At 40.2% G+C, this 72089-nt stretch overlaps 1 protein-coding gene across 1 annotated transcript; it reads right to left on the reverse strand.

Moving 5' to 3' along the window:
• Positions 1-22156: 22156 nt before the first annotated feature.
• On the reverse strand, positions 22157-51402 carry LOC113018870 (alpha-2-macroglobulin-like). The gene is made up of 36 exons (XM_080291210.1): positions 51317-51402; positions 50987-51167; positions 50655-50811; positions 49288-49340; positions 48919-48939; positions 42674-42839; positions 42498-42582; positions 42289-42412; positions 41341-41459; positions 41107-41215; positions 40856-41023; positions 40381-40608; positions 39812-39875; positions 39519-39664; positions 35846-35995; positions 32730-32864; positions 32297-32387; positions 32035-32140; positions 31227-31452; positions 30262-30388; positions 29978-30099; positions 29837-29888; positions 28700-28783; positions 28161-28337; positions 27999-28074; positions 27631-27787; positions 27465-27539; positions 26136-26298; positions 25876-26063; positions 25494-25706; positions 23189-23310; positions 22974-23064; positions 22806-22874; positions 22617-22722; positions 22415-22456; positions 22157-22238 (listed from the first exon to the last, which is right to left on the reverse strand). The coding sequence occupies exons 1-36, from the start codon at positions 51394-51396 to the stop codon at positions 22234-22236; spliced, it is 4278 nt and encodes a 1425-aa protein (XP_080147336.1). The 5' UTR covers positions 51397-51402; the 3' UTR covers positions 22157-22233.
• Between the last annotated feature and the right edge of the window lie 20687 nt (positions 51403-72089).

The following is a 72089-nucleotide window of genomic DNA, read 5'->3' on the forward strand; positions in this document are numbered from 1 at the left end:
CAAAGAACTAAACCTATGATAACCATAACAGACCTAGGGAAACAAGAAACAGTACAACAAAGGACTCAAAACATAAACCATAATATAAAAACACAAGATCTCTTCAAAATAAAATAGGAAACATAATGAGACGCAGACATGACAACCAGAATTTGACAACGTAAGACACAGACATGAAACACATGAAGAGCAGGGGAGACTTAACATGGGTTAGAAACACAAGGGGGAACTAATAAGCAAATGAACATAGGAGACCTAATGAGCTTAAACATACCATCAACATCAAAATGAACTAAAACTCAAAACACTGGGTCATAAGACCCAGGACCGTGACAGATATACTGTATTACAGTTGTTCTTAGTTGCTTTGTCCCTGTAAAGTGTGTCTAAAAGAGTCAGGAGATGTTGTGTATTGTATGGACCAGAAAGGGGAATATGGGTGAGGATGCACACATTGTAACATTCCCTCTGTGCTGGCCTGGGACATCAGTAGTTACTCTCTGTCCAATGCGATTTCTTCCACGCCCTTGGCCAGATTGAAACCTGCCTCATCAATGTATATGAATGTATGCAGTGGTTCCCTGGCTTCCAGCTCCAGTACACGCTTTAGAGAGAGAGACAGAGAGAGAGAAATGTAACAACTTTTCCTGTGTAACATAATGCATTTTGTATGTTCTGTGGATATATATACAGAATTGCTAGTCTACTGCATGAAACTACACAGAGTAAAACAGTTTACAGCGCTGAACATTCGAGTAGAAGACATGTTTTACCTGTACATACTGGTGACAGATCTCCTTCACTCTTTCACTGTTCTGTTCAAATGGCACTTTGTACAATTGTTTCATGCGCATTTCTTTTCTCTTGAGCACTCTGTCAATTGTTGCAATTGACACAGATCCAATATTGCCAAATACACTGTTATCCTCTATGACAGCAATTTTAATTTCTTTCAACTTTATTGCATTGTTTGCAATCACCATTGCACAAATGGCTTTGTCTTGCTGCGGGGTAAAAAGGGGCCCTCTTCCACCTCTGCAAGGTTGTCTTTCAATCCTTTGTGGTGCAGATTACAGTAAAAGTAATGTACACTGAACATGAGATATTATGAGATGTTGGATTACTGTCCAATACTATACATACCTGTTCCCCATACAAAATGTTTGAATGATTGAATTCACAGTGGTTGTTCCAACATTTGGTTGCACCCTCCGACCAGCCTCATCCATTGTGAGGCCGTAATTGACAACATGGTCAACAAGTGTTGCCCTAAGTTCATTGCCTATGTATTTGGCGTGTTCTCCCTCTTCCCCCTTAATTCAACAATTTTGTATGCAATGACTCAAGCAATGAAATGAAGACTATTAGTTTTATTTATTATTCAGCATCCAAAAGTATAGTTCATTTTGACTGACATGACATAAGCAAATGATAATGTTATAAGCAGTGGCGTGTCCAGTGGGGTGGCCTGGGGGGGCACAGGCCAACCCCCCAACCAGACTGGCCACCCACCCCAAAGGCAAAACAATAAAATTCAATCAAATATCAAATGTCCGATTATGTTTTCACGGTGAAGCTCAGATATCCGAGTGTAAGTGAATGCAGCATCGGCTTCTGCGCTATGCGCATCACGTTAGCAAAGGTAGGAGAGCCAAGCACGAAAGACGGCAAGGCAGGAAACAATTTTTCGGTGAAAGAAAATGAGGACAGAATAAATGTCCCGGTAAGTAATATTAAGTTTGTTGAGTTTAGTAAACTTCGGTGAAATTAGAATACCAAGGAAAAAATAACACTTAACAAGTCGTAACATTGCTGTATGGAGCTGCAGATTTGGTTGCAGGTTAACATAGCTGGACCGGCCATCGGGCATACCGGACATATGCCCGGTGACTTATTTTTTTTTGTAATGGCATGAACAATGAAAGGTGGTGGATTGGCCAGATGCCGGTCGATGTGTAAAAATAACTCAGTTGTTTGGTGGTGGCTATGGCGGGGCTTGCACAGAGGCCAGCAGGTGGATGAGGGAAGGGGAGGCAGGAGGAGAGCCCCGAGGCAGCCGCCAGTCCGAGTGTCAGGTGAACTGAACTTCAGGTAAGAAGTTATGACCTGCAGTCTATCTGGGTCAGATATAAACCAAGTTTAGGTGGAGTTTATTTTCATTGTGCTGACTTTTTACTGTCAGTTGGAATAACTCATACTGCTTTCTAGCCAGTTTGACGGAGTTTTTATACAGCTGTTCGGTTGCTATGATGTTACTGATAGTGAACTTTATTTTATTCATAAGGTTAGTTAGTATAGTTGCCAACGGCTCCTTAAAAAAATGGAATGGTCCCTCATTCAGAGAAAATATTACACGTTTCGTATTGAGCCGAGAAGAGACGCAGTTTGTCCCGGACTTTCGCTATAATGAAAAAAAGACACAAAGCTGGAGTTATTCTGTCGTTACGCTGCACAGCTGCCTCTTCTCTCATTCTCTACCCTCCCTCTCCTGTTTCTACTTCAATCATGAAACTGATCAATGATCAGCTGATCGGCTTTTCTCTCTTGTTTATTTATCGCCCACTTTGCACCAGAAACAGGAAACCGACAGATGTCGCGCTAAACAACAGCAGCACGTTTAAGCTTGATCAGCTGTTGTTAGAATGTATTTAATATTACTTTCTAGTATCAGCTGATGTTTGCTGGAGCAGCAGCTGTAAAGCTGCTGGTTATGATGTCGGTTTGGATATGTGGTGAGAGGGAAACATGAAGATGAAACCAGGAGATGTCCTTACTGAATCATCAGAGCTGAACAGGTGATGGAGAAACAGGTTTACCTTTTAGGTCACATGAATGAGTTGAAGTTATGAACTGTTTCTGAGAGACAAATAACACCAGGATGCTTTTCTATGTAGCTGACAGCTGGTAACTGTGCAGGGGCGGGTCTAGCAAAGTGTTGCCAGGGGGGCAGGTAGGGCATTAACAGGGAAAGGGGGGCACAAAGAAATACTTTTCTTTGTTATTGTCATTTGAAATATTTAGCTTTTATTAAATAATTATCTAAATCTTACAACCAAAGTTTTTATCTGACGTAAAATGTATAAAAATCATACATATACCAACAAGACAGTGTACATATGGAAAAGATATATATAAATCTCATAAAGTTTGTATCTGTCTTGTGTGAAACTTGTATGAAAAGCATAAAAGAGTAAAAACAGATGTAAGATCCCTTGAAAGATTGTATAATGAATCTTGTATGTTTTGGATACTTACTAAAACAATATATGAAAGTAATGAGAAAGTGGCCACTTTCATGAGTAAATCATGTAAGTTTTTACTATTTCTTTTCCATATGGGCACTGTCACAACAGCATTTGTTTTCATTCAAAGTCTTTATGGCTTTAACACTTAAAGCCCCGGAGAGCAGCCGTTTGGGGAAGTTGTTTATTTTGGAGTCATACCAACCAAACCCAAGCAGCCTTCCAGACATATTTTGCATCCCTGTTATGTCTCTATGTCATCTATATTTGGTCATGCAGTATAGGATTGAGACATGATATGATCTTTTGGTTTTGCACTGCACGAATAAAGTGTTGCTTAAGAAGAGTTGAAGGTTACTACATGCACCCAGATGCAGGCCACTTTAGATTTATTAGATTTATACTAAATATATTTAGTGTTTTATAGATTTGTCTTATTTTTATTATTATTATTATTATATTACTTAACCAGTTTTAGATCGGAGCACCAGGACCGCCAGCTCTGACTGGTACCTGATCCACAGACCACTGAACAATATGGACCCCATGGGTTAAGGTTCAGCCACCAACTGTACTACCCAGCCTGACTCCAGAGTAGGACCCAATTAACCATGCCCCAGGCGTGGTACGCTGGACCTGTGATTTATTATGCTGCATAGAGGTTGCCTGAATCACTTTGTCTGGCCCCTCACCCAGGATCTGCACGGGTGACCCTACCAGGGGCAGATTGCTCCTGACAACTTAGTTCCCAGGATCACTGGAGCGCACAAACACCTCAACCTTCATAAGGTGGCGGTTCGAGATCTGTTGTGATGAAGAGAGAGTTGAACGGAATTTACCGTCAGTCTACATTCCTACCCTTACCCTTAGTAATATAACTAGCAAAAAGTGTACACTTTTAGATTATATGATGACTACAGGTAAATCCTGAGTTTGAGCCACAGAGAAGCTACTTTTTTTAGCCAGGCAAACACACAAGAATGAATTCTGATTTAGTGTTGTACCACGACAATAAAATGCCTTTGCTGGAAATGGTAAGGTCTGAGAACAGTTCATTAAAGTGTGATTTACTCACAGGAATTACAGCTGTTTCTAGAAAGCATGCTGATTTCATTTTTCAGTTCTCAGCCACTGGAAATACTTTATGGTTTCCTGCAAATCATTTTCACAGCTTGTTATTTCACACGTCAGACAGCCTCTTATTCGTTTTTCACATGCTCCAATGAGAAGCAAAAACTCGAGTGTGAGTTAATAAGAATCCGACAAGCTAAACATGGCAGCCCTTTGTTATTTACAAAGAAAAAAAGTGTCACGTATCGGTGTGTGGCAGGCAGGAAATAGGACCCAAACGCAAACTCACGGGAAAACAGAACTGAACTCAAAATGCAGCTTTATTGCTGACAGGTGACAAACGATAACAGAGATACTAAACTGGGAAGCGCTAATTGTAACACATACCAGAAGAAAAGGGGAGCATCACACACAGCATGAGGGACGACGCGACACTGACTCAGAGAAACACAGGGTTTAAATACACTGGGAAGTAACGAGGGGAATGAGACACAGAAGGAGGGCACAGCTGGGAGAAATCAGGACTGACGAGACAAGCAAAGCAGGACACATTCACATAAGACACGGACCTTCAAAGTAAAACAGGAAGGATCACACAGAGACGCGAACTTGACACAGCAACTAAGAAACACAGAGACATAAACCATAAGAACAGAGGGGAACTCAAACATGCAGACACAGACTACACAGAACAGAGGGGACACAGAGAAACATGAAGGGCAAGGGATCGAAACTAGAAACCATAGAATAAATCACACACATAAGTACAATAATACAAAAACCACAAAAAACTAAAAACGCTGGGTCAGGAGACCCAGGACCGTGACAAAAAGAGCTTGCCTGGTACATATGCTTTTATATTTTCTACCCTGTGGTGCAGAAGCACACGCACACACGTGCTAAATGTGAACAAACCTTTTTTTTGTACATTTTTGGAACATGAACAGAGCATTGATGTTCTTTATTAATGTGACCAGAAAGTCATTAAAATGTATTATGTGGTATTTGTACTTATTCACAGTTTTGGAGGCGAGGGACGTGCTGAATGAGAGCCAGGTGTCACAGGCTGGGTCTCTGACCCAGCGCTCTAAGTTCATGTTTGTATTTGTCTCATTTTGTTATGTGATTAGTTTTTGTGTCATTTCCTATCTGTCTTTAGTTTGGGCAGTTATTGTTTATTGTTCCTCTGGTTTTCTATGTTTTGGGTTCTTGTATTATTCATCACGCATTAGGTTTGTTAAGTTTGTGTTGTCATGTCTAGTTTTAGTGTTTCCTGTTTTATTCTGACAGTGTCATGTGTTCTTTGTTCATTGTATTTAGCTTTCCTCTCCTGGTCCTGTCATTAGGTTTATGTCAGTCAGCTGTTCCCCCATGTGTCTCCACTTCCCCTGATCACCTCATGTATGTATTTAAGCCCTTTGTTTTCTGCATGCCATTGTCGGGTTGTCTGTTTATTTTGACCTTAGTCAGTTTTCCTCACCCTCACCCATGGTCATGGTTTTCGTCTGTCAGTTCTACATTAGTCTTAGTCTTTGCCTGTTATTTTCCACCACAGTTATAGTTATAGGTCTTAGTGTTTTGTTTCTTAGTGTTTTGACAGTTTGCTTTGGTTTCCTGGTTTTCCCTTGCCGTTATCATTAAAGGATCACTTTTCTGTTCAAACTTACAACTCATCGTCCTCATCTGCTTTTGGGTCCTGTTTCATCACACATCGGCGCACCCCGCCGTGACACCAGGAGCCATGTGACTTATGTTAAGGTATGTGCTACAGAACAGAATGATGAAAAAAGCCATTGTGGAAACTCTAAGACAGTAGTTAGAACTGTTTTTTTCCTCTTCTCCTCAGGTTGGCTTGTTTCCAGATTCTGATCCCTTAGAAAGACAGAAGACTCAGATGGTTCCCAGCTGTAGGAACCCCATCTTCTTACGAACCTTTTACTTGTAAGACTTTATCCAGATCCATTTTTGTGTTGGCAAGAACAAGCATGCCACTGTGGGATGTGTTTCACTGCTACAGATACACATGTGGTAAATGCAGACTACAGATACCATGGCAGTGCCAGGATTGTGAGTGACTGCTGAAAATGTTGAAATGTACTCACTCACTTTTTATTATTGAAAGAAACTCCATCCCGTGTCTGGTCCGTGGATCGGGTTTCCCCGAGGCGTGAGCGTCTATAAGCAGAGTTTTGTCTTTACCCTATAAGATTCAAAATGATTCTTAAGTAACACTCAGCAATATATTCTCAAGTAGCACTCAGATATGCCGTCAGCGGGTTAGTTACGACGTCAGGAGCAGTTAGGAGAACAAAATGATACAGAGACTGTTCAGGTTGCTTTCCCAAAATCAACTCAAAGTTTTATTCTTTTGTGCAGCGTTTTTATAGGCAGAAAGTTCGTGTGTCAACAAGTTTCAAGTTAAAACCATATAAGGAAGGTCCCCCAGCTCTGAAAGAGGCCTTCTACAATTGTATCTCAACATACCTCTGACAGGTCCGTTAAACACTAGACAGTTGGAATCCTTTGTTCTACAATTGCAGTAAGATGCACTCTCAAGGCCTATAAATCTTATACAGAGGTCTCCTACATCCGTGAGTTCTGACACAACCCAGATGGTCTACACTTAAACATCTTCTGCAAGGGAGTGATAAGTAAAAGAGTGATTTGGTGGTGTTTTCCCTCCAACCTTAGTATCTACTTTCACACCATAAAATCTTGAGTTGACAAAGCAAGAGAAAATGAGGTTAACATAAAGAGCCTTGTTGAGTCACATAATCTTCTGTTCTAATATCATCAAAAAAAGTACCCAGTACATGCTCCCATAATACTAAAATATCTAACAATTATTATTTGTAAATATGTGTACAAATGGTTGGGGGTTTTTTTGTACTGTTTTTATCAATAAATCTCAGCAACAAAGGACATACACACAATGTGTGTTGATTTCTCCCTAAGATGGCAAACTGAAACACTCCAAGTTGGTGACTTTTGGAGATTTATTTCCCTGGATGATTGAGAATGCATCAAGATGAAACACAAAAGGAAGTTCACAGCTTTTAGCAGCTCCCCCCACCCCCTCATTCACACACCCCCACTCCCCTCCCTCCAGAATTCCCAGGTAACAACCTAATATACATATGAATGACTAGACAATTTAGCTTCCACTTGGCTGAAGCTAAAGCCTAACTAAAAGCCATTTGGCTGGTAGGAGGGTTTTAAAGGTAGAAAAGCCAAATGGCTGCTCTCCGGGGCTTTAATTAATACCTGGTGGGTCGGTCTGTAGTCAAAATGCCCGATTTTCTGTCCCGGTCCAGCCCTGCAGGTTAATACTGGCAGTGTTACCATGCCAGCTGACTAGTGATGGGCAGATGAAGCCCCATGAAGCACTGAAGCTTTTCATCCAATTGGTTCACCCCAACGCGAAGCTTCATGAAGCTTCATTTGCTCTAGCAGGACACCTACTGGACGTAAAAATAATAGCTGGCATGAATTTGAAGAGTGTGGCATTTTGCACACAGCCTGTAAATGTCAACAACAAAAGGAGTGTGTAAAACACCTATAGTGTAGTGATGGCAGTATACTGTGTATATTTATGCTGGCAGTATGGAAAATGATTATTTGCGGCAAAGTTCGAACCGCTTCATGAACCAGTCACGTGGTACAGCCGGGCAGCGAGGCTTCGGACGTCATCATTTTCAGCTCCTCCCATAAATGAAGCAAGCCTCGATACGCGCTTCGCGGAAACGCCCCCTCCATTACTCGACACACGCTCCGAAGCCTCGATACAGAACGTCCCATCACTACAGCTGACTGTATTTCATCATCAGCCAGTGTTGTTCTTGATCAATATTACCAAAGTTTACCATAAGGCAGCATAGAAAGTATTTACTTGCTTTCAGGTTTTATTCAAATGTTAGTCATTTCAGTTGTTTCCCCACTTTTTTCCTGTTTCAAAATCAAACACCAGTTTGTGAGAAGATTATCTTCTTTTTTTAATAGGCAGATAAAGTTTACAAATGTTCGTATTTTAATATTCAAAAATGTTTTTGCCCAAAACATATGTGCACTATATGTCAGTAAAAATACTATGCAAATATTGCTGTCCTTGAATGCTGAGTAAACACTGACAAAGCACTGATTGTATCTCTTGTACTTCATCGACGCAGTATCTAAAAACTTTGCACCGTAGTGGTTAAAATCTCATTCTAATAAGAGTTAAAAGCGCATTTGGTTATTAGGTTTACAGGATTATTGAATTATGGTGAATGGTTGGTAGAATTTTTTTTAAACATTATCTGCCAATTACATCTGCCACCCTTCTCCAAATCTGTGCCCCTACCTGGCCCCCCCAACAAAAATTTTCTAGACACGCCACTGGTTATAAAACGGCAGAGAATTGTGTCCTGGCAGTGCTTGTGGTCGTGAAGTGAAAACACACACGCAGTGACTCCATCCCAAACAGCTTCCTTAGTGGTAATACAGCTCCCGTGACTCCTAGTGACAAAACACACATACAACACAATGACTAAGCAATCTTTAGCGTAAGGAAAGCTTTCACACAATAACACATCCGAGCAATACTACCGAGGTTCACACAATGATCCAACGCCGACTGAAGCCCGATCACACCGTTAAATAGACGGCCCCAAAGATGGCAGATAATAAGCCACAGCTGCGATCAACTGCAGGTGCGGCAGGTGCGGCAGGTTTCAGCGCGGGAACGTTTTCGGTAGTACTTGTCTCAACTTGGAGGTAAGCAAACCCGTCAAGAGAGAGAGAAAGCGAGGGAGCGAAATACAAACATCGACACAATGAGCAGGCAACCCAGCGGGGCTGTCAGACCATGACAATTTTCACATGAATGTCTGTTTACACTTACATAATTTGTCTTCATCTAATCTACAAATCTCTAATAAATTAATAAATTTTATAAATTTTATTTGGGACAGTGCATGTTAATGAACATACATGTAAAATAAGAATTTACATGAATGTAAACATACCAGATTATAGCCAAAGGCTAATTTCCATCTGTTGTCCAAAAACATATTAAAAATGGACATAATAATTCATGAAAAGTTCATAATTCATACATAATAAGAACTCCATCACCAAACTCACACATACAAACCATTCTATTCCCAAGTAAAACATTAAAAGTATACAACTTATACATGATCACACACTTGATTTGTCCGTAACCAGTTTTTAACCTGTGCCTTAAACAAGGTGAATGTAGAGCATTCTCTAATGAATTGAGGAAGACTGTTCCACCAATGGCCACCCTGGACAGAGAGGACGTTCTGCCCAAATGCTGTCTGTCTGTGGGGTATAAACAAGTGTCAGCGGGTTGTGGCTCGAGTGGTCCTGTCTAAGCTTTCTTTACGCCTAATGAACTCCTTTAGTGGTGGTGGAGACTTTATATATTAAGCACACTCTTTTACATTTCACTAAATTATTGAAGTTTGATAATTTATGTTTTTTTAACACATGACAGTGGTGGTAGGAAGTCGATTTTTTGTCAAGTAATTTTAAACTTCTTTTATAAATATTTTCAATAATTTTAAGTGTTGTTGGACAAGCAAGTGACCAGGATGTCAAACAATAATCTAAATGAGAGATAATCATTGAGTAAAAATATGTTTTTGCAACATTCATATTTAATCAGCTTCTAAAGCTCAGAAGCCAATCTTTAGACTCCAATTAAAGTAAGCTTAGTTTATTATGCATTAAGAAAGAATGACATGGATTTTCCACATATGGTTAGAATAACATTGTTGAAATGCTCATATTTTAGGTGTAAATTGACAGAATGACCAGAAGTGACCACACTTCTTACATAATTTATATGTTGAATTGTCTCGACATCAACAGTGATCTAAGCCTCTATAAAAGTATTTTTTCCTATTCAGTGCAAAGGGTGGGAATATCTGCCTCTTCTATTTTCATCTCACTCTGCTGAATAAGCAGACAGACTGTACAGTGGCAGAAGTAGTTACACAAAGTTACACTTTATAACAGGATGAAACCTTTCAGCAGAACCAGGCTCAGGGAGGAGCAGCCATCTGACATGACTGGTGGTATGTTTAAGGGCGGAAGAGAGGGGGGGAAGACAGACTGTGGAAGAGCCAGAAATTATAATTAATGATTAAATAACAACAGTTTATAAACACATAGAGAGTGAAAAAGATGAGTGAAGAAGAAACATGCAGTGCATCATGGGACATCCCCAGTAGCAAAGCAAAGTAGGTCCCCTGACAAGAGAAAATAAAAGAGAAACATTTAAAGTTTTAGAATTATCAGACATATATATTACTTCTCCAGTTAGGTGCCCTTTTATGTTTGAATGATTCATAGATCCGTGTTAGGTGGTTTAACTTCTGTTGAGGGGACTACCAGTGTGGAAATATTCTGTATGCAAGATAGATGTTGTTGCTCAAAGGTTAAAAGAGCCAGACATTGGGGGTATGAAATTATGTGTAGGCTAGTGGAACCGGGAAAGAGAATGAGACAAGTGCTGTGGATTGTATTATCACATATATACCAGTATACACTACATATGTAATAACAATCACTCATAAATTCTGTGCAATCATATATACTCATATACAGTGGGGCAAAAAAGTATTTAGTCAGCCACCGATTGTGCAAGTTCCCCCACCTAAAATGATGACAGAGGTCAGTAATTTGCACCAGAGGTACACTTCAACTGTGAGAGACAGAATGTGAAAAAAAATCCATGAATTCACATGGTAGGATTTGTAAAGAATTTATTCGTAAATTAGGGTGGAAAATAAGTATTTGGTCACCTCAAACATGGAAAATCTCTGGCTCTCACAGACCTGTAACGTCTTCTGTAAGACGCTTTTCCGTCCCCCACTCGTTACCTGTATGAATGGCACCTGTTTGAACTCATCATCTGTATAAAAGACACCTGTCCACAGCCTCAAACAGTCAGACTCCAAACTCTGCCATGGCCAAGACCAAAGAGCTTTCGAAGGACACCAGGAAAAGTATTGTAGACCTGCACCAGACTGGGAAGAGTGAATCTACAATAGGCAAGCAGCTTGGTGTGAAAAAATCAACTGTGGGAGCAATCATCAGAAAATGGAAGACATACAAGACCACTGATAATCTCCCTCGATCTGGGGCTCCACACAAGATCTCATCCTGTGGGGTCAAAATGATCATGAGAACGGTGAGCAAAGATCCCAGAACCACACGGGGGGACCTGGTGAATGACCTGCAGAGAGCTGGGACCAAAGTAACAAAGGTCACCATCAGTAACACACTACAACGGCAGGGAATCAAATCCCGCAGTGCCAGACGTGTTCCGCTGCTGAAGCCAGTGCATGTCCAGGCCCGTCTGAAGTTTGCCAGAGAGCACATGGATGATACAGCAGAGGATTGGGAGAATGTCATGTGGTCAGATGAAACCAAAGTAGAACTTTTTGGTATAAACTCAACTCGCCGTGTTTGGAGGAAGAAGAATACTGAGTTGCATCCCAAGAACACCATACCTACTGTGAAGCATGGGGGTGGAAACATCATGCTATGGGGCTGTTTTTCTGCCAAGGGGACAGGACGACTGATCCGTGTTAAGGACAGAATGAATGGGGCCATGTATCGTGAGATTTTGAGCCAAAACCTCCTTCCATCAGTGAGAACTTTGAAGATGAAACGAGGCTGGGTCTCCCAACATGACAATGATCCAAAACACACCGAAGCATTTGAAAGTCCTGGAGTGGCCTAGCCAGTCTCCAGACCTCAACCCCATAGAAAATCTGTGGCGGGAGTTGAAAGTCCGTGTTGCTCGGCGACAGCCCCAAAACATCACTGCTCTCGAGAAGATCTGCATGGAGGAATGGGCCAAAATACCAGCTACTGTGTGTGCAAACCTGGTAAAGACCTATAGTAAACGTTTGACCTCTGTTATTGCCAACAAAGGTTATGTTACAAAGTATTGAATTGTATTTTTGTTATTGACCAAATACTTATTTTCCACCCTGATTTACGAATAAATTCTTTACAAATCCTACCATGTGGATTCATGGATTTTTTTTTCACATTCTGTCTCTCACAGTTGAAGTGTACCTCTGGTGCAAATTACTGACCTCTGTCATCATTTTAGGTGGGGGAACTTGCACGATCGGTGGCTGACTAAATACTTTTTTGCCCCACTGTATACTATGCACGCTTACTATGAAGTGTCTTATATAGTGAAGTTACTGTGTTAAACATTTAACCTGCATGTTCAAATTACATGACCCATATATTTAGGTCAACTATTCCTACCACTATATTAATGAAACGTTTGTGCCATTTGTTGTATGAACACATGCTGATCAATACTGTTTGAAAATGTAACAGTGAGGATCAGTAGGAAACCTTTGATAGTGGTATAGCCAACTGTGACTAGTCGAACATAGGGTTAATTCAGCTTGGCACTGCTAAAGCATGCACACAGGACCCCTTCGAGGCATGCAGCTGCATTTAATTGTACTGCTTAATGGTGTGTGCAGCCTTTTAGAGCAACAGAAGTACAACAGAAGCATGCAGCCGTTTAGATGGCTGTAAACCAAAGGCCTGCTGCCCTTTAAATGACTGTACGGTAAAAGCCCTTTGAATGTGTAACCAACTTTAATGATATAAAGGAGAATTAAAGTACAATAACTAGTGATGTGCGATACCACTGATTTCCTTTCCGATCCGATACCAAGTAATATTCAGGGTGGTATCGACGATACTGATCTGATACCGATACTTTGTACAAAAACGTATTTTATTTATTGTATCTCAAATTATAGCGTCATAATGATTACAGGACATCAGATTACTTGTTCTTATCACTTAATAATGCAGAGTTCATCATATAGAAATAAAAAACCTGAAGTTGTGCTATTTGAACACGTTGCCTGCCTGCAGCACTAAAGGACTCCGTGAGAGACGTCTGTCTCGCCCTAGCAGCACCTGTCCCTCTCCTTCTCTTCAGTTCGTCTCAACATACGCTCGTCATATTCTGTGATATGATTTACTCTGAGGTGTTTGACAAGGTTAGTGATGTTGCCACAACCATACATGCCAACCCTCCCGATTTTTCCGGGAGAATCCCGAATTTCAGTGCCCCTCCCGAAAATCTCCCGGAGCCACCATTCTCCCGAATTTCTCCCAGCTTTCTTTAGACCGCAAAGGCCTCAGGTGGAAGCAGCCTCTGAATTTGGACACCCCCGCTGTTTCCGGGCCAGCCAATAATAACGGTGACATTTAACGTATTTTGTCCGATAAATAAACCCTGTAAAATGTATTTATCCCCCCCCCCCACAACAGCCCTTTTGAATGTCTCCCAAATTCTGAGGTCTCAAGGTTGGGAAAGTATGGCCACAACACCTCACTCTTGGAGCACTTTTTTGCCACATGTATCGCAAACCACGTCTCAGCTGTTTGTGGAGGTAAAATACGTCCGCACATGACGCTCAGCCATTGTTGTGAGTGCGCACGCCAAGGGGCTGCGAGACATTTATACAGCTGTATTTCACACATGACTATGAAAGACAGAAGAGGAAGTAGTTCCTTTGAATGTAGACAATCCGAATGTTATAGTTTCTTTCCACTGTGTTCCTGTTAATGATAAACTACAAATTTACTCTAAATTACTAAAATATCGATATTTTAATGTGAGAATCGATTCTAGAACATAAATGACTGGTATCGGAGGAATCGATATTTCAGGATCGATCCGCACATCACTAACAATAACTACTTGGGCTCGTAATAAGACCCTGGCCAGAATCAGAAGACACCAAATTCCTATGGAGCCAAAGTATTGAGCAGCAATAATGTCTCGGACACCATGTTAACTTTTGAGTAGTAGCCACTCCTGTATTGTTACAATGCATAAAAGATATGGTCCAATTTGTACAGGAAAAAGTATAAAATAAAACAGTGTGCACACTGCAACAAAATAAAAGTACTCGCTAGGGCCCTTTAAGAATTTAGAGTTATGTTGACAACAGCCAACTTGTGTATGTGTATCTCCTTCGTGGTGATTTGCCCTCAAAGGCTCGCCATCTATCTCGACCGGAATCTCATCCTGGTCCATGGACATTCCTGTCCTCTCCAAAAACCTGACCTATAACCCAACCCATAAAACATGCATTCTAATCAGTCCATCTTCAGATGCTTTGCTTAAAGTTTAAATGTAAAATCAAAAGGAAAGGTGAGTGGCTAGCAGTGTTGGTCAAGTTACTTGAAAAAAGTAATCAGTAACTAATTACTGATTACTTCCCCAAAAAAGTAATCCCGTTACTTTACTGATTACTTATTTTCAAAAGTAATTAATTACTTACTTAGTTACTTTTTAAAAACACGATTTACAACCTGAATAGGTGATAAAGCGATAGATCTTTCAGCCCAATTCTACTTTTTCTACATAATCCATCATACAAAATGTAATCAAATGGAAAAGTCTCTTTTTCTAACTTGTTTTATTAGTTTTAATCTTTTAACTTTATGCATCTGGCAAAAATTTAATTATATGCAACATTCTCTGACTTGAATAAATTAGTTTAACATTTAAACCTACTTTCTATTTGCTCACTAGAGCCTCTGAGAACACATTGTTGTCATCGTTTTCCGGCAAATCATTTTCAGAGGTTTTTTGCTACTTAGGTTAAACATGATATATAAGTCACTTAGATAACTTAAAAATTTTATTGTTTGGCTTTTTTCAGTGTTTTATTTGTTCCTCAGTAAATCGGTTATAGTTTTCACACAGCTGAATAAACGCCAAACAGAAAACTGATTAAACAGAAGTGTGAGCTTATATTTTAGGGAGCAAAGATCAGATGGCTGAGTTTATTAAACTCCACTGAGACAATCTGCAAATTTTATTAAAAGTTTAATAAACAATTATCTTGTCTTTATTTTTAGTTAGCACGTACCTTAAACACTTAAAGCTGTAAGCTAATGATAGTTATATATATATATATATATATATATATATATATATAAGGGTTATATAAGGGTAGATGCATGCTGGTGCAATAAGCTATACGTTTTATACCCAATGGATGATGATCTGATTAGTTGACTAATCGCAAAAATAATCGGTGACTAGTCGACTATCAAAATAATCATTTGTGGCAGCCCTAATCCAGAGCATCCCCACCCAACCCCCACACCTTTCTCACTTCCATTGCCACCAGGTGCCCCCTTTACATTGCTGTCTGCCCCCTCATATGCCCCAGGTTATTGGCATTTTCTTATCTAAACATTGGTGACTTGGAAACTTAAAGATTAAGAGAACAACATCTTTTTCTTTTTCCATCAAACATTTCTTTCAGCCATTTGTGCTTATCACTGCTACATGTGACTCATTTTTATGCAATAACTACAAAATACACAAATACAAGATTACATATTTTATATATTAAAGATACATGATTACACATACATAAAATGAACAAAGTTTCTATAGCAAAATTACAGAGTGTAAGAAAAAATGTATTATTATGTTGTGCTTGTTTAAAAATAAAATGAAAATTGCACATACTTTCAAAACAATTTGGTTCTGGTCGATGGTGTCTCTCAAGATATCTCAAAATATCCCAAAATATCTCAAAGTGCAATGTTTCAAGTGGAACAAACAGGTGACTGTAGTAGCAATGCAAGGGGACCAGCAACACTGATCACTGCTGATACAAAGTGATGCTGGCCAGTAAAGCAGCTGGTCAGGACAGGCCTTAAAATCGGTTATTGGTCCACCTCTCCCTGTAATTGATTGATGGTCCATTGAAGAGCACCAGATACAGTTAGATTTGAAGAGTTTCAGTCAGGTTTCAGAGCTCATCACAGCACAGAAACAGCTTTAGTGAAGGTTACAAATGATCTTCTTATGGCCTCTGATAGTGGACTCATCTCTGTGCTTGTCCTGCTAGACCTTAGTGCAGCGAATCTACAAAACAAAAGGAGAACAATGCCGGTCCGTACAAAGACAGACTCGACGAAAAGACAAAGAAAAGATACGAGGAAAAAATCAAAGGAGTGAAAGGGTCAGACCCTTACGAGCACACAGAGTGGACAAAAGACGTTAGCGTGCTGCCCAACTTTCACCACGCTCAGATTTATAATTACACGGTTCTTGGAGTGAGTGCATACACTCATGAAGTTTACTAACTTCAGGTCACTGCAACAAGCCCAGGTACAGTTTACCGACGGATGGGTACAGGACCTTGAAACGCACCGTGTAGAACGAAAGACCATCGTACGAACAAAGGTAAGTTTACCAGTCTCACAAATCGTCGTCATAAATACACATTCGTTAACCGTTTATTAATATAACCTTTGAGCTCAACGGTAATTAATTAGTAGTGGAAATAATTTCTGGCAGCATCACAGAAATGTAGCAGTGACAATAATATTGTATGTTGTAATCGTACTGGGCAATTAGTGATACAAAACAACTGTTTTATCCTGTGAATAAAAGTATATGTTTTTGTCAATGTACCATGGTAATAACAGAAGCGAAACGCAATATTGTGTCAGGACAATTCACTATTTATGCACAATAAATAAAGGAGCATAGCGCGACAATTTCTGTTCAGCGCCAGACTTGCTTGTAACCTATATCACCAATTATGTTAAGAAAAATGACGTATTAACGACTAAAAACTCTGACCTTTGTGGGAATGCTTGGAGCAGACTAACCTGTGAGCTGGAGTGTTCTGAGACGTTATATTTGGTATATCCAGACCATCCGTCGGCTCTTACTTCGGAAACATGGCTTAAAAAATTTCTCTTCAACGACGTAATCCGATAAAAAAAAACGATCTCTTTACCCGTCGGCTTCCCGTGGCTGTCATGTGACCGCCTATTGCAGTTAATAATACAACAGCTTCTTGCCATTTTTTGGGTTTCTTTTTATCGCTGTGTAACTGAGTTCAATTGAAAGCCTGCGTGCGCTAGTACCTCTTGCCACAAGTTCCCAGAATTTGCAGTTTTACCCCTGAATGACGTCACATTTTCAATCTTTATCCTGGTGGGCCGGTCTCTAGTCAAAATGCCCGGGCCGATTTTTTGTCCCAGTCCAGCCTTGTTCCCACATCATCATGAAAATGTTGTTCCAGGATCAACGTTGCAAGTGACCAATCAGAATGTTGTGACATCATACTTTTGCGACTTTGGGAAAAACCGCCGTAAAACAAAAAACTGTACTTAAGCTGCGAGAAACCGCCTCTGTCCGCCGATCAACGGACCCTGACCCTAACCCTTTAATAAACGGTAAGCAGAATTAATATTGTCCTTGCAACATTTGAATTTCATAAATGCACGAATGGCTTGGCGCGCAAAAGAATAACGTCACAAGAATGTGATTGGTCACTTGCAATGTTGAACCTGGAACAACATTTTCATGATGATGTGGGAACAACACCAACACGACGATATCAGATCATCCGAGACAAAATATACACAAGAGGGTGATTAGGAGAAATGGGACACATGGGGAACAACATAGCAGAAGTGAAGGAAACAAACAAGACAAGGGAAAAAAAACTAAATGTAATGCACATGAAATGATGGACTATCAAAATATAACAGAAAGTAACTAATACAAAGACTAGGACCTGGTTGCTATGGTTACTCAAGGGGGCAGCCTTGTTAATATCTTATACCCTTCATACCTTTGGTCAGTGCAGGAAGAATGCTTAACTGCAGCTATGAATATTTTCTTAAATCGATAAAACACTGCCATTGTTTATTCTAATTGTAATATTTTGTTTGGTAGGATGCTAGGTTGGCTAGCATCCTACCTGGTCTTTCACTATGCATATAAAACACTCTGATTCTTCAAAAGCTGATGTTCAACTATGTCAAAAGGAGGTCTAATTTAGGCTGGAATTCCACCTGTTTATTATATAATTCAATTTTTTTAATCCTTGGATTACATACTATTAATTTATTAATTGGATTATGTTTTTATTTTTTGTATTTATCTAAAAAGAGTTTTTTGCCCCCACAGAAAGACTTTGAATGTATCCCAAATTACCAGGCAACAGGTTTTTTTAAATTCTGGTTTGAGAATAGACTAATTTCTGGAAAGCTTGCTGGGCATAGGTTTGCACACTTTACCTCGACTACCTCCCTGAACAATAACTAAGTGGATGCTGCTCTCTCTCAGAATCCAAGAACATGTTGTAAAATGTTTATTCTTTTCTTTTTTCCACAATACTTGCAATCTTGTCGTTTCTTCTGGGTGTGTTACAAGTGTGTGTGCATATGTTCTCTGGTTAAATTTAATAAAAAATATCTCTGAGGAAAAAAAGAGTCTGAACTGTCAACTTTTGTCCTCTTCTTTATGTGACATTTAAAACTGCTGATAATGGGTTTTAAAGAAGCTCTTACACTCAGCTCCTATCAGTGTCACACTGTGTTTCTATTTGCTTTAGTCGTGTTTGGTCTTGATAATCTGTCTTTACGGGAAAAAGATTTGTTTTTCCTTTTGGGGGAAGGGAAGGGGTGCTGTTTTGAGGCATGTTTAAACATAATACCGTCCAAAGGTTTATAGATTATGGAAATTAAAAAAAAAAATCTGTTTTTTAGCATCTGATATTTTCTGACAAGAAATCAGAGACTTTTTTTTTTATCAGTGAGCTCAACTGGTGCCCCTGAGAGTATCTCTAAATGTACAGTACAACAAACTGTGAAGCTGATAGGCTACAGCACCATAATAAATATAATCCTTAAAACCAATATGTCCACAGTGTTCAGCAGGGGTTAATCTGTGTGGTGTTTCTTGCTGTAGTTTCCAACTGTGAACTCCCATCAACTTATTTCTTCTGCACACAGATTTTATACTTATTCCTCCTTTCTCCTCCCTATCAATTGATGTGAGCCACACCCTGTTATCCTCTCTCTGTGACATTTCACCCATATTAACCAAAGCAGACGTAAAAGCAGTAAAACCAGTTGTTACATTTTTCATCCATCATTAGGCTATGGATTTACAATAGGGGGAATTAGATATACCATATGTCAAAAAACGATTTATGGCCCCTCTTTATGACAGGGGAAGTAATAAAGGCAGTAAGAAAAATGTATAACAGTCATAGTCTTTATGATATGTCATAAAGTATTAATAATTCATTAGTGATAATTGTGATAACGAGTGATAATTTATACTCACATGATTAAAATATGATGATGAATAATATGTTCAAAAGATGTATTATAAATTAAATATATGGAACAAAAATTATATTAGTGTTTTGTTGTCACTTTAAGCAAAGAAGATTTCTTTTTAGACAAAAAAAGTTACTTAGATATCTATTTTTGTTGGGGCTGTGCGCTTGTGTGTATGTGTGTATTGTTACGTTTATTTATCCAAAACAATGGTTTTATTGTCCATCCTATGTTTTTAAGTAAAGCATAGGAGTGTTATACACATGTCAGGTTACAACAGTTATGTTAGGGGAGTTGAAATCTATTTTAAGAAGATATACCAAAGATCACAGGATGGAAAAATATTCAAATGAGTTCTTCTTGTTTTATTGGAACAGTAAAGTACCACAACAAAGAATAAGTCCACCTATAAAAGAAAAATTATCACTGCTGACTGGGAGTTGTCTTCTTTTACGTGCAGACTCGGGTCAGGGCTGATAGTCTACTTGTGATATTTTCTTATTTAAACATTTGTGACTTAGAACCTTAAAGTTTAAAACCACAACATCTTTCTTTCAGCCATTTGTGCTTATCACTATATGTGACTCATTTCTATGCAATAACCAAAGTACACAAATACAATATAAAATATTTCAGTTATAAAAGATACATTGTATATATGTGTAATCATGTATGCATGCAAAGTTCCTGTTACAAAATTACACAGTGTAAGAAAAATAAAATGTATTAGGATGTTGTGCTTTTTTAAAAATCTGTTTTTCTGAAAATGAAAATCGCACCTTTTCTTTTTTCACAGTGCCTGTATGCCTCTTCCAAAACTTTGTGCTATTCACCCCCAGATGCATGATTATCTGAGGCATGTCATCAGATGGCCACCTTCTTGTAATTCATAATGGTTTGTGCTCGCTGCTTTGCTTGGGCGTGCTGGATCAGATCCAGATGTAGAGTCAGTGCGGCAATAATGGCTCTATGTAGTTCATAAAAAATTTTCTCAAAAAGCGATGTTTCAAATGTAACAAACAGCTGAATGCGGTGTGAACGCAAGGGGACCAGCAACACTGCTGATATAAAGTGATGATGGTCGGTAAAGCAACTGGTCGGGACGTGTTTTTCTGGTGAGTCTTGGTTGATTTCAAAAAATTTGGCTGTAAATTTTGTTTTGATTCTCATTGGCCAAAGAGAGGGCCACCTCTCCCTGTAATTACTCTATTAAGGGAGGAGCTCCAGATGCAGCCATGGAATAGACTAGAGATTCCAGTAGATGAAAGTCAGGCAGGTGAAATCTTACGGTCTTGCTCTGAGCTCTCGCTTGAGGGGGATCCTAGCACCAGCAGCTAAATACTTCATAGATCATAAGTTTCCTAATTGGTAAAAAAGGGTAGAACCACCTCTCTTTAAGGTTCAGGAGGAGCTCCAGATGGCGTCCCAGGTAGCATCTCAAACCCTGAATCTTGGATCTTCTCAGGTACAGAGCTGCAGGGCTGTGAACATCCACGTCTCTCTCTCTCTCTCTCTCTCTCTGTGGCCTCACTCTGACTGTGATTTTCTTTTTTCAGATTAAATGAATACAAATAAACTTAATTACAGACTTCCAATGGGACATACAGCCAATTCAGAATAACCTATTTTTCGTTTCACACTTTCATGCAACTTTTTTGCATGCAAAAACACACTATTATGAATTATTGTTACATATTCAATTTTTATACATATTTTGAACATATTTATCCTCATATTTCATCATATAATTATGAATTATTACTCAGTTATGAATTATTACATACATAAATTACTCAAATGACATAATTTCCAAAATAAAGCATTCAGACTGATTCTATTAAACATTTATGACATGTCATAAATCATTTGACTGGGGCCATACATCTCTTTTTGACACATTGTATAGCTAATCCTTCATTGCATTTGACATTTCACACAGGACACCTCATGCAGCAGATTAGCACCTTTAAAATCCTTAAAATGAGCTACAGCCCAGAAAACTTTGGATTTCTATTTATCTGTGTACACAGAACCAGGGCTGGACTGGAACGCAAAAAAAGTTAAAACATATGCACATATTGGTGAAAATTCCTTAAAGCAGTAGTAAAGCTAAATAGTACATAAAAAAGATAAATAGAGTCATTTGTCACATAATCACATTTTCTGTTTAAAAGATGCATTACTTGGAATAATTTCACAAGATAGAGATTCTCACCTTACAAAGTAATTTCTTCAGTGAGATACTCTTCTCTGCAACTCTATCAATGCTACCATTATCAAAAGCCACAAGTATGTCCTTTGCCCATCAACATACAGATGCGTTCAAGATGTTATGCTCTGTAGTGAGAGTATGGAGCAGGTGGAAGTTTACACTGGAGAGAAGAGGAATGAAAGTGAATAGAAGCGAGACAGAATATATCTGTGTGTGAATGAGAGGCAGGTTGGTGGAAGAGGAGGGATAGTGGATTCACTGGACAAAGGATGTTGAACATGGAGATGTTAGACAGACGGAAAAAAGAAAGACCAGAGAAGATTCATGGATGTAGTGAATGAAGACATGTGGAGTGTTAGTGTGACAGAATAGGATGGTAGAGTCAGGTTGAGATGGATAATATTTTTATACAGAAGAACTATTTGTAGATGAAAACAAAACATATGGAGGCATATTTGTGTTTAAAAAACATCTTTATTAAAATGCAAGTTGTATAACTTGAGTGACAACCTCAGGACTGACTGCACATCTTTAAGCTGCAACAAAAGAATAAAACATGAGGATGCAATTGTGTTAAAATAATCAGTCAGGCCTAAAAAAGTACTGAATTAACTGTATTGTCAAATACTGTTGAGATTGAACAAATATTTTAAAAATAACTTCAATTCAATTTTGTGTGAAATGTGGTGTTCTCGCTATAACAGTTTGTTACCTGCAGCTGATGGGTAAATGTATTCAGTCTCAGCCTGGTCACCTGAGAGAGAAAACAAAGTGGAAAAATGTGACTTGCTGTGTTTTTACAACACGTTTAAATTTGATCCTTCAAATTCTGTTAACTGCTGTTTGTTGTACAGCTACACTACGGAGCAACGTGTGTCAGTGTGCTGTTGCAGTGAAGTGAGTTAGAATTGTACTTGGCTGGTAGTAGTCATAGATTTTGATCATGGCTGGTTTCAGGTTCTCCACTCGAAGTTCTTCGATGACTGTCAAGCTGTAGTTCATGGGCATGTCCTTTGGTAACTGAACAGATTTAAAAACAGGAGACACACTCTGTAACAATACAAACATCATCATCTGGTATCCCCACTGTGATTATCTCTCACCTCCTGTAAATACACCAGAACATGATCTTCTGTTTGTTCAACACGATCCACCAATGGGGCACCTTCGAGCTGTGAGGAGACAACAGTCTCCTTATTATTATTTTATCTCATCATAAACTGACACATGGTAGCAACATTTCTATTCAGCTAACAACTGCAACAACCCACCATCTTTAAAGACACTGCATTTGGGACAAATCCAGAGAGCATTTTGATATCCAGGATCACCATGTTGGTAGTATTCTCCTTTCCACTGTACCTGTGTTTGAACAGTTAAAAAGTGATTGCACTGATGTGTATCCATAGATGCCACATTTCCAACACTTATCCCACAGTGGTAAATAAAATTCCCCTAGCACATATCTAATCTGTTAAATACGTACAGGGATTTTATTGTCAGAGTGAGCTTGCGTCTGGATTCACTTGTTGCATCAACCCCTGATTTGACCTCCACGCTGAGAGTAGTGACATCAGTGGGACTCGGGATGTTGTAGTGAACAGAAATCTGCGAAATAGTCAACCAAAAGAGGTTTGCAGTTTATAATAATAGTAATAATAAGAAGAATAGAAATCTGTTTGTGGGTGTCACACCAAATTTTGATAATTCCCCACAGGACATTTAGTTGTTACAGTATATCTCAACTATATAAATGTTTTTATGTTTGTTTTGCATTTATGTTAAAAATATAGTGGCAGGTAGCTCCATGCCCTCCTGGGTTTTAATTGCACCTTAGAACACATATGCATCAACACTACAATGAGCGGGTGGAGGGAGGTTTGGAGTCTTCTCTCACCCCCATTCTCTGCGGCCTGCTGGAGCGGGAGGGCTAGTAGGAGGAGTTGGCCGTCCGACTGCGGTCTGGGGTGTGGGGCCTCCCTGCTGCTGCGGAGTCGGGGTGGTCTGCCTCTCCCCACCGCAGGGAAAAGGGTAACACCACCTGGGTCTGGGTGCAATTCCCCCCTCCAGGGGCAAGGGTACCTAGACCCGGTTTGTAGAGTACGCTTGGGGAGTGTGATTGTGTGTACAGCGTCTCTTTATGTCTGTCTCCACGTTGGTTGAGTGTGGAGTGAGTGCATATGAGAGCATGAGGGTGGGAATGGATGTTTGTGTCTGTGTGTGCCTGTATGTCTGTGTCTATATGTCAGGTTGGGTATCAGACGCCACCTCTCTGGGGACACCTCAGGCCCTCCAAGGTTTGGAGGCCTATCTCCACCCACCACCACTTCCCCTGCCGGTGGCGGACTCCCTCAGGTGTCGGTGTGTTGGTGGTTCTTTGTGTCTGGGGGTGGGCGTCCGGGTACACACCGGCTCACTCCTTGGCGGCCGCTTGTCGGGGCCTGGGGCCTGGGGCTCGCTCGGGCCCCTTTGGAGGTGGGGTGCCCCCGGCCTCTCGGCCTGGGGCTCGGTCACTCAGGCACAGCTGGGGGCCGGCGGAGCTCACGGGCGCGTCACTGCAACTCCCCCTGACTTCTGCTCCGCGGCTGCTGGGCGAGCCCTCATCTGGGACTCTCCTCAGCTCTTACTGGGACAGTGGCGCGGCTGCCCCTCTGTTGGTCTTCCATGGTCTCTTGTGTTCTGGGGTCCTCTGGATGTCTGGAGTTTTGATCTCCTCCATACCCGCTTCACACCCTGGAGGACGGGGCTGTGGCCCCCCACACTCCCTAGCAGATCATTACATGGAGAAACCTTTGGAATGCAAGCATGCTGATCCACACAGGTATGCACACATGGGTATTCACAGACGCGGACTAAAGCTTTCTTGGCTGCTGCCTCAAAGCACACTGTGCGCTGTCTATCTTACGTGCTGCACAATATCGTTTATTATTTAGTAAATATTGATATCTATGACTAGCTAGTTTATTGTGATGGTGCTTTGTTTTCTCTATTATTATGTTGCTCTTTGTTGTTTGCTGTCTCCTCTGTTTGTTTTTTTTGTTTGTTTTTTTTTTTCTCCATACAGGTGACCCAGGAGTTCTTTTTTTTTTTCTCTCTCTTCCCCCCCCTTCTCACCGTCTCTTCTCCCCTTTGGTTTTCTTTCTTTCTCTCCCCCTCTTTCTCTCATTCATTCCCCCTGTCCTATTTATTTAAAAAAAAAAAAAAAAAAATAGTGGCGTCACATTTTAGGGGACTGATTAAAGTTATGAAATTATTTTGGTGGTTGTGGCCAGAATATTATGTACACTAATTGTGGGCAGAAATGTCATGTTGATTTGGAGTTTCTTTCATCAAAATATTTAAAATTGAGATAAAGGCTTGGACATGAGAAGGGATCTGGAAATAGAACTGCTGGTTATTTACTTAAAATATGCCAGCTAAGATGGTGCAGGCATGTTTGCAGGATGCCTTTATGACACTACCCTCTGGAGATTTTCCAGGCAAATCCAACTGCGAGGATACACACAGTGTAGCTAGACCTTCCTGGAGATATTATACATATTATACATGTCATCTGGCCTTAGTGAAATCCATGATGAAGAACAACGACAACAACAAGAAGAAAAAAAATACATAGGAGGAAAAGGAATGTTTGAAATCATTTCCTTAGTGGGAAGCCACTGCATCCTGAATTTGGATAATTTGAGCAAATACATAGATGGATAAGCAAATGTGCTTTTCTGAGTGCAAACACATTTTTTCATCATACTTCTCTATTTGGAAAAAGGAACAAGCAGGATGCTGTCACTGACCTGCACTGACACACATGCAGTGCCCTTCACCTCCAGGCTGTATTTTCCTGACACGCCCTGCATCGTCTCCTCCTGGTAGAGCAGTTTGTTGCCCGGATTTACATCAAATGTCAGCTGACTGCTGTCAGACTGAACTGTCACTGTGCTTGAACCCTCAGGACTGAACACCAGAGTGGAGTACAGAGCCAGAGCCTGAAGAGCCACCACTGTGTCCTACAAACAAAATCACAGCTACTACACATACTTACATATATATTTATATTTTGTATTTTACAGGACAGCAACAGCAAGTAAAATTTCAGCTTCTCTCAGATACGTTTTTATTTATCCCATTGTATATGAACTCAAAGGTGAGATTTAAGCTGTTTGGGTGGTGTAGCACCTGAGTGGAGGAGAAGCCTCCATAGTAGTTCTGCTGGCCAGTCAGCCACCTAATAATGCCAGAGGCATAACCCAGGTCGTCAGCAGTTGTGGAGGCACTGAGTTTGGCCAACAGCACATAAGAACTGATTTCCACTGACAGGGAGGCTGATGTTTCTGCTGCTGTCTGAGACCAGTACAGGAAACCTCCTACAAACATACAATAAAAGTTACACTTATAGTAATAACACCTGAATGATTTCCTGTTAGATGGTGACTCACCTTCCCTCACTGCAACTGTGTCTAAGTGCTGCAAAAGGTGAGCGCGGGTCTTCGTGTCTCCTGCCAGGGTGAAGACATAGGCCAGCAGAGCTGTAGTGTAGGTGTTGCTGAGGTCATTGATGGACTCCCTGAGACAAGCCAAGCTATTATTCACCACAGGATCCTTTAAAAGATCGAAAGAAGAGCCCTATGAAGACAAACTGAACAACGGACCAATTCACCCTGCCCAGGAGAGGACTAGGGCCCCACTCTGGAGGAGACCCGAGGGAGACTGCCTGGTATACTCCATAAGGAAGACTAAAGAGGCAACATGGGTATGGCCTCCTGTGGCCCACTGTGCCTTGGATATGCAAAAGGTGCCAACTGCAACATATAGTCAAGGTTTGCCAGTATCGTAAATTTCAGTCGCCACCTCATCCCTCTCCACAACAATAAATCCAACAAAGTGCATAAATGCATAAAGCACATATGAAACAAAACCAAGAAACACATCCACATTTTCAGAAAGGAAAATGTGGATGTGTTTCTTGTGTTTAATGTTTGGACAATTAAATACTTATAAGAAACACTTATTAAAGCACTTTCTGCTAAGTGGACAAAAGCAGCTTCTGACACCATCATTTTCTAAGAAAAAAATCTTTTGGGGGGATTTAAGAAATTGTGGGATTTTCTAAGGACATATGTCACCCAACTTGATCATTTCCCTACAATGTACTTATTTTTTAAACTTTATTTTCATGACTGGAAATAGAAATAATGCTTTAACAAATTTCTTTTTCACCTACAGTGTTAGATTCGTATTGTTGATTGTCATTTATGCTTAGAAATATTTACTCATATATGCTTAGAGTTTATAGTCGATGTCATATTAAGTGGGGTCTGATCCTTACTAGTCTGCAAAGACTTTGGGGTCCTTCTCTTATTGTTTTGTGGTATGATAGACATATCTATATCTGTTTTAGTCTAAGTGCCTTTTGTTTAGATGAACTGCTGGACTTCCAGACCATTGACTGTAGAAAAGATGGACAACGCGACACCGCCTCCTACCATTGTGCACAAATGAAGCCGAAATATCCCGCTTGTGGAGGCTGCCATCTTGCAAATTTGGAGCCAGAGTCTGCACAGTAGACACCCGCTGGACATGACCGCAAACACGCCCCTCTACACTTTTTACGTAGCCCGGCGGCTCGAGATTTTTGCTGGTTTACTGCGACTGACGACTCGTTTAATTAAGGTAAATACAACCATGTCACTGTTATAAAAAAAGACACACATCTTATCGTCTTATAGTTCTAAAAGATCAAATGGGATCACATCGAGTTTACTCACATGTTGGGATATATTCATTTCCAAGAAAGCAGCAGTGATGTATGCACTGAGAGTCACTTCATCAGACACACCACCCTGGTGAGTGAAACCAAGTTATTTCTGTGTGCTGCCAGAATTTCTCTCCGCACAGAATTAGTATCAGTGTCCAGCTAAAGTATAGACTTACCTTCATTCTGTTGTTGAAGAGTTTGCCTGACTTTTTAAAACAGCCATTTGTTTGTTGTTTATTTTCCAGCCATGTCTTAGACTCTTCAATGATTCTTGGATCAATGTAGACAAAAGACTGAGCTTTGGCAAAACTTCTCATCACAAAAGCAGTCAGCCTGACATAAAAAAGCACCCAAAAGAAAACTTCCTCATGTTTCAAAATTATATCAAAATGTGTCACAGTTATGCCATTATAATGTGAGTTTATTTTCTCCATGTCCAGAAATAAAATGATAATAGGATGGGAGATTTAAGGAGTAAATTTCACCAACAGGCTCAGTTTTGTTTCTGAGGCAAATGGAATATTAAGGTAATTATTATTTTCACCAAGTGTTTCCTGTTCCTCTTCCAAATGTGGTGTATGCGCCTTCATCACTTTTGTAGTTCAGCTGTCTTTGGTAACCTGTAACAACAGGAAAATGACTCTTAAATAGATATTCTATTCATAAACCTTTGATTTTAGTCTCACTATGAAACAAACACACTCGCCACTGGTCAGGAAGTTCGCAGCTTTTTCCATGATGGCTGGGGTGAGCTGCTGTGTGCCTTTCAGGTACTGGAGGATGTAGATGTTGGGGGCTAGAAGAGCCATGTTCTGCTCTCCACATCCATATGGCATCCGGAGCAGTCCATCCAAGTTCTTCAGAGCCCGGCCGAGGATGTCACCTGATCAGAGGCACTCAGTCACTGAGACAGAACATACAACGTTCGAACACTTTAACTGCAAATAGATTAAAACTAGTAAAGAAGCTAAATATTTAGAAAAATACAGCAGGTTATATAAAAACTGTATATACTAAATTATAATATTTTGCACTTTGTTATTGGAATGTAGTTTCTAAACTATTTTCTACACTACAAAACTGTTGGAGTGTCATTTAATAGCGTGTTTCAAAACTAGGCAAAAACAATGCCGGTCCAGTTGTATTTGTCTTTTATATTAATTCACTATTGATTGAAAAAATAAACTTCTTATATTTCTTTCTGGATTAATCTAAACTCATTTAATTAAAAATGATCAGGTTTACCCAGGACTGATACAAAAGTGCGGGCAGATCCTTCAATCATATTCTCAGGCAGCTGTATCTCAGTTTCCTCTGTCAGTGTGTCTCCTGTGTACAGACAAACAATCACCATACAGAGAGGAGCTTAATCAGAATGTCAGTACCAAAATAGTTTCAAATCAGCAGGTGGTCACAGCATCATGAACTGTAACAGGTCATATGAGAAATCAGACACCTATAATTAAACCTATAAGCACAAAAAATATTATTAAAACAATAACAACAACAACAACAACAACAACAATAAGAGTACTATGAGTGTGACCTAATATTTCCACACAGATGTGTCCAGACTGACTCTTACCAAGCGTGTCAAGTTTGTAACATAGTGTATATATGAGATATAACTATAAATATCTCATATATAGTTGAGATATACTGTAACAACTAAATGTCCTGTGGGGAATTATCAAAATTTGGTGTGACACCCACAAACACCCCTCAACAAAAACTCAAAACTGGAATGACTACATGGCACACATCTTTAATGACTTTAAAAAACAAGACTTGGGTACACAAGAGATTGTGTCTAAATGTCGAGCCAGAATTAGACCATTAGTTTGTTGATGACTACCAAAGGCATGTGGTCAAGGTGCAACTTGACAAGGGATATTTAGCTGTCATGGTTCTGGGTCATTTTGACCCAGTGTTTTTGTTATTGTGTATTGTGGTCTGTGTTTTAGGTACATTAGTAGTCTTAAGTTTAGTCTGTTTGTCCATTTAGTCTCGCTTTGTGTTGTTGTCATGTGTGTCCCTGTCTGTGTGTCTGTGTTTATGTGAGTTTGTGTGTCTGTGTGTGTGTTTTGTTTGCCCTCCTTGTGTTTCATTCCATCTTGTTTATCCATGTTCCCCTTTCTCTCATCCTCTTTGTCTCTTGTGCTCTCTCGCCCTCTCTTGTTTCCTCACTCACTCTCCTCTGACTTTCTCCCACTCCTGTGCCAAGCTCGTATGTCAGTCTTGCGTTCCTTTGTTTCCCGTTTTATTTTGACAATCTCACGTTTCCATGTTCGGTGTGTTTAGTTTTGCATCCCCTGTGGCGTCATGTTTATTTGTGTCAGCTGTGTTCCCCGTGTATTTGGTTGGTGTATAAACCACACCAACCTTTTGGACAAAGCAGCCAGTTGGATGTCTTTGTCATCTCAGTCCCCTCAGCCTGAGAAAGAAAAAGTTACAGTTTCACCTTCGTGAGAAAACAAGTTTTCAAATGCAGAATGTTTTTCATCTTGTGTTAATGGCACCAACCTTTACTATGAAGGATTTTGTGACCACATCAATGCGGCCTCTCTCTGGTACTCTCACAACCTCATTATCACATGAAACATGGGATGGCACTGCCTCAGCAGACACAGTCACATTCACAGCCCCTAAAAAAGGACAACAAACATCATTTTTCTCAACCCTGTAAAGTCTTGCACATTAAAATATTGTTAATTAGATCATCTCACTGATTTTGTAGATACTGAAAAGAGAAGGGGCATTGACTGAAAGGACATTTACACTGGCGTGGATAAAAACTTGATCCTTACCTAAAACTGTTGGAATTATGGTCCAGCTCACAGTCTTGCGCTCCTTAGCACACAAACAGGATGTGTACTGCTCACCGGAAAGAGGGGTGAGGGTATAATCTGAGGAAGGCGTAGAAAAGACTGTGACCTGCACAAAGAACAAAACAGTGGGTTGAGTTTCTAAGTCAAAGAGGAATTCAGTGTTTTCTTGTTACTCTGTGAGGACAGAATACTTTCAGCTATTGCCTCATTCACCAAGAGTCGCTTCACATGTTTTGATTTGGTATAATTTTGCACTGAATATCCTTCCTGATACTTGATGGGAAGTGTGTACACCACTAATGTCATGGTACTGGCTCTTCAACCCAGTTTTTTTTTTAGTTATGCTCTGGAATTATTTATTTGTTTGAAAGACCTTGGACTGATGTTCAGAGTTTTTATTAGTTAGTTTTGCGTTCCGGATTAGACTTGTGTTTCTGTGTTATTTTTAGTTCTCACCTCTTGTTCAGTCGTGTTTGTTCCCCTTTTTGTGCAGTCTGTCACTATCTTGTGATAGTGTTTTTTGGTCTCTCTGGGTTCTGTCTCAATGGCTGTCTGTGTTCCTTATCTAATGTAGTTGATATGTCTATTTTTCTGCAGTCCCTCTGTTACTTCCTGTTTTATTTTGATAGTGTCTTGTCTCATGGGTATGATGTTGACTTTTGCTTCCTTTGTGTTATTAGTTTTGATTCAAGTCAGCTGTGTTTCCACGTGTCTCCACTTCCCTTAATCACCCTTCTATTCCCCACTGCATCGTCCTTCATTGTGGATGTATTCTATTAAATTAGTGAATTCCTATCCTGCCCAGTCAAATAAAGCTGAGATTTTGAGTTTTATTCTGTCTGATGAGTCCTGCATCAGGGGCCACTTCAAAACCATCTGCAAAGTCTATCAGCATGCTAACATTTGTTGACATTTGTAATTTTTGATATAGAAATATTGATCACCATGATGCAGCTGGTCAGGTAGCTGAAGACAGTTGCCTTCAGTTCAAAGTGCTCCCCGCGGATGATGGAGTAGGGCATGGTGAGCTCGAGGAAGAACGGCTGGAAGACCTCAACTTCTTGACGAGGAGCCAAACCAAAACCCTGAGAGGACAAGCAGAAAGCCTCCGTCTCCCAGGTCGTGATGGTGTCAGGGACAGTGAGGGACACATCCTTTGATCCAGACTCTCTGAATCAGCAGATTCAAAATATGCACATTGTCAGGTGGTGATAACACAGATTAGCCAACAATGCAAATGACAGTGTAGCAGTCACCACGTTCATAGACATTTTATATATAAAATAGACTCACTATAGACAGACAGACAGACAGACAGACAGACAGACAGACAGACAGACAGACAGACAGACAGACAGACAGACAGACAGACAGACAGACAGACAGACAGACAGACAGACAGACAGACAGACAGACAGACAGACAGACAGACAGACAGACAGACAGACAGACAGACAGACAGACAGACAGACAGACAGACAGACAGACAGACAGACAGACAGACAGACAGACAGACAGACAGACAGACAGACAGACAGACAGACAGATAGATAGATAGATAGATAGATAGATAGATAGATAGATAGATAGATAGATAGATAGATAGATAGATAGATAGATAGATAGATAGATAGATAGATAGATAGATAGATAGATAGATAGATAGATAGATAGATAGATAGATAGATAGATAGATAGATAGATAGATAGATAGATAGATAGATAGATCGATCTCCAAAAACTAAGACATACCCAACTTCCACCAGGTCCCAAATCCAAGTCTCGGGGAAGAAAGCACGGACAGTTTTCATCGGTCCTTCTGATGGACCTAAAGATCCTCCAGAGTAACTTGAACCCGCTTGTAATTTAGAATCATAAAAAAAAAGAAAAAAAAAAGAAAAATGAAAAATAAATACTTAATCAGAATGAATAAGAAGGTGTAACACACTGCTTTGATTTTGGGAACTTTTTTATGATTTGGAATTTGCAAAGCAAATCAAAACAAAAATATCACCTAAGGGCATGAACTCGTATTCTCTTCCCATGAAACTCAGACATGAAGGAATTTCGAGCAGCAGGTTTGTTGCCACCTTTAATCCTATTGTCTAGACACACAAACATCACAGAGTTAATTGCAGCTAAAGCCATGAAAAGCATTATATTTATCATCAGCTGATATGCTCTGGAGTTTTACTGTTAGCTGGATGCAAAATCTGCAGATGGAATGCTGTTGTAACTATACCAAGTTCACCAATGCTGCAGAGAAGGACTATTGTTTGTCATATATTACATAGTGCAGTAGAATATTATTTATTTATGCAACTATTAAGACTCACCTTATGTGGAACATTTGAAACAGTCAAGGTGCGAGGCCAACATCAAGAAGCTGGATCCGTGGATCCAGTGAAACACATAACACATGCTCATGGAAAATATTTATATATTACCTCAAAAGCAATGTAGGCTTCATTATCTCCTTTAGGTGACCTATATCTTCTTGTTCTCACTTTCAAGCATTTTCTTGGTTCTCGTAGCCGATATGAGAAATAAGATGCTTTCATGACAGGCAGCAAGTTAAATATCTAAGAAAAAAAATGGTTCAAAGAAGTTCAAACAATTGAGAAAATCAGATTAAAGATCTATACTTATATGAACCACATATGTAGTATTTACAAATGATCAGATCACTGTTCAATGTAAGGTTTATACCACAGCTGTCATAAATGAACAGGATTGGTAATTACCAAAATCAATTTTTATGGTTCTGTAATTCTCAGGACTGTGTGGAGAAGAGAGAGAGTGGACCCAAATGCAGACTACGGAGACAGAATTGAATTTTTAACAAACGTGAGCCTTTTATTCTTGGCTGTACAAATAACAAACAAAAAGCAAATGGAGATAGAGTTGAAACTAACAAGACCTAAACTGAGGGAAAAAAATAAGCACTAAGTACCTGGATGTGAAGAAAAATAACATGGAACGTGAAGCCCTAAGCCATTAAAACCAAGACCAGAAACGTGAGTGGCGAACAGAGAAACCGACAAGTGACAAAGGGAAACTCAAATTATAACACACAGCAGGATGACCAGGGAAGTCGAAGCAGCTGGGGAACATATCAGACACACATCAGGAACTAATCAGACATAACAGGACAGGGGAAGCAAGAGACTGTCAAAATAAAACAGGAAGCACAACAAACATGGAGACGAACACTAAGACATGCAGGATTAAAGCTGTGACCGGGGGAGAAATAGACATGGGGACATAACTGACTGGGGGGACAGAGAGAGAACACAGATCACGAAGAAAAGAGTAACTAAGTGAGAGACGTGGAACACAGGGAAAACACAGAATAAGAAAATTAAAGACAAGAAACTATAAATATAACATAAGTGTCCTTCTACTAGTTTCCTTCTATCGAGCCACAATCGAGAGTGTGCTGGTCCACCCCATCTTTGTGTGGTACGCTTGTTGCACAATAGCCAATAAGAGACTCCAGAGGGTCACCAGAACTGCAGAGAAGGTGATCGGCTGACCACTCACCCCCCTGGATTCTATTGCCAGCTCTAGATGTCTCTCCAGAGCCAGGGCTATCTTAAAAGACCACCTCCATCCTAACCACCACCTCTTCAACATCCTGGTTCAGATCCATCAGATGCAAAACCAGCAGACTAAAGAACAGCTTCTACCCGTGGGCTGTCAGAACCATTAATGCAAATTAAGAGTGTGAACAGACTTCATTCTGTCGCTGCTTTTGACTCTGTTGTTGCCATTCCCTATGCAATATTTTGGTGTTTCCTTTTTCTGAGCAATATTTTGGCCCCTGTGCAATATTCCAGCAAATGTGCAATTACCACCCCATCCTTAATGACCACAGCCGTTCCACTGTTATTTATTTATTATATTATATTATTGCCCTTGTACATAACCCCAAAAGGTTTCTGTAACTCATACACCGTGCATATAGTGTACTAATATTGCTGAACTTATATTGTTTTTCTTCTTTGAATATTGTTTTCTGTACTTTTGCACCTTTGTGGTCTTGCTACCTAATTTTGCCGTGCAAGAGCTGCACAATGACGATAAAAAAAAAGTTATTTTAAGTTCTAAGCAGAAAACAACTAAGAGAACCAGAACCATGAATGACACTAAATATAAGAATATTAATAAAACCCAAAAACACATAAACACTGGGTCACAGTCCCAGGACCATGACAGTAATGGTTAATATACCAGTATGAACAAGCTCTTTAATCAAAATATTTTTAATGCTAAAATATAAATACTATTGTTATCTCTGAAAATACATTTAAAATTATCGTTATATACTTGAATTTCTGAACAGAAAAAAGCATTTTAAGTTGAGTTTGCCAGCTGAAATCTGGGTATAAAAATGTGAATTCAGTTTGTTATTTGACAGTGTTCCAAAATATTTATCTTTTTCCCCTTTTTATGACAGGTAGCCAAATAAATGTTTTAATCACTGTCTCAGGATGCTTTATAACAGAATAAGTGTTGAACTGTATTAATAGTTGTTTTATACAGTTTTATGCAGTATTATACAAAAAAGAAAACAAATAGAGAAAAATAGATAGAGAACAAAACCTCTAAATGACCAAAAAAGCCTATCTAGAAGCAAGATTTACAACTAGGCTGTGCAAGTTGCAAACACCTCCACGTGGTTATTTATCAAAAGTAAGATTTTAAAGACTTTTTTGTTCACCTGAAAGTTTATTTTATACCAACCATGCTTAAAGTTATACACAGGTCTTGGTTCAACACACCAGTAAACTGAATAGATGCTATGGTTACACAGCAAGGAACTGCCATGAGACAGGTTAAACAGTTGTGAACCTCATAGTTGATCTCATTCAGTTTTGATTGGCTCTTCAGATGCAGGAGAATCTCTGTCTTGGCAATTATAGAACTTCCCCACAAATTAAGATCCATGTTGCCTTCATATAATGTCTGCTACTTATGACACTAGAAGAGACTGAGGCTACTCCACACTAATGTGTTTTCGTTTGAAAACGCATTGTTTTCTCTGTTTTGGCCCCCCGTCCACACTGAAACGCTGCGCTTTCCTCTAGGAAAAACGCAGCGTTTTGAAAACGCTCTTGAAAACGCATACATTTAAAAACGCAGCTGTCCTGTCGCAGTGTGGACACACAAAAACGCAGACTTTCTAAAACGATGAAGTATTTTAGTCATGTGATGCAGTCATGTGACCAAATAAACAAAGATAGCGGAGTGCATTATACAGCGGTTGTTTTGATTGCTCTCAATTTTGACAGCCCTAAAAAAGATGAATATCAGTTTGTACATGCTCCAGATAGCTTTTCTTCAAATTCTTTAATTCTCACTCGCTTGTGCGCATGCGCAGGACTGGAATGTAAGCGTTTTCATCCATTTCAATGTGGACGCGCAACTGTGAAAACGACTGAAAACGCTAGTGTGGACGTGGTGCATTTTCAGATGAAAACGCTGTTTTCAAATGTATCCGGGCTAGTGTGGACGTAGCCTGAGAGTGAAGGATGTATAAGGTGGTTGAGACCACACTTACCTTATCTGCATCCAGAATATTCTCAGGCTCTTTGATGAGGACACTCTTGTCAATGGCACTTAAACCACACAAAGAGTGTGGAAGAGCCGTCACCTCCATGTTGGTTTTTTCTCCTGGGACAGTTGAGGAAGGTGTGAACTCCAATGACACCTGACACAGACAAAGCGTGTATTACACCATCTAAACTTAAATGGTTTTAAAAGAACAAAAGTTCAAGCCTATATCACACAGAAACCATTCACTAGCTTTTATGTAGTTTTTGGAGTTCAGGTTTGATAATCACTGTGTCATAGTGTGGGTGAGCTCAAGTGTTTTTTCCTCTGTTTTTCTTGTGTTGCCCAGTATCTACCCTGGGGTGGCGTCCTCGTCATCTCACCTGATCTGCTCCCCTCATCCTCACTGCAATCAGTGAGATAGCATTTAAGACCAGGGTCCCCCATCTCTTCTCCACCTGTTTCCGAGCTAACCTCACGTTGGTAACAGGCCTTATCATTCTCCTTGTTAAAGGAGCATTTTCTGTTGCACATCCGCCACTCAGGATTAATCCTTCTACCGCTTCCGCCTGTCCTCCTGCCACCTTCTCTCTTGGCTCTCTAGAAAAGAAAGGTCAGAACCCTCTCACTAGCTCACCATTCTAGATGCACACCCAGCAATTCAAACCTGCCAAGTAAGACTCTATTTCAGTATTAGTCACCTCTCCAGACAAGCTTCCCTTACCTTTTCTCCATGTTCTGAACAGAGGGAGAACCATGTTCTCCCTCTGTTCAGTTTTGCTACATTCGGTTCCCTGCCAAATATCCCTCCTTCGTGACACTATTTACTCATGTGTTTAAGAAAATAAAACCTGTGAAAACCTTATCGCTGTTTCCCATGCTTGAATCGGCTCTTGGGTCCTCATCCATGTACTAACTAGTTTATCAGATTTTGTAGTTTCCAAAGTTCTATTTTGGTCATTTCTGCAAAAAGAAAATAAAATGCATTTTTTTTAATAGCCACATTTTGAATTGGTGCTTTTATTTTGGCACCGCAGACATGTAGCTATGTACAATTAGCCTAATGAAAAATGGACCCAGAAGATCCAATACAGGCAGCGATCTCGAAGTAGGGTTCAATACTAGGTAATTATCAACAGTCAGTCCAATTCCTAGAAATACAATGCAAATCTATTGGTGACACTCAAGAAAAGATCATTGCCTCACTATTAGAACTCCAGCTTAGTTTCACTCCCAGCCAAACCACTTCCACGCACACTTCCACTCCTTTCCCCGCTTCCATAGGACCTGCCCCAACTTTACCTGCCATTAACACTTCTCAGCCTGAGCCATTCACCAGGGTACAGGGTTGCTGTAAGGGTTTCCTGTTGCAATGCTCTTATGTTTTCTCAATCACCACACTCCATCCCTGACAACACCTCTGAGCTCTCGTAAGTGGTAGGCAAGCTGAGGGGTAAAGCATTGGTATGGGTTGAGGCGTGTTTGTCATCACATTCATTTTCATCCTGCTCTTATGATGAGTTTCAAGGGAAGATTAAAAGACCGTTGCCCACCTCATCTCTGAGGGCAGCGTAGCTTGGAGCTTGAAGTCAAGTTAGATGTAACATAGCTAAGTTTGTCATCGATTTCTGCATGGCAGCTGCCCAGGTGGGTTGGCCTGATCATGTGCTCCTGGGAATATTTATGAGTTAGCTTCTCATGATGAGCCCACATCGTTCAAGGATTTGGTTTATTTCCTCCTCCCTCTCTCTCAGGATCGCCTGAGAGAGAGAAAAGGCTACGTAGCTGGCTATGTAATTGCACTTGCCTCTGTTCTACCCGATCCTCCCATTCTAGCCACAGTTTTAAACAATTTTTCCCATATTACTCATCAAACCAGACCAGTCTCCCAAATTACTTCTGGTGACTGTCCCTGGCTACCCTTGTCTAAAGAAACATAATCCCCATATTGAATGGTTACACAAATTACTAGCTGGAGCCTTTTTTTGCCTTGCTAACTGCCTCAATAATCACCTGCCGAACCTTCACCACCAGATCTGTCCTCAGTCCCCAAGGAGTATCATGACCTCCATGAAGTATTCCGTAAACATAAGGCACGTCCACTCCACAGACCCTATAATTGCACCATCAACCAGCCAACCTGACAACTTGTCCAAGCCAGAGAGAGAAGCCATGGATAAGTATATTCGAGAGTCCCATCATCTGCCCATCCTCTTCCCTGGTAGGTGCAGGCTTTTTCTTCATCACTAAGAAGGACAAGACCCAAAGTCCTTGTATTGACTACAGAAGTTTAAATGAGATTGCGATCAAAAGAAAATATCTTCTCCCGCTCATCAATTCAGCTTTTGAACCTGTTCATGGTGCCACCACTTTTTCTAAGTTAAATCTACACAATGACTATCATCTGGTCCTCCTTTGGTCACTCAAAGTATCTGGTCATGCCGTTTGGTCTCACTAAAATTCCCACAGTTTACCAAACATTAGTTAATGAGGTCCTGAGAAACTTCTTGAACGTTTTTGTGTTCGTGTATTTAGACGACATCCTAACCTTTTCCAAGACTCTGGAGGAACATCTGGTCCAGATCAAATCTGTGCTGAAGCTCCTTCTCGAAACCGGTTATACGTCAAAGCGGAGAAAGGTGAGTTTCATTCATCTTCAGTCACTTTTCTTGGTTACATCCTGGCAGGAGGGCAGGTGAAGACCGACCCAGCAAAAGTCCAAGCTGTTAGGGAATGTCTCACTCCCACATCTCAAAAAAAACGTTCTCAGATTCATCAATTTTTACTGCTGCTTCATCTGGAATTACAGTCAGGTAGCAGAACCACTCACTCACCTCACCAAGATACCCTTCACCTGTACACAACAGGCCAAAACTGCATTCACCTGCATTCACTAATACAGATGAATGCAGGTGTTCACCTGTGTTCATAGTAGAGGTTTATGCCTCCAGTACAGGAGCGGTTTAATTTCCTGGGACGTGGAGGAAACTATCCACTGTGCTCTGCTTGATGAACCTCTTTTTGCAGCCGGAGGTGGAGCTCGCCATTCCATGAGTCCAATATCTACATTGGCATGACATCTCGACTTGGACTCAGGAAGTGCTGCTCAAGGTTCTCGATTGACCACGCCACAATGCAGATCGATTGAGAACTCCGGCTCCCAGGTATACTCCGGGGCAAAAGCTATGGCAAATACCTCCCGCAAGCAGGCCCCACGCAGCATTGGTCCCTATGAAATCAAGGCCATCATCAGCCGAACGGCAATAAAGTTAAGGCTCCCTGCATTCATGCGCATAAATCCCATATTCCACGTGTCCCAAGTCAGGCTGGGGAACTCCAGCCCTCTGTTCACAGTTTTGCCATATTTGACGCCCTGCCAAGTATCCCTCCTTTGGTATTTATTCTTGTGTTTAGAACTTGTGAAAACCTTATCACTGTTTCCTGTGCTTGAATCTGCTCTTGGGTCCCTGTCCATGTACTGACCTCCAGGCACTTGTGACACACTGCCCACTCGATGTTTGCTAAAGCTGTGGCTTCCTTGTTGGGAGGGAGTCTGTTCCACTTTGATTGAAGTTTTTTGAGGGTTTTTTTCTTGTATGTCATGGTTTCATATAATTAAACTTAACTTACACTAATCAATATATCTAGTACAGCTTCACACAGTTTACACCAACACATACCTTGTGACTGAAGCATTTCTCAGTAGAGAAGTCAGCGCTGTGGGCAATCACATTCGTACTGGAAAGTACAGCATATGCTACAATCTGGACGACTGGTGCCATGTCAGTAGAAATTCTCAATTTAAAGGACACCTCACCCTCATTCACTGAAACAAACAAGCATACCAAAAATAGCTATAATATCAGTTTTATTTTAATAATCACCAAACTTTTTTTAAAAGGGTAACTGGATTTAATACCTGATATTACAAAAGAATTTCATGAACTCATGATTTGAGCCAGTCTTTACATACCTGACTGATCTTTAAATTTAATCTGTTTAAATCCTTGCATGACAATGGCTCCTCTGGACAACACCTGAAGAATATAGAAGAAAATGACATAAAATGTGTAATCCAGCTGTAACATTGTGCATTTTGCGTCTCTCCCAGCTTTAAGTCCTGCCGGGAGTTATTCAGAAACAGACAGTGCAGTCTGCTTGTGGTCTTGTATTTTGAAAATTGACTGGACTTTGGACAAATGACCGAACATCCTCCAGCTTCTGTCTCCAGTGGGGCAAAAGGCTCAGATGCCCCTTCTCCCCTTCATTGTTTGCATTTTTTTTTATCAAACTAGCAGCAGCAATCTGGCTATAGCAATTAAGGGAATAAAATGCAAGAATGTAGAACATAAAATTAGTCTTTATGCAGATGATGTGTTGCTTTTTCTTCAGCATTTACAAACCACTTTCTCTGAGGTGAATATATTAATAAACTCTTTCTGTTTCATTCGATAAACTGGTAGATTTTCCATTTTTTTTACCTTTCTTTTTTTTTCTTTTTTTTTTTTACTGTGGATGAACTTGTGACAAGCAATAACTCACCAGATATACCACATCCATGTGAACTGCAGTTTCCCTCACTATAGTGTACTGAATAGATATATCCTCTTCTGCATCGCAGGAAAGGGGTTTATCCTTCATCTTCAGCTTCAGCGAGCTGAATGTTTTTTCATCTTGAGAAGGAGGTTGGGATGTATACACTGTGTGAAATCCTAAATCATAAAAAGGAGTTCTATGGCTTTGGAAGTATAGGGTTGGTGTCAGGGCTGCCTGAATTGTAGAAAAGAAACATACATAATTTGATGAAGAAGAAAACACTGTGGAAGGTCACTGAAAGATGGGTTTTAGAAGCAAGCTAATGTAAAATAATCTTAACAGTTTCACTATAGTCACTAATTACTATTGTAGCACCTTGGACAAGCAACATCAGAAATCATATTAAGTCAATGAAAACATTGTCATGTAACTTACCAATGCTGACTTAAAAACTACTGTTTCAGTGTAATTATCTACTTACATGGAGTTTAATATCCTCATGAAAGTTATCTGTGCTGAATGAAAACTCAGCGACACCGTTGCTGTCAGTTGTTAGATTTTTTAGTAAGCGTTCTGACCAACGTTCTCCCACAAACAGGTACACAGGTGCTTTGGAAATGGGTGTATCATTGTAGTAAACTGCTTTAACCTGTTCAAACCACAATGTTTCATTACTAAAACCCACATTATTTACACTACATTCTAAATTACATAGCACAAATTTGAACTTACCTTTCCCTCCACATTTGATCCTGGTTCCCAAATCTTGGGAACATCAACAAAAGATGCTTTTCCAAGGACAAAAGAAATTCTTATTTTCATTTCTTGTTTGTGTGAAATGCCTGAATACGAAACCTCAATGTTAAAACAATGCACATGCCATATTTCCACAAAAGCACAATAACCTATAATTTAAAAAAAATGTAACAATTAAAATAAAATGAAAAATAACAACTGCAAGACTTTCCTGTTCCCTCCTCTTCCATTTTGGCAATGACATTCAGCTGATCTTTAAGGAATTTTTTGTTAATTTTGGTGAAGGTTGACATCTTGAACGTAACAGCTGCACAGCCTGTTCCATCAGCCTAGAAATTCCAAAACAATAAAATATAAATAATTTTAAAAAGGCTTACATCATACTTTTATCTCCTAAGACCCGAAGTCTTTCATGGCATGCATTTTTAATTTGTCTTTGCTATTTGGGCTGATTGGGACCTGATGAATGTAAAAACAAAGAATGATTTTGCTCTACAAGGGCCTGATATCCACATATAAGGATATTCATTTTAATTTCAATAGAACAGTGGCAGTATAATGTTGTTGTAAGTGAAAATCAGGCTCGTGTAGAGCAAAATTTAGTATTGTGGTCTAGACAACCCAAAATTTGATGTCAACATATGTGGACGCCAGGTTCTAGGAGGTTAAGCAGGTTGCAACAATTTGGACTTTGTTGCAGTCGCTTAAGCCAGTTGTAGCTCTACCAGTGTTACTAATGGAATAAACGACTTAAACTCATTATTTAATCAGTTAGCTTGTTAAGAGCTGACACACTGACACAAGCATCAGCCACAGAACATATTCATAACAGCAGAAAAAAAATGGAGTCAAAGCGATAGCTACAATTCAGCATTCATAAATAATGAGGGCACAACAGTGAATATTACTGAATCTGTAACCGGGTATTTTATAATACAGAATTAAAAATAAATGCTTTAAGGACACTAAAAATTATTTAATTGAAATTCAAGTTCAACTTGAAATTTTACTCATTATATTCTCGAAATTTGGAGATAGATAAGATAATGATAAAATACTGCATTAATTCCTGACATACAGAAACCTTCTGCATGGGCATGTGGTCTGCTTTTATCTGCACATTGTTTCAGGAGAAATTTGAGACTGGAACAACTGTACCCGTTTGGTCTCTGTGTGGCAGGGAGCCTCTGTCTTGTGTTTCTTAGCAGAGGAAATAGAGCGTTCAAGAAGTCGGCACATCGTAACTGTAATACTTCCTGGAACAGGCTGTCCAAATGTGTACCTATTAAAATAAAAACAAAAATAAAACAAAACTCCAATTTGTGAGGATCTAAATTGCCATTTGTCAAGAAAGGACTCCTACTTACTTTGCACATAATTTAATATCAACTTCTTCCTGGCCAATACTCACTTCTTCAGATACATTTACTGTTACGTCAAATTTGGGTAAAACTGGGGACAAAATATCAAAGTTAATATCTGCATTATATTAAGAATATTTAAAAACAGAATTTCAAAAGATCTTTTTAAAGACCTGACTTACCATACTTTTCCACCTTGAATTTGTGAACAAATTTATCTTCACCCACAGAGACAATTATTTTGTACGTTCCTTCATGGGCCTCAGAGTTCAAGGAGTATGAAAGCTGCAATATTTTATTATTGGATGTTTCATTTAACCACTGTCCAATCCTGTTTTTATTGGGATTCTGTTAAATACAAGAGAAGTACGTGTACAACTTAACCTTTTCAATTGTTTGCACTTGTTTGCATATTAAAGAATATGTTGGTGAACCCCAAAGGTTGTCTGGTGCATATATTGGTGTTTGTATTTCTGCTTATTGAGTGAAAAACAAACAAATGAAAGTCTAATAACCTGGTATAAGAGAGAACTGGACTACTGCATCTCATCTGGTCTCCAGTATAGGCAATATAAAGTTGTGATCAAAATGTTACATAAAGTTATCATAGGGAAAAATGTCATAGTGACTTTCGTTTTTTTTATTTATTATTATTATTTCTGTAGACTGTTATTTTTCCAGGTTGAGATGACTATACAGAAAAAATAAATTATTTTGTATTTTCTCTAATCGGTAGCCATCAAGAATCTTCTGGTATAATTCCAGGTGGATATTTAATAATAATACATTTTATTCATAAAGCGCCTTTCAAGACACCCAAGGACACTTAACAAACAACAAATAAACAACAATAAAACAAATAACAGAACAATGATCAAATGAAGAACAATAAAAACAAAAGCACAATATAAAATTAGCAAACAATTGATTCACAGTGAATATACAGATTTGAACAGATGGGTTTTGAGTTTAGATTTAAACCAATGTTTCTTATATCTGGGAGCAGAGCAGCTGCAAGCTCTGCTTCCCATGGTCGTGAGGCGGAAAGAAGGCACAGCAAGCTGGATAGAAGATGAGGATCGAAGTGGGCAGGCAGAAGAGGTAGTGCTTAACAGATCAGAAAGGTAAGCAGGAGCAAGGTTATGAGGGTGAGCAGAAGAAGTTTGTACACTATCCAGAATTTCACAGGGAGCCAGTGAAGTTCCTGAAGAACAGGGGTGATGTGCTGGTACGAGGAGGTTCTGGTAATAATGCGGACAGTGGAGTTTTGAACCAGTTAAAGCTTGTGGAGGGACTTTTGGAGGAGACCGTGTGAGAGAGAATTACAGTAGCAAAGCCGGGAGGTAACGAGACCATGGACAAGAATGGACAAAGACTGGTGGGAGAGAGAAGGACGTAATCTGCTGATGTTGCGTAGATGGAAATAGGCAGAACGATTGAGATTATTGATGTGAGATTTATAGGACAGGATGACACCAAGGCTCTTAACATGAGGTGAAGGGAAAACCTCTGGAGTCATCAGTAGTGAGTGAGAAATGATTTGCCTTCAAAAGGTTGGATTTAGTGCCAATAAGAAGGATTTCAGTTTTTTCCTCATTAAGCTTAAGAAAATTAGAGCTGAATCAGGATTTCAATTCAGATATGCATTCTGTAAGGGAAGAAGCTGGGAGGGAAGAACCAGGTCTGCAGGAGATATATAACTGGGCGTCATCAGCAAAACAGTGAAAGTGAAGATCAAATTCACAGAAAATGGTACCAAGAGGGAGGATGTATATTATGAAGACAAGAGGGCCTAAGACTAACCCTTGGGGTACACCAGATGTGACTGGCAATAGATGAGAATGGAATGATTTAATTTGAATAAACTGGGAGCGGTCAAGGAGATATGACTGAAATCAGGCTAGGGGTGTGTCAGAGATGCCAAGAGAGGAAAGTCTGCTCAGAAGGACGTAGTGAGAGTTTGTGTCGAAGGCTGAGCTCAGATCCAAAAGGATGAGAATGTTGAGAAGACCAGAGTCAGCTCCGATTACAAGATTATTAGTAACTTTAAGTAAAGGAGTTTGTAATCCAGTTCCTGAAATCATCCTAAACAAAAAGGAAAAACAAGTTATTTTACTACACACAGTATTGAATACTTTGAGGTAATTTTTAGTGCATTTCCACGTGTACTAGACGGCCTATGGTACAAGGTGGATTAAGCACATCTATTTTAATACTCCTATTTACAGACTGAGTTCTTGTGTTTACATGTTATTGAAATTGATTATTTGTATTTTGTTCAGATCTGATAAGCATTTACATATTGCTCCATTTCTCAAGGGAGTAATATATTTATTTATTTGTGATTATATATACAGTGAGTTTATTTCTGATGGATGTGATGAATGTTTACCATAAAAGTGGCGACTATAGTTCCTGAATATTTGAAGCCTTGTGGAAAATCTTGAATCTTACTGAAGGTTACAACTGTGAATTTTGAAAATTGATACTGTGAACTTTGAACCTTGATATTTTAATGTTGTACAACATGCCTGAACTGATAATGATTGAACTGATGATAGCTGATCTGAACAGTAGTAACTGCAGCGTGACAGTACTGTAATTTGTGAGAGTTATTCTTAAATTGGTTGTGACATATATTTGGCCATTTGTTTATAGGTCAGGTTTTTATATGGGACGAATCCAAGGACCAGTTCAGCGATTACAGATCCCAGAGTGTTCCAGTTTTCACTGGATGGCGAGCCAATCCCAGATCCTAGGGGACGATATACACATTGATGGACTACAATTCTCTGCTGTACAAGTAGTGCAGTAGGACAGACAATCACACACACGCACTTCTCATTGGATGGACTCTGTTGCAATGCACCCATTTGTCATGGGCCCCATCGGTACCATTTGGACTTTAAAGACTAATTCTTTACTTCTGCACAATTTTATTTTATTCTATTTTTTTGCTACTTTGGGGGGAAATTTTTATGTTGTAATTCTGTGTTGGTTACAAAAATCTCTTGAAAAAAATCTTAAAATGGCTTAAATTACTAAAGTTACTTTAAAGCCACACAACTGTGTTTTGTTTCTCTGTCATTCATGTACCAGAGCTCCAAGAGTCCTTCCTATTCTTCTGATACCAGCCCAAATTACTCATCACCTTGGTTATTATCCATTGGTACTGTATATAAACCCACATAAGTGCTGCAAGTTTCTATACTGTGACATGAGTGAAAACCAGATTGAAATCTCTTGTAGATATTATTATTAACCAGGTGTGAAAGAAGTTGAGCTGCACCGTTTTTTCAAGTATTTTAGAAATGGAGGTTAGATTAGAAGGAGGTTGTTAAAGTTGAATGATAGCAGAGATGAGTGGGAGTAGAGAAGAGAGGCAGGGTTTCAGGTCATTTATTTGACCATTCTTCTTAGCAGAATTGGTAGAATTAAGGTTGAAGTAAGACATTTTTAATAGAATTAAGAACAAGGCTTTCAGAAAGTAATGTAAGCCTGCCTTATCCATTCAGTTTTAGTTTGTGTTTGTGATCATTGTCTTGTTGGAGCAGTCAATTGTGTCCAAGTTTCAGCTGTCTAGCTATTCACTAAAGGTGAAGTTGAAGAATTTGGAGATACAATAAACCTCATTCATTATTTCATCTGGTTTGTGCAATGTACCAGTACCAGGAGAAGCAAAACAGGTGATGCTACCACTGCTACTTGACAGCTCGTACAGTGTTCTTTGGTTTGAAAGCTTAACTCCTCCAAACATACTTCTTGTCATTGTGACCAAACAGCTCAATCTGTGTGTCATCTGTGCATCAAACGTTTCCTGGAAATCCTAATTTTTTTTTTTTCATTTAAGTGTGACAATTTGGGTCTTCTTCTGGAACTTGGCAAAGTGGTTATCCTCTTAACCCTCCTGCCATCCTTTAAAAAACTTACACCCATCACCCTAGGGACCATTCTCAGCCACGCCATAAAAAGACCATATATCCATATTTTATTCCACTTTAAATTAGCCAACCTTGTAAAACTACTTCTCCCTGAAATATTCATGTAAAGTTTTAATTATATTTTCGTTGTTTTAACCCTTCAAATCCCAGTGTTATTACATGAGCGCCCTGTGTTATAAGCCCCAAAAACCAAAAAACGAAACTAAATATTTCCACAAAAAACCAGTTGAAGTAATATGTGATTGTCATTATAAGTAGGCCTTTAGATGGACCAAAGATTGGCACCAACATACATTTTGACCTGCCATTATTTTTTTTGCATTTTTTTTGCAATTTAAAAATTAAAACTTCAAGGCCCTGAGTCTTCATTGACATCCAAGAAAAGAAGAAAAAATAAAATCATATGATGATAATTTGGGGTTGAAAAATAGCGTTTATAATGGAAGTCAATGGGCAGAAAATGGTCCCCAGGGTGATGGGTGTGGGGATTTCTGCTGCTCAGCCATTTTAGGCTGATTTAAGGAATTCACACTGGAATATTAACATTGACAGGTAAAAACTATCCTGTGGCAAGTTTGGTTATATTCCACTGAACACAGTGGAAATGGCAGCCATTTAACACATAGCAGTGGCACAAAAAGGTCCCAAGAAGGCAGGAAGGTTAAGCCCATACGCCCCAGATAAGGGGACAAAAGACAGGAGATAGGTTTGGCATTGGGGCTTAAGAGGTTATGTCATATGGTGTTGTGAAACAGACAGGCTGGAGGACCCAAACCACAAACTCTCAGACAAAAACTAAACTCAAAAATTTATGAGTTTATTGCTGGACTTAAGCAATACAAAACAAAAACAAGAATGAACTAGAACCAAAGAAACAGACAGAGCACACAGCCAGGGAATGAGCAAGATTGTGACAAGAAACAGAGGGGAGATGCAGACATAAATACACACAAACGAAGGGCAAACGAAGGTGGGAACACAGCTAAACGTAATCTAACAAAAAAGACGGGAGGCAAAAGTGAACATGCTGAGACAGGAGACTATCAAAGTAAAACAGGAAGTACAAGAAACACACACTAAGATGCAGACTGAGTAAATGAAGCTTATGCGCAAGTTCATCAAGGAAGATGGATGGTCTCACATCTATCTGCTTCCAGGTGCTGGGAATCTCGAGTTTTGTACTTCCACTTTCCCACGTTTCCAAGCTGTTTGTGTCATCACTGGTCTAGTCCAATCACCTTCTCCAGCCTTTTCCAGGCCAATCAGCATTCATAGCGCATACTTTAAATCTCACTGTGCATCTGTTTTTCTCCTTTGCAGATGCTGTTGTGCAATCCAATTCATCCCCATCCCCACCTCTCATCACTCAAGCTCCATTCAAGACACCTTCATCTCCACCAACAGCGTCTAAGCTCCGATTTATTCAGCAATAAATCATATTCATTCTTGCTAATAATCTGTCCTCACTGAAACACAGGCAACAGGTGGAGTGAGAGAGACACGGAGACATGGCTGGGGAACAGGAAAAAACATGGACACGACTGGGAATTTGAGAGCGAGAGACAGAACTTAACACACCTAACCTGACATGAAAGACTGCACGGGGAGGCACAATAACAAAGGAGATGCTGGGGAGGAAACAGAGACAAGACCAAGAGAACCCTAAAGATAACTAGAAAACTAAAGCGACTTATGAACATAAATATAAACAGAGAGAAACTCCACAACTAACACAAGGAAAATGGAAAATGCTGGGGAAAAAAACCCAGAATCATGACAGATTATACAGTGATAATGATCCTGTGCAGATGCAGATTTTTGCTCACCTCAAGGCTTCATAATGGGATTTCACAAATTTAGAGACAACATCACAGCAGCTACAGACATCTTTGATGCTGTCTATGATTTTCAGCCTTTTGAAAAACGGATTCAATACTTGAGCTATTCTTACATTCTACTTATAATATAATGTTGTATAGCTTCCTAAACCTCCTGATCTTTTGGTATATTCTATTTCTTCCATGTAGTTCCCATCTTTCCCACCTTCATGTCACGCACTGAAATTGGAATGACTGTAGCCAATGAGTGCCCTCAGTGGACTAATGTTTGAAGCTATACTTTTAGTTTTCTGCTAAAGCACCATGTTCTTCTCTATCCAGCTTTGATATGTTATGGTGAAGGTTAGGCTCCCATTTAGCTGTTCTTCTACTTGTTTGTATTGTAATTATACAAAATAGTTTAATTATCAGTGCTGTGTGTTTAATGTAAAGGTGTAAGAAATAACCTGACACAATATATACTGTTTATATATCAACAAAATTGTCCCACGGTAAAACACTGATATCAGAATCAGCATATAAATTTCAGAGTTGCTGCACTTTGTTGTGCTGTTGGCTTTAAGGAACGTTTAAACCCTTAACAAATCTATTAGATTTACATGCTGAATGTAAAAAAGAAAAGAAAATGATGTGTGGATATTTTCTTACCTCGAGTTCAATGATGTTGCACTAAAAGGCAAAAAATCAAAACGAACAAAAGTGAGAAAATTGTTAGAGGAAATGATTTTCTCATACAGTGTCCTACCAATGTCTCTATCCAACTGCAGGCTTGGTAGAAATTCAAAAATATTAAACACGTAACACAATTGAACATAAAATGAATTTCAACAGTATGTGATTTTTTTATGTTATTTTGTATACTCCAAGTGTTTGCTTGTTAGAGTTATCACAGAATAAGTAAAAAAACAAATTACTAAAGACAGACAATACATTGTACTATTGATTTGTTAGTGCAAGTTGACTGATAAACTCAGAGTGATAAAAGTCAAGGAGGAAAGGAGAGACAGAAACACTCACCAGCTGACTGACAGGTCTCAACTTGGGGTCCAGCGCAACAACCCTGAAATGCACTTTGGAAGAAGTTCAAAGATTTTACACCTTAATGAGTAATAAATCCTGACCAAGAAATGAAACTGAAACATTCTCCAACATCATTACTGCCAAATAAGCAGTAGTACTAACATCATTTTCTCTTTGCTTCTATTCGTAACAAGCTTTAAGTAAATTAAATGTGTATATATTTTATATTGTTCATCCTCATATCCTTTGTAGAGGAAAAGCGTGAAATGGACATGGTGGACTGCCATGTCTATACACGCCTTGTTGTGATATCAGGTTGCAGCAAAAGACTTTCATAAAGCCCGGAGAGCACTTTAAAAAAACACAGCAGATGAGAATCTGACTTCTCCGAAGCAAAATGTAAAGAAATGATAGCTGGCTTAAACGGTGTCAGAGTTTAAAGAACTTTATAGGATAAATCAGAATATTAAGTTGTAACCTAACAAAAGGCCAGTATTAATGTTAATGATGTATTTGCACCTTCAAACTGTACCAGACTTTCCTGACAGCTACAATAAGAGGATGCAAACTCATATTAGGATATGTTTGTGAACAAGGGGTATCTTTACAGAAATAACAAAAAGCCAAACTTCAGTCAGCTACAACTGTTATGTTTTGTCTGTAGTGCTTTAAGTCAGTCACTTTATAAACTGTTAAATACATTTAATAAGTATTTTTTTAAATAATTTATAGTTAATAAAAATCTGCGTTGTGAAGCAGCATCCATGAATTTTTTCAAGGCTTCTGCATTTATCATAGAATCATAATGCTGAACAATTTAGAAAAACAGTTTGTAGCATACTTGTTCAGACTGAAGGCAGAAGGTGTTTTAAAAAAGCAGAACAGTTTAAAAGATTTAAATCTAAGTGTTTCAAAGACAATAATGTGTTTCAAAAGTGTTGGTGACACAGAGAGTGCTTGGATTGTGCAGCACTGCTGTATTTTTACACATTTTTATTTATCTATTTAATGTTTAGATTATTCTAAAAAGAAAACATGAATGAATTAATGTTTGCTGGAAATAGTTTCGGTGATTTGTACAAACATGGCCAGACTAACTTCAATTCACATTTTCAAAACTTGCTCAATAGTTTGTAATTATCATAGTTCAGCTTGACATGCTATCAAAATATCTGGAAATTATAGAAATAAACGTTTTTGTTTTTGAGTGAAAGAGACGTGTTCATGGTGGAAGTTAAATACACCCAGGAAAAGGGGGGGGGGGGGGGGGTGTCTCCCAGCAGCTGGGGGCAGCCATACTAAGAGGCTGAATCTGTATCAGAATAAGTCCATCTAGCTCTGATGGGTCATCAGCTCACTCTTACCTGTTTGTCCAGGGAGGTAGAGGGGTTTATCCGTCTGGATGAATGTCCTGGCCTTGTAGGCTTTGATCATGACTTTTCTCACTTCTTTTGAGTGAAATGTGTCTCCTCTTACCTCCACCTCAAAATCCAGAATCTTTTCTCCTTCCACTAAAGGAGCCTTTAAGAGAAGTGTTTGAGAGAATGAGGCGCATTATTTATTTATTCTTATTTATTTATAAGAATAAATAAATAATTGTATGCTGTGTTTAAAATACTTGACTGTATTCACCTGCAGTCTTTTTTTTTATATTAGAAATTACCAAGTGAATCAAAACCCATCTTGGGGAGCTCACCTTAAACTGAGTACAAGTATGAAAATCTTCATTGGATGTATGTGTGAGCAGGGTTGTATTCTCCTCTCTGGACATCAAAGTGACAGTCATGACCACAGTCTCACTGGGCTGCAGAAGACTTGCACAGAATTTGGTCTCAGCTCCAGCTTCTATAACTGCAGGAATGGCCACCAGGTACTGCCTGCAGACACAGACAGATGAACGCTTAAAGCACTGACAAAGAAGGAAACCCCAAACCAGTGCTGGTGCAAACTTTAACTACAAATGTTACACACAAAGTCACAAAGCAAACAAATTCTATTTTTCTTTATAAAGAACACTTGAACTTACGGTTCAGCCACCGCTTGATCCACACACATCCAGCTCAGGAGGACACTCAGTGTCCATGTCAGAATTCTTGAACAGCCCATGACTCACTGCAAAGATTTTCAGAGTCAGCGTCTGTTAAATAGACACCCCCTCAACCCCCATGCCCCTCCCACTTAGCACAGATACCAACACCCATGACCAGCCCCTTCTGTTTGGTCTCCAGATATCTTAAAAGCACAAAAAGTTGATCATGCAAAAATTCTACAGGTCAAAACATTCAAACAATTTTAAGATACTTAAGATGTAGTTTTTTTTTTTTTATCCACAGACTTGTTTAGCACCAGGTGCTGGCTTCAAAATTAAAGCAAGTAGTAGTTTTTTTTAAGTTTTTAGTTTTCAAATGTGTATTCCATTCTATTTATGCTAACACTGGAGAGAGAGAAGAGTTATTTTTTGTAAGTATTGATGTTTTCCTAATATTTTACCAAAATCCAGGAAGGAAATGTGGTTGCAGTGAGTGAAGTGTTGTAACAACTACTGATCTGTAATGGCATTCTGAAATAACAGATAACATACATAACATACATATCACAGACGTGATACAGAGTAACACCATGCAGATGCTGACTGAGTATGAAACACAGGATGATCGCTGTGTTGTGAATTAGGGGGCAGGGTTTAATAAGAATATTTTCTTCTTCCTGCTCCTTTTCACACATGGTTGTAGTGTTTTTTGATAGAAAGTGTGGTTGGTTTGTTTGAATTGTTGTACCAAGTGTGAAATAAATAAATAAATGAAAAATGAAATGAAATGAAATTATGAAGAACGTGTCATAAATTAGTAGAAAGGTCACCCGAGCACAAAGCACTGTAAAGGTTCCACAAGTTTATTTACAGATTTAGGCAAGGGGGAACAGAAGCAGTCAACAGAGCAGGCATTTTTGGCTTTTGACTTCCAGTAGTGGCATGCACACATGTGAATAGACCTCACGGGTTCAGGTTTCGCGGCAAGATTTGCACAGAAACAGGTATTAATACAGGACATCCATGCTGTTCTCCTAAGAATTTCATGGCTTGCTCATATTCACCTAGGGCAGGGGTCAGCAACCTTTTACACCCAAAGAGCCATTTGGACCCAGTTTCCACACAAAAGAAAACACTGGGAGCCGCAAATACTTGTTGACATCTAAAATGAAGATAACACTGTATATATTGCTTTTTACCTTTATGCTTTGTGTGAAAAACTAAGGTGTGTTGCTTATGAAATCCATGAAGTGCTACAGAGAAAATTATATTTTATTTAATAATAATAATGATAATTGATTGCATTTATATAGCGCTTTTCTAGGCACCCAAAGTGCTTTACAATTCCACTATTCATTCACTCTCACATTCACACACAGTTGTAGCCACAGCTGGCCTGGTGCAGACTGACAGAAGCGAGGCTGCCATATCGCGCCATCTCTGGCCTCTATTTATGTAATTAACACATTTTTAACGAAATATAACAAAAGGAAAGACACCCAGCTGAACTAAAATGATCCATGTAGCAAACAAAAACTGTTGTGAGCCGCCAGCCTTAACAATAAGTACTAATTAAGCACTTTCAATACATTAATTTCGTGACAATTGCCTTTGGGCTTTTGAAGCCTTGGCCTGGCTTTTAAAAAGTAATTGGAAAAAAAGTACCATGTTGCTAAAAAATAAAAAATAAAAAAAAGGGAAAATAGATATTTGCAAAATTCTGCCTAAATATGTATTTTACCTGGTTATTGTGTGTGGCGGGGCGTGGTCTGCAGCACCGCTCCAGGGGACTTAACGTCTGTGCTCTCTGTTGTTGGTGTGTGTCGGGCTGTGAGCTGAAAAGCTACAGCCGGCTGTATGCGTACAGCAACCGTGTGTGAAAAGTGGTCAATAAAGAGATGCTGAAAAGCGTGTTCATGGAAACATCGTCGGGTCTGCCGTGATGTGTTTACAATGGGACTTCTGCTCCTGAACCTCTGCGCACAGCGTCTGCAAATCGGGGCTGTGTGAAGTCACTTTCATCTTTACGCAGGACTGTAAGCTGTCATCTGTGAGCGGTGTTTGTTTTAACATAGTTCACGGAGGAGAATAGCTGCTGACATAATGTGGATCCGAAGATCCATAATTGGCCTACCTGGGGTTGAAAGTCTCGATAAATGCACGGCGTTTTGGCGGGTATGACGCTTATTTTGAGTGATGAAAAAATAATAGAATAATAATAAAATGGCACATGCTCTGACTTCTTTCCTCTGTTTAGGGGGACCAGGCAGGGCTGTCCTATGTCGCCGTTGCTATTTGCAATTGTAATTGAGCCCTTAGCCATATCGCTAAGATCAAACCCAGGTATCACCGGGGTTTCTAGAAATGGTATAGAACAAAGAGTCTCCTTATATGCAGATGACTTGCTTCTTTATATCTCAGAGCCAGCATCCTCATTCCCTTTGGTACTTTCAATACTTGAACAGTTTAGCCTTATTTCTGGCTATAAACTGAATCTTGCCAAGAGTGAACTGTTTCCCCTGAATGCTGCTGCACAGAAATATCAGTGCACAGCACTACCTTTTCGAGTTGTATCAGACAACTTCACATATTTAGGGGTTAAAATTACAAGTCATTTTCATGCTCTTTTCAAGCTTAATTTCGACCCACTTGTGGAGAAAGTTAGGCAGGATTTGGACAGATGGTCTCTACTCCATCTGTCTGTAGCAGGGCGCATAAATACAATTAAAATGAATATCCTCCCCAGATTTTCTTTTCTTTTTCAGTGTGTCCCTGTATTTATTCCAATTTCCTTTTTTGTTAAATTAGACAAGATTCTGTCTGGGTTTATCTGGAACAAAAAAACACCCAGAATACGCAAGACATATCTTCAAAGACCGAAAAAGATGGGGGGGATGGCCTTACCAAACTTTATGTTCTATTATTGGGCATGTAATATTCGTATTCTCAGGTATTGGCTACAGGGGGAAGACACGAATAATGCCCCGGCCTGGCTCAGTTTGGAGACTTCTTCCTGTGTCTCAGCCTCTTTACCAGCCCTGATTTATGCCCAAAAGCAGCCTTCGAGTACAGGCTCTTATAATAACTCTATTGTCAAAGTTACCTTGAAAATATGGTATCAATTTCGTCGTTATTTTAAGTTGACCTTTTTTCCCCTTCAATCACCCATCTTGAAAAATCCCTCTTTTCAGCCTTCGTTAGCTGATGGTGCTTTTTATTTGTGGGCCTCTTTGGGTATCAGGTCTTTTTCTGATCTGTACATTCAGAATACATTTGCCTCCTTTGAACAGCTCTCATTGAAATTTGGCCTTCCAAAAAGTCACTTTTTTCGCTATTTACAAATCCGGAGTTTTGTTAAGGAGAAATCCTCTCAGTTCCCATCTAGACCTTCTTATCATGACTTTGATAACCTTCTATTGCCTCCGCCCTCATTACAGGGCCTGATCTCCTGTTTGTATGGGAGAATATGTTCCTTTGGCAACTCTTCAATCTCGGCTATTAAATTGGCATGGGAGCAGGATCTGGGGTGTGTGATTCAGGATGACTCTTGGGATAAAATTCTTTACCGGGTCCATGGCTCCTCATTCTGTGCCAAACATGGGCTGATTCAATGTAAGATTCTGCACCGTGTACATTGGACTAAGGCCAGACTAGCTCAAATATACCCCAATCTTAGCCCTGACTGCGACCGTTGTCATCAAACACCTGCCTCTCTAATACATATGTTTTGGTCATGTTCATCCCTCAAACAATACTGGATTAATATTTTCTTGATTTTATCTAAGATCATCCAGCTAACCCTCCAACCTGTGCCCTTAACTGCTTTGTTTGGGGTTCTTCCTGATTCAGTTGCCTTGCCGACGCCTCAAGCGGATCTGGTCGCATTTCTCACCTTATTGGCAAGACGCAGAATATTGCTATGTTGGAAGTCCCCTTCTGCCCCATCCTGGGAAATCTGGATCAGAGACGTTCTGCATTTTAGCAAACTCAAAAAGATTAAATTCACCCTGCGCGGGTCTACGGCCAAATTTTTTAAGACCTGGCAACCCTTTTTTGATCATGTTCAGACTTTGCGGTCTCGCAATGCTCCCAATTAGCCAGCTCAGACTCTATCATATTTTATTTTTTCTTATCTTATGTTCAAGTAAGAGGCCTAAGTTTAAGTATATGGATTCTATTGTGCCTGCGTTCTATGATGGTATTTATTTAACTACTTTATACATATTTCTTTTCTCTAACAGAATTGATTTATCCCTATAACTAAGCTGACCATTTATCATGTGTGGGGGGTTTTTTTCGTTTTTTTTTTCGTTTTTTTTTTTGTTTGTTTGTGTGTTTTGGTCTTTATGTGTCTGTGTGGAGGTGGGGGTTTTGGATACTCTCCACATCTCCCTTGTACACTCAGGAACTGTTGTCTTGTACCGTAGGGTTTGTTACTAGTATTATTAGATTGGATTTTTTCCTTTTTCTGTTTGTACACCCACTGGTACTGCTATAATTATGAGGTGGGAGTGTATGTCTTATATTGCTTTATGTTCTTTAAAAAGAAAACGGCATATTGTTCAATTTGTCTTTTGTAAAAGTCGATGCAAAAACTTTAATAAAAATATCAGGAAAAAAAATAAATAAATAAAAAAATAGAATATAATTTTATTTTTGTATTTCTAGAACTACAAGTTAAAAAAGAACTAACATAAATAAAATACACTTTAGCTAAATACTTCTAATTTATTTTCCCAAACCACGCGGAGCCGCACTATAAGGACTAAAGACGCGCATGTTGCCGACCCCTGACCTAGGGTGATGCCCTGCCTGGTGCTGGAAGAAGTGGTTGCTTATTTGGTATCTGTTACTGAAACCAAGGCTCAAAGGAGTCCAGGAGGGCAGGCAGGATGACTGCAGCTTGAATTCATCACTCCATAAGATGTGCTGTCACTAATTTTTGGTCCAGTTCTTGAGTAATTGGCATCCCTCAGCATTTGAAATTTGAACTTCCTTCTTTCTCCCTGTGACCTCCCTTGGACCTTGAGCTAGCAACACACTGTGTGACAAACTGCACACAAACAGTTTGTGTGTTTGCTGATGTTCGTTGAGCTGATAGAAGCATTGCATTTGAAATGATTTACCACATGTTACTCCCTTTGTGTTTGCTCGTCTTTAGTAGTGCTATCTAGATGCCGAAGTACCGCAGCTGCAACTTTTGGACACCAATGTTGTACAAAAAAATAAATAAACAAAAAAAAAATACCGTCCCACTTTAACCCCTGACTACAGCACCCAGTTTTGCCTCTTTTTATGCGACATCCGCTGACTGCCTTTCATGTCTTACTGTTTAGGCTCAAATCGGTTTGGTATTTGAAGGCCTACAGTGACATGAAATAATAACTCCCCTCAAATATGTTAAACCAATAATAACTCCCCTCAAATATGTTAAACCAAAAGTAAGGAGTCTATTTTAAAAATGTAAGTAGAAATTAAAGACACTGGTTTAAAATGTAGGGAGTGAAATTAAAAAGCAGTCAAAAAACACAACTACTCAAGTAAAGTACAGATACCTGAAAATTCGACTTAAGTACTGCAACAAATTTTTGTACCTTGTTACTGTCCACCTCTGCTCAGGGGGCTGCCTTGTGAGTGTCTCATGCCATTTTTCTATTTACTCTTCTCTTCATACTTTTGGTCAGTGCAGAAAGAATGTTTAACTGCAGCTATCTGTTCATTCTGACTTTTGTAACATGTTGTTTGGCCTGGATACACTTCAACTGGTTGGATAGCGCCCTACAGGGTCTGTCACTATGCATATAAAATAAACTTTTACTTTTTCAAAAGCTGATGTTCAACTATGTCAAAAGGAGGTCAAATGCAGTCCAACTGTTTATTATATAATTTAGTTTTTTGTTTTGGTATTTAATCCTAGGCATACAGCTGATCTATTTCTTTGATTTCATTAGCTAACTAAAGTCATTTTGTGTTGGTGTTTTTAGTTTTTATTTATGTTTACCGAATAAGACATATTTTGCGCTCTTAGAAAGCCCTTTAATGTATCCCAAAGTACCTGGCGAGAGATTTTTTGTTTTGGTTTTTTCCACAATCCTTGCAATCTTGGCTTTTTCACTGTGTGTTACGGTTGGAAGGAGGACTCAAGCGCAGGACTCCGGTACTGATGCTTACAAGAAGAGTTTATTTACAAGTCACCAGGTGTATATACAAGAATGTGCAGGGGGGTGTTATATACAGCTGAGTGGGGGAAGAAGGGGTCTCCAGGGAAGTCCAAGGGAAAGCATACGTTCTTCAGAATATCCACTCACACGATCACAGGTTCACACTCCAACACTGCCACACGGGAAACACACGGGGAAAAATCCAAGAGGTTGCGTGGTAGACAACGATCCAGCGACGAACAGCAGTCACCTCCTGGCTTAAATGCTGCTCCCCTTAATGAGACACCTGGGTCTCATCTCCCGAGGGCGTGGGCCAAGGGCATGAACCCACAGTGAGTTCCGCCCCGGCGAGAGAGAAGAGGAAGAGAAACAGAGAGGGCTGATCAGCGTGCAGCTGATCCGCCTGGCCGTGACACTGTACCTGTTATAAGTGTGTGTTCATATGTTTTCATTGGTTAAATTTAATTAAAAAAAAATATCTCTCAGGAAAAAAAAGAGTGTGGATTGTTATCTTTTGCCCTCTTCTTTACATGAGATTTAAAACTATTGATAATGGGTTTTAAAGAAGCTCTAACACTCAGATCCTATCAGCCTCACACTGTGTTTCTATTTGCTTTAGTCTTATTTGGTCTTGATAATCTGTCTTCACGGGAAAAAGTTTTTTGTTTGCTTTTCATTTTGGGGGAGGGGAGGGGTGCATGTTTAAACATTGTACAGTCCAAAGTTTTATAGGTTATGGAAATTTAAAAAAGACAAAAAACATTTCTGTTATTTTTAACATCTGATATTTTATGACAAGAAATCAGAAACTTTTTGTCATTGAGCTAAACTGTTGCCCCAAAAAGCATCTCTGAATGAACAATACAACAAACTCTGAAGCTAATGGGCAACAGTAGTAGAAGGCCACACTGAGTGCCACGACACGAGGCTATAGTTTGCACAAGACTTGGACAACAGAAGAGAGTGAAAATGTTACCTGCAGAGCACAATCAGCTGTATCCTTCAGACAGTAGAGTTAGAATTTGATTTGGTATAGACAGAATGTAAGCATGGATCTTATGGAGGGCCAGGAGTGACAAAATGAATTAATTAATTACACCGTTAAATAATTAATTAAATGTGTGAATAATTCATTACAATTGGAATTAATTCCTGGTGATTTTAACATCTATGTTTGCTGTGAGACTGGAACAGTAGTACAGGGAGTGCAGAATTATTAGGCAAGTTGTATTTTTGAGGAATAATGTTATTATTGAACACCAACCATGTTCTCAATGAACCCAAAAAACTCATTAATATCAAAGCTGAATGTTTTTGGAAGTAGTTTTTAGTTTGTTTTTACTTTTAGCTATTTTAGGGGGGTATCTGTGTGTGCAGGTGACTATTACTGTGCATAATTATTAGGCAACTTAACAAAAAACAAATATATACCCATTTCAATTATTTATTTTTACCAGTGAAACCAATATAACATCTCCACATTCACAAATATACATTTCTGACATTCAAAAACAAAACAAAAACTGATCAGCGACCAATATAGCCACCTTTCTTTGCAAGGACACTCAAAAGCCTGCCATCCATGGACTCTGTCAGTGTTTTGATCTGTTCACCATCAACATTGCGTGCAGCAGCAACCACAGCCTCCCAGACACTGTTCAGAGAGGTGTACTGTTTTCCCTCCTTGTAAATTTCACATTTGATGATGGACCACAGGTTCTCAATGGGGTTCAGATCAGGTGAACAAGGAGGCCATGTCATTAGTTTTTCTTCTTTTATACCCTTTCTTGCCAGCCACGCTGTGGAGTACTTGGACGCGTGTGATGGAGCATTGTCCTGCATGGAAATCATGTTTTTCTTGAAGGATGCAGACTTCTTCCTGTACCACTGCTTGAAGAAGGTGTCTTCCAGAAACTGGCAGTAGGACTGGGAGTTGAGCTTGACTCCATCCTCAACCCAAAAAGGCCCCACAAGCTCATCTTTGGTGATACCAGCCCAAACCAGTACTCCACCTCCACCTTGCTGGCGTCTGAGTCGGACTGGAGCTCTCTGCCCTTTACCAATCCAGCCACGGGCCCATCCATCTGGCCCATCAAGACTCACTTTCATTTCATCAGTCCATAAAACCTTAGAAAAACCAGTCTTGAGATATTTCTTGGCCCAGTCTTGACGTTTCAGCTTGTGTGTCTTGTTCAGTGGTGGTCGTCTTTCAGCCTTTCTTACCTTGGCCGTGTCTCTGAGTATTGCACACCTTGTGCTTTTGGGCACTCCAGTGATGTTGCAGCTCTGAAATATGGCCAAACTGGTGGCAAGTGGCATCTTGGCAGCTGCACGCTTGACTTTTCTCAGTTCATGGGCAGTTATTTTGCACCTTGGTTTTTCCACACGCTTCTTGCGACCCTGTTGACTATTTTGAATGAAACGCTTGATTGTTCGATGATCACGCTTCAGAAGCTTTGCAATTTTGAGACTGCTGCATCCCTCTGCAAGATATCTCACTATTTTTGACTTTTCTGAGCCTGTCAAGTCCTTCTTTTGACCCATTTTGCCAAAGGAAAGGACGTTGCCTAATAATTATGCACATCTGATATAGGGTGTTGATGTCATTAGACCACACCCCTTCTCATTACAGAGATGCACATCACCTAATATGCTTAATTGGTAGTAGGCTTTCGAGCCTATACAGCTTGGAGTCAGACAACATGCATGAAGAGGATGATGTGGACAAAATACTCATTTGCCTAATAATTCTGCACTCCCTGTATTGACACTTTTAATCTCACTCAGTGGGTGAGTGATCCAAGTCATGAAAAAGGTCACACACTCAATCTGGTGCTGTCATATGGTCTGGATGTTTGTATTATGGAAATCAAGCATTGTGGCATATCGGATCATTTCCCAGTGATGTTTAATATTGCAGTGTGTAATGCTGAGTTGAACAGCGAGGGACCTGAGTGTTAGTTGCACATGATAAATTCACTGACCGCTGCTCACTTTTCCTCTGCTTTTACTAACTCTGTCCTCTTTGATGCCAACCTTAGTGCAGAACTAGCGTCTTTGGGCATCCTATGTGACTGCTTATCAAAATATCAGAAGATTGTTAAAGCCACAAAATCTGCATTCCTGTCCAGCATAATTTCTAGCAAAGTCACAAGTCCCGATTTCTTTTTAATAACTTACCTTCTGCATTCAGGGTGAAGTTCTTTGTAACGGGCACTGCATGTGAGCCTTTTCCCAGAGTCCCTGAGCACTGCCTGGAGGCAGAAAACACCTGACAGCGAGAAGGTCATGTCCTGACTTTTTTGTGGCTCAACAGAACACTGTGGTTCAGTGGCTTAGGATGTGGAGCGACTGGATCCTTGTTGTACCAAATTATCTCAACATCCTGAGGGTAGTAGCAGTTTGCTTCACACTTGTGAAGAGTGTTAACTGATAATTAAAAGATCAGGATGATCTCCAATTGATTCCAACTGATAACAAAATCAATTAAAACAATCAATATTCCAAAACAAACACAAAAACAAACACCAGTTAACTTTATAGCTGTTTCCTGATATCAGAAATCAATTTAAAGGGAAATCAGAATACAAAACCAATCAGCAGTTAATACTATAGGTATTACCTACAATATTATATGATTCCATCCATCCATCCATCCATTCACTTCTACTTGTCCTTTTCAGGGTCGCGTGGGGCGCAGGAGCCTATCCCAGCTGTCATAGGGCGAGAAGCGGGGTACACCCTGGACAGGTCGCCAGTCTGTCGCAGGGCTAACACACAGGGACAAACAACCATTTGCGCTCACATTCACTCGCACATTCACACCTATGGGAAATTTGGATTAACCAATTAACCTATCCCCACTAACTGCATGTCTTTGGACGGTGGAGCCGGAGTGAACCCACGCAAACACGGGGAGAACATGCAAACTCCACACAGAAAGACCCCAGCCTGATGGTGCAATTGAACTCAGGACCTTTTTGCTGTGCAGTACCAGTGCTAACCACCGTGCCACCATGCCGCCCCAATTTATGACCATTATATGACTCATGTGGCAGAGGTGGGACCAAGTCATTGTTTTGCAAGTCTCAAGTAAGTCTCAAGTCTTTATCCTCAAGTCTCAAGTCAAGTCTCAAGTAATGTCAGGCAAGTCAGAGTCGAGTCTCAAGTCACTGGTGTAAAAGTCCGAGTCAAGTCACAAGTCTGAAACTTTGAATTTCAAGTCCTTTCGAGTCTTTAAAAAAAAAAAAACGAAAAAATAATGTTGCAGTTATGCTAAATGTAAATATTAGACCATGTAATTTTTTAATCTGTGTTTTTCTCAACACATGACAAAATAGTGAACTTAGAAAATATACACAAATTGTGAAATTGCACCTCTATAAAATGCAGCTCAATTAAACTTAGCTCCAAGAATAATTTTCACCGACAGTTCTGAGATAAGCTGCATGTTATTCTTGGATGCGCTTGTAGGACCGACTTTAAAATCGCATGACAAAAATATCATACACATTAAAAAAAACTGAATCACCAACGTAGCCTGGAAAACATTTGCTAGTTAGATAAAGTCAGCTATCTCATTGTAGCATATTTATATGCATATTTATAATTATACGGTTCTTGGAGTGAGTGCATACACTCATGAAGTTTAGTAACTTCAGGTCACTGCAACAAGCTCAGGTACAGTTTACCGACGGATGGGTACAGGACCTTGAAATGCACCGTGTAGAACGAAAGACCATCGTACGTATCATAAGTTTACCAGTCTCACAAATCGTCGTCATAAATACACATTCGTTAACCGTTTATTAATAGGACCTTTGAGCTCAACGGTAATTAATTAGTAGTGGAAATAATTTCTGGTAGCATCACAGAAATGTAGCAGTGACAATAATATTGTATGCTGTAATCGTACTGGGCAATTAGTGATACAAAAAACCTGTTTTATCCTGTGAATAAAAGTATATGTTTTTGTCAATGTACCATAATAACAGAAGCGAAACGCAATATTGTGTCAGGACAATTCACTATTTATGCACAATAAATAAAGGAGCATAGCGCGACAATTTCTGTTCAGTGCCAGACTTGCTTGTAACCTATATCACCAATTATGTTATGAAAATGACGTATTAACTACTAAAAAACACTGACCTTCGTGTAAATGCTTGGAGCAGACTAACCTGTGAGCTGGAGTGTTCTGGGACGTTATATTTGATCTTTGAATGGCTGCAATCCAGGCCATCCGTCGCGTCTTTGTTACTTTGGAAACATGGCTCGAACAATTTCTCTTCAACGACCAACCGATCTCTTTACCCGTCGGCTTCCCGTGGCTGTCATGCGACCGGCTATTGCAGTTAATAATACAACAGCTTCTTGACATTTTTGTGTTTCTTTTTATCGCTGTGTGACTGATTTCAATTGAAAGCCTGCGTGCGTTAGTACCGCTTGCCACGAGTTCCCAGAATCCTTTGCGGTTCTACCCGTGAATGACGTCACATTTTCAATCTCTATATAATATGCATGTTAAATTTTATATTTGGGGTAAAATATCAAGTCTTTTCAAGTAAACCGGTTCAAGTCCAATTCAAGTCCCAAGTCATTGGTGTAAAAGTCCAAGTCAAGTCACAAGTCTTAGAACATTTTTTCAAGTCAAGTCTAAAGTCATAAAATTAATGACTCGAGTCTGACTCGAGTCCAAGTCATGTGACTCGAGTCCACACCTCTGTCATGTGGTTAAAACACTTGTACCCTCTGTTTGGGTACCTCAGTGTAACCTTTCACATGTTTTGGTTTCTGTCACTGCTGCAGCTCATGTGTGTCCCCAGAAACACTTTATCGTCACAATTTATTTATTTAATTTTAGTTCTTACAGTTTTTTTTCTATTTCTGATGTTTTTTGTGTGCTTTTGCCACATTATTTTTCTTTGCTGGTGTTTTCTTATATTGCAGTATGCATCCTACATCACATTAAAGACAAACCTGGTGGCACGCAGTCAGACGGCCTTTTTTTTTTTCGTTAGTTGCTTGATGCCCTATCCAGAAACTGTTATCTGTTATCATATACAAAGCTGGATTTTTACAATTCCTGTGTGTACTTCAGGTGTCTGGTAGTGAAGAGATGATAGCAACTGTGGAGTTTATAAACTCCTTCAGCTTTAACCTGGAGAACATCCACATTCGCATGGAAGGACCTGGGATGTTGGAGCCAAAGTCCAGGTATTACAGGTGAGTGATGATGAACAACTGTTTGTATAGCACATTTATATAGGCCTATATAAATGTGCTATACAAAAATGTGTTGTGTAGCTGCAGTTTTTCAGCTCTTTAGCTTCAGCACTGCTGATATTTCTTTCAAATGCTGCAGAGATAGCAATAAAATGAATAGCTAGTTGCTAGATTACATATTTTAAAAAGATTTGGCTTTTGAGTAAATGACAACAGGAGGTTTGACTTTATGATATATGGTAAAATTATCTTTTTGACCCTTTGACAACCTGAATAATCCTTAGCTCTAAAATAAGCACATTTAAATAAATTTAATTTCAAAGCTAAATTGTAATCATTTTTTGGCCACTAGGGGGGAGAATTACTTCCAAGGAAACATATCAAGCCACATTTAACTGTGTGACAAGAAAGATTATCATCCCGTTGGAGCTATTATCTCATCACTCATGTGTTTAACTCTCATTTTAACACAGTTAACATTTTAAACTCCTCTGGAGACAGTTTGCTATGTTCAACAGTTAGGCTACGTTCACACTGCAGGTCTTAATGCTCAATTCCGATTTTTTGATCAAATCCGATTTTTTTGTCTCCTCGTTCACACTACAAATAAAATGCGACAGCAAACGCGCTCTAGTGTGAACGCTCAAAGCGGCCCGCATGCGCAAAAGAAGATGTCACACACAACGCGCTCTGTTTAGACCCAGAGCAACAGTATTGTTTGACTGATGGCCGTTAATATAAAGACTTCGGACTTTACGTTTCCCAATTTTTGCTTTAAGTTATTTTGTTATTTACATAATAATGTAAATAACCTAATAATGATCCTTATTGCCGTTTAAGAGAGGAGCGGTGCTTCAAAGGATAGCTGCAGATTTCTGTCAGAATCTGCAGATTATACAGTACAAATAAAATGTTTACGTTGTCTTCCCAACAGTTTCACTGACATCTACACTGGATGGCTAGGAAGCGTTCGCGATGTCTTCTCGGGCGCTGATAATTGGCTTCAGTCTTGTGTCGGTGACGTAAAAGGCGGATTTAATGCGACTTGACCGTTCAAACAGCAGTCGCTTTCTAAAACATCGGATATGTATCGGATTCAGTACCACATACGAAAGTGACCCAGATCGGATTTGAAAATATCGGATTTGCGCCGTTCACACTGTCATAGCATGATCGGATATGGGTCGCATAGGGTCAAAAAAATCGGATTTGATGCGCTTTCGCCTGCAGTGTGAACGTAGCCTTAGTTAATTATGAATTGAATATGTTTTTATATGTGTTTGTGTAACCAATACGTCTACTCACAGAATGAGTGAAGCAATATGGATAACAGCAGAGGACAATTTATTTAGGGTCTGATGGCAATTTACCATCGGTGTCCAGCACTTTAAAGGATTGATGGACTGGAGCACATCTGTCCTTAACATACCCTCTTAAACATCAGCTTGACACTGATATATCAAAGGAAACTTAACCGACTTTAAGTGCAAATGTTTCAACCTGAACAACTTAAAACTTCTCTGGGATACAATTTAAACAAAGACAAGAAGAAGAAAAAAATATTTCCATCAATAGTCACTTTTCCTAACCAGGAGACAAGTGAATATATTATGTAAAGAGTCCTTTTTCTCAGTCCTGGGGTTGTAACACCACAACCTCCTCAGTCCGTAATCAAAGAGTGTCTATTTGACAATAACCAAAATGTCTTTGGATAGTCTTTGTGAATGAAAACAAAACAAAAAAAAACAAATGGTATTAGCTGGCCAGCAAAATAAAGAGAGTGTATGGCACTGAGTGCGGGCGTGTGTGTGAGTACTTCGGTCCAAATAATCAAGGTCCGGATGGATGAAGGGATGGCGGCCGCTTGTCCTTTAATGGCACCAGTAAGGCAGCACAGTAGTAAGGCAGCACAGCAGCGAGGCAGCACAGCAGCGAAGCGTCTGGCAGGAGAACGAACAATAGTCCTTTTCAAGGCTACTGCAGAAGGCGATATTCCCCGCTAGCTCACCCCAGCTTGCTCTCTGGCACAGCTACAAGCCACGTGAGCTTATAACCCTATAGTGACATACGAACTTGGCTACCAACGTCCGCTTAGCATGGCGGCTAATTGTCGAGCTTGCTAGCTTAGCCTCGATTAGCGATTAGCACCTTAATAACCATTACTACACATCACATCATAGCAAACACATGATAACACATGGAATAGTATAATATACATACGAAACAGATTTTTACCTGGCAGGAGAACGAACAATAGTCCTTTTCAAGGCTACTGCAGAAGGCGATATTCCCCGCTAGCTCACCCCAGCTTGCTCTCTGGCACAGCTACAAGCCACGTGAGCTCATAGCCCCTCCCGCTAGGATGTACTACCACAGTCGACTGTCGTAAAGCAGCCGCAAACCAATAGCAATAAAAAAAAAACTCAAAATCATTGAAGAACATTTTATAACACCCAATATAGGTATATACATATATACTGAATATCACACAATATCAGATAACCAAATTAACACTGGGTTACATCCACCCCTGCTTAAAGTGTGACGTCCCCGTCACTATCACCCGACAGAGATTGCACTAACCCAGCAATCTGTTGTTGTAATGACAGGAAAAAGTTATTGAGCAATGCAAGTGTCATCGGCACATTGAAACTGTGATGCTTACAATCGACTTTGTAGCCGACCTGATAGTCACTGAGATAAGCCGGTGGCACTCTCCTCCTTTGTGGCCTACCACATGTTGGGGCTGGGCTGAGCACCTCCTCATCGTTTGCTGTCTCCGATCCTGTCAGATCTACAATGAATTCAGGTGCCCCAGGATTCAGAGGATACTGTGGCTGGGACGCCTCCTGTTCTCCCAGAACATCCCTTTGATCCGCCAACAAGTCATTGTCAGGAAATTGGCTGGATGTAAAGTTTATTTCCTCGTCTTGCCCAAACTCCTCCTCCAGCCGAGTTTCTTCTGTGTTGCTCCCTGCATCCACTCTCATGAGAGGTTGAACCGAACTGGTTAGCACATCCTGACTGTCACATTGCAGGTTAACCGGTAGGAACCCACAGGGAAGAAGCATGTCACGATGCAGAACTCGCTCTCTGCCCTCTGCATCCTCTGGCCTAATCACATAAACCGGGATAGACTCATCCGTCTGCTTAACAACGATGTGCACAATAGGCTCCCACTTATCAGAGATTTTGTGTTTCTTTCTTAGGCTCAGATTCCTTACCAGGACTCTGTCACCCACTTCCAATGGAAGGGCAGTAACCTTAGCATCCCAGCGTCTTTTGTTCAACAATTGTCTCTTCTCAGCATTTCTTGAGGCTAGGTCGTATGCATACTTCAGCCTACTCTTTAGTTCTCGTACATACTGAATATGTGTTCTGGTGCTGTGGCCACGTGGACTATGGCCAAAACAGAGATCAATCGGAAGGCGTGGCTCTCTACCAAACATCAGAAGGAAGGGCGCTTCTCCAGTTGCGTCATGTTTTGTACAGTTATAAGCATGTACAAGGGGGCGAACATACTTCCTCCACTCCTCTTTTTTCTTATCCTCCAGAGTTCCGAGGAGGTCCAACAGAGTCCTGTTGAATCTTTCCACTGGATTTCCACGTGGATGGTAGGGTGTCGTACGGGACTTTGTAATCCCTGCTAGTTTACAAAGCTCTGCCACTATTTCAGATTCAAAACAAGCACCTTGATCACTATGGATTCTGCGAGGAAACCCGTAGTGACTGATGAAGTTCTCCCATAACACTGTGGACACCGTTTTCGCTGTCTGATCTCTCGTGGGATATGCCTGTGCATATTTTGTAAAATGATCAGTTAGTACTAGGATGTTCCTGGTGTCTCTCGAATCGGGTTCTATTGTCAGAAAATCTATGCACACTAACTCGAGGGGACCACTGACTTTGATGTTGACAAGTTTAGAGGCTTTCTGCACTCGTGCCTTTCGTTTCACACACCTCTCACATGTTTTACACTTGTTCTCAATGTAGCTAGCCATTTTTGGCCAGTAAAACCTCGCTCTAGCCAGTTCTAAGGTTCTCTCAATACCCATGTGACCTGTCTCGTCATGAACACCTTGAAAAGCTCTCTCTCGATGGCTATTAGGGATGACAAGTTGATGGAAGGCCTTCCCCTTTTGATCAAAAACTCTACGGTATAGCACCCCATCAACTAGAAGTAACTTTGATTTCTCCCGTAAAAACAGAACCACCTCAGGTTCCTCAGACTTTCTGTCAAAAGTCTCATCCCCAGTCTCTAAAATGCCTATGATGCGGGCTAAAGAGCTGTCATTTCTCTGTAACTGATACCAGTCCACCATAGACATTCCTGGTAGGGCTGACTGGCCAGGTAGGGGGACCGGATCCTCAAGGTCATCAGGAACCGCACTGTCATTGCACAAGAGTGTTTCCACGGCAGGGATTACAGTGTCGACTGTCTGTGTGCCTTCACCTAAGATCGTGTTGACATTGACACTATGACGCTTACACACAGTACTCATTGCCTCCCCATCGAGAACTTTAAACTCCTCAGGGGACAAACTAGCACAGTCCAGCATGCTGGAGATTCTTCTGTCTGTCTCCAGGGACTCCTCGTCCTCCTCTGAGGGTCCATGAGGCCTCCTAGAGAGCCCGTCAGCATCAGTGTTATGTTGGCCAGATTTGTAGTGTATGTCAAAGTTGTAAATCGACAGAGAAGCAAGCCATCTGTGACTTGCAGCATCAAGCTTCGCACTGGTCAACACATACGTCAAAGGGTTGTTATCAGTCAGCACCTTGAAATTAGCCCCATACAAATAATCATGGAACTTCTCACTTACTGCCCACTTGAGGGCGAGAAATTCTAATTTATGTACAGGGTAATTCTTTTCGCTTTTGGAGAGGCCACGACTAGCATAAGCTACTACTCGAGTCTGGCCGTCTTGAACCTGATACAATGCTGCTCCCAGGCCTGACATACTGGCATCTGTGTGTACTACGTACGGGAGCTGCCAGTTGGCGAAAGCCAGAACAGGTGCTGAAATCAGTTTTTCAACGATAAGGTCAAAAGCAGCCTGGCAGGCAGGGGTCCATTTTGCCCCAAGTGAGGGTGACTTTGTTCGTGGCCAATGTTTTTGGCCTTTATGCCTGGGGGCTAGTTCTCCCTTTAACAAGTCATTGAGAGGCCTGACAATGCAAGAATAATCCCTCACAAACCGCCTGTAATACCCCGTGAAACCTAGGAATGACCGAAGCTCTTTGGCAGTTTGTGGGCATGGCCAGTCTTTCACAGCAGTAATTTTGTCTGGGTCAGGCTGGATCCCTTGGGCAGATATTACATGCCCCAGATATTTCACGGAGGTTTGGAAGAACTTGCATTTAGAAGGGGATAACTTCAGACCAAACTCAGCAATGCGCTTAAGGACCTTCATCACCCGCTCTTCATGCTCTTCCAGTGAGTTGGAGAAGATTATGAGGTCATCTAGAAATGCAACAACCTCCTGGAGGTTAATTCCCTCCATCACTTTCTCCATTGTCCGTTGAAACGTGGCAGGGGAGTTAGTCAAGCCTTGAGGCATCCTCCGAAATTGCCATGTTCCAAACAGCGTTGTAAATGCTGTCTTGGGTCGATCACATGGCTCAACTTCAAGTTGATAGTACCCGCTCTTGAGATCTAAAACAGTGAACCATTTTGAACCAGAGAGCAGAGTGAACGTCTCCTCTATACGAGGCAATGGGTATGCGTCCTTTTTGGTGAGGTTGTTTAGTCTCCGGTAATCTACAACCATTCGCAGTTCCCCATTCTTTTTCCTTACAAGCACTACTGGAGAGGCATAGGGGCTATGTGACTCCTCTATAATGCCTGTTGCCAAAAGGTCTTGGAGGTGTCTTTTCAAATCATTGAAATCAGCGGGCGAAACACGTCTTGTCCGCTCTTTGAATGGGACATGAGGTTCTAACTCAATGCGGTGACTGACCCCCGTCACACTACCAACGTCAAGATCATGTTTCGAGAAAGCATCTGATGCTTCTTTGACAATTCTAGCCTGTATGTGCTCTTTGAATTGTGGTGATATCGGGCTGTCCCCAAAATCAAGGCCAAGAAGCACGGCAGATTGGTTACTGTCCTCGCTATGAGAAGCTAGCAGGGACTGTGCCTGCAGAGGAGCATCTTCGGGCTGGGGGTTCAGATCAGGGAGTGCAACAGGAACCGCCCAATCAATGGGGGAGCACTCAGCAATAGCTGTTCCAGGATACAGTGTGATGCCCCGCCGAGAGGCATTTTTGACCGCAACTTTAAACTTACAGTGAGACATAGGTTTTACATCAACTATCTGGTCATAGATGATAAACCCCCCTGGTGTAGGTGTGTCCTCCGAGCTACACACAAGAGCCTGAAATTTATCGCTCCCAGGTTTAGTGTGGCAGATGGCTTTCAAAGTATACACCTCACCTGGTTTCAAATGCACCGGTACCTTGCTGGAGAGTGCAACACGGAGGGCTTTGACCTCGTCTGCTTGGGGGTCAGCCTGCTTGAAACATTTGGTATATGCCATGACCCAGTTAGTGTCAATGGGTAGAGTCTGCAGAAACTTTGCTCCACCCTTTTTTTGACAGTCTTTTAGCATGGGACCTAACACATTTGTGCCCACAAGAAGAGAAAACTTATCATTGTACGATTGATCTGGACTAACTAATGCTAAGATGTTGAAACACTTGTCTGTGCCACAAGCACTTTCAGGGAACTGAACTTTAGCCTCAATGTACCCCACATATGGTACCTTTTGTCCAGCCGCACCTTCGATGTCCAGTACCTCTTTTATAGAGAACAGTTCTCTATGAGAAAGATAGCGAGAATAGAATGACTCTGATATTATTGACACTTGGGACCCGGTGTCAATTAAACACCGACACGGAACTTGATCTAACCATGCTAAACCATCACAAGGCTCCCCAATTAGACCCTGAGGAAACTGGGGAGGCACCGTTGGAGCTGGGGCTTCGTACATGCACTGGCTTGAAGGCTTGGAACTGCTCTGACCATCAGCTCCTGCTCGTTCCACAGCAGGAGCTCCTACTGGTTTAAAGGCAAGTTGGACTGTGGACTATTCTGTCGCTGAGCCATTGAACACTGGCTTTGCCCAGCACTGTGCCTCTCACACAATTTCTTTTGCACTAATATGGCATTGGTTGGGTTTGAACATTGTGGCAACATATGTGAATCCTCCCCACAATTATAGCAAAATTTCCCAACCCTTTTATGATCACCAGGTAGCCTAGCAGGAGTTGGTGGAGCTGGATTGTGGATTTTGGTTCTGTGCGATAGCTTCTGCCTAGTTTTATCACTTTTGGGACACTGAGAATTTGCTGCAGATGAGCTGTTCATTAGCTCTGCTTCTAGCTGCCTGATTCTTTCCTCCAGTTGCTCTCTGGTACAAGCATCCAGCGCTGTGGGAGGTGTGCCAGAATGCCTGCCGTCATCTGTGGCTACGAGTGTTCGAGCCTGCACTTTAGTTGAGGTGCCGCTCATGTAACGTCTCCTGCGCATTTCTTTTAACTGACTCTCTTTCTCATGCGTTCTGATTTTAAAAAAGCAGCTCTGAGAAAGTGGGAATAACATGATGTGCAGATCCCACTATTTCTTTTAGATGCAGAGTGGCAATTAGAGAGTCATCCCAGCAACCTCTGAGGAACTGCTTTAGTAGCTGAACATCAAAATCACTTCTAGGTATGCCATTACCGTCAACTACCTCCTGCAGCAACGTCTGGAGTCGGCGCAAGTAATCAGATGCCTTTTCTCCACTATTCTGATGAGTCTCTAGGTACTGGATATACAGCTCTTCACCTCCAGTGACATTGCCATAAGCCTTGTCAAGCTCATCGAGATAGTCTTTTGGTGATGCTTGAGACCCAATAGAAAGGGCCACATTCAAAGCAGGGCTAGCCAAGCTATCGAGGAAAACACGGCGCTGCTGCCCTTCGGAAAGGGTAGAGTCATTTAGTACCTGTTTAGCTCTAAGTCGCCATACCCTGTACTCTACCTCATTAGGGGGTTTTGGAGAGTTTCCTGAAAATGAGCGGAGCTCAAAACCAGAGGGAGTGTGCATGGGCGAGTCATGTTTTACAATGTGCTCCACAATGACTCTCTGAACCTCCGCTGGCAAAGGATCAACAAGCAGGGAGTCCGCATCAAGTGCCTGTTTAGCCTTGGGCACATGGCCCTCATCACAGGCGGCAGTTGACCTGGGACCTGGTGTGGACTGAGTTTTAACTCCCAAGGCAGGAGTTGAGGTAGCTAACCCCTTATATGTATCATTTTTCCCACACATGTGGCTCACTGCAGCCTGATTTAAAGTCATGGGGCTCACATTATATGCTAATGCCAGTTCGTTTACTTGTTCTCT

The sequence above is a fragment of the Astatotilapia calliptera genome, chromosome 3 (genome assembly GCF_964374335.1).
Source record: "Astatotilapia calliptera chromosome 3, fAstCal68.1, whole genome shotgun sequence".
Classification (NCBI taxonomy): Eukaryota; Metazoa; Chordata; class Actinopteri; order Cichliformes; family Cichlidae; genus Astatotilapia; species Astatotilapia calliptera.

Excerpts from the sequence above, each read along its gene's own strand:
- LOC113018870 (XM_080291210.1), bottom strand. The coding sequence starts at position 51,396 with ATGGGCTGTTCAAGAATTCTGACATGGACACTGAGTGTCCTCCTGAGC. Across the intron at positions 42,583-42,673 it reads ATTCAAGGTGGAAAAGTATG|TTTTACCCAAATTTGACGTA; the intron begins GTAAGTCAGGTC and ends TTTTGTCCCCAG. Across the intron at positions 39,665-39,811 it reads TAAATTTAAAGATCAGTCAG|TGAATGAGGGTGAGGTGTCC; the intron begins GTATGTAAAGAC and ends TGTTTGTTTCAG.